Source organism: Miscanthus floridulus, chromosome 1 (genome assembly GCF_019320115.1).
Source record: "Miscanthus floridulus cultivar M001 chromosome 1, ASM1932011v1, whole genome shotgun sequence".
Taxonomy (NCBI): domain Eukaryota; kingdom Viridiplantae; phylum Streptophyta; class Magnoliopsida; order Poales; family Poaceae; genus Miscanthus; species Miscanthus floridulus.
In genome coordinates, this window is record NC_089580.1 from 186,166,489 (window position 1) to 186,238,160 (window position 71,672).

Below are 71,672 nucleotides of genomic sequence, written 5' to 3' on the forward strand. Positions count from 1 at the left end.
AACAAGTTGGTGGCGATTTAATCTGCAGATTGTTTTCCTTGAAAACTTTCCTTAGGCTTTGTCCATTTTAGTGACCTCAGGCTAGTTGTATCAACTCAAGTAATGACCGGCTTTCTTTATCTAAAAAGTTATAAAAATATTGAACTATATGTTAGGCCTAGGTCCCAAGCTTTAAATATGTGTAAATGAAGATCATGGTCCAGAATCCAGATAATATATACATTTGTTACTTGTCAACTGCTTATGCTCAACCTGCTAATCCAAGCTGGTTTATGTCGCTTTACATATCAGTATGGTCTATCCACAGCTTGTTTCTGTGGTCATTTTCATGCTTTAGTGCATCGTGGTATTGACCATTCGTATTTTCTTATGCATATGCTCTCATAGATGCTGGAGGTAGATAGGCAGAGCTTGCAGAAAAGCAAGCACTAGTAGTGCCCAGGCATTGTCAGGTCAGGTCAACCCCATAATATCTATGGCGCGCAATGTCAACGCGGTGCCATTAATTAGACGCACTCAAAGAGATTGCGCAGGGTTGCCCACTATGTTGCCACCTGCCAATGTGATGATGGCCCATCGCGCGCGTAGCTTTTGGGTTGACTTCGTCTTGCTATCTCAGAGAAGGTTGGAGACCTAGAAAAGGAGAGTTATTGTGTGCTAATGGAAGGATTAGTTCAAAATCTAAAAGAATTGTTCCGTTGAAAAAATAGAGTTGGGATGTAAGGGAGATCCATCCAACAATCCAATCCACGAGTTGGGCATGACAAGAAGATTCACTTGGCAAGAAAAAGGCTACCCTCGTAGAGATAGTGTATGTAATCGCGTAGTCTGATATAGGCTTGATCATGACATACCGGTGTATAGCTTGGTAAGCTAGCATTGACCTGTGTAAAGCAAGCTGATGTTCTCCATAAGCCGTTTCGTTTTGGGTTTCATTTGCTTTGTTGAACGCGTTTTCAATGCGAGATTGGTGCCCAAGCTGCTGCCTTTGCTGGAGTCTGTGGCTGGATGAAGTGGGTGAAGTATGAGCCAGAGAATGTTGATCTGATTGACTACTTGCTCGGTTGTCACCTGCCAAACTCCAAAAGTCAGAAGGAATCCTATTCGAATTTCGATGGGAACCGTTCTAAACTGTTTTAGTGTAACTGTAATGTAAGGCTAAAAGAAAAGTAAAAGATGAATCAATGGTTTGATTTATGAGTAGCTGGCCTAGCCCTTGTTGGTTGATTATCGAGCTGCGTGCAGAAAGATGGATGATGGGTTGGAAGCTGAAACTCTGAACCTCTGAAGAAAGTGAAGTGATGCTCATGGTGCATGAACCCTACCTTTGAGAACCTGTGCTCCTGCAGATTGGTACACTGAACCAGCCATGCATGTGTCTGCGTGCATGCCATGCTGATTATTAACACAATCACGGGGCCGGGGCTGGGCGAGTGGACCGGCGGCAGGAGGAGCTGGCGCACGGGGTATTATTTCAGTGCCCAAAGCCATGTCGGCAGCGCTCAAGTATCTGTCAGTCGCTACACTGCCATAGTTGACCTGGCTCATCTTTGCGATCTCGTGACAAGTGTCAACCTAGCAATCTCAGCTCCATTCTTTCAGAAGAATCTGAACTCTGAATAAGGGATGAAAGAAAAGGATGAGCCGTCAGGCCATGGCCCGTTTCTGCATTGGCGCCGTCAAGCCACCAACAGGAAGTTGCCGAGGGGCGCTTGACGGATACGAAGAAGGCCTCGGCCGGTTTTAAGTCCTGCCTGCGAACGGCGGCGAGAGCTGTGCTAGCCTGTGTTTGAGCCCGGCGGGACGTCGGGACTCGGGAGTGACATTCTGGTTGTCGCCGCGAAGAAGCGAAGAGGATCATCAACCTGTGTGGCGGGCGGGCCACGGCCGACGTAATCAAGGGCCTGATTGGTGGCTAGTAAAATTTGCCGTGCCCAAGATTTGTCAACAAAAACTTACAAAAACTTGGGCAAAAAAAATTGACATGGATTTGACATGCCAATTGTGAGATATTAGTAAATTTTAGTAGCCAACCAAATAGCTGCTAAAATATTGACTTACCTAACAAAATTTTGGCCTTCAACCAATCAAGCTCAAAGACTTCGGATTTTGGCAGAGGCCCATCATAATGACATGGAGAGCCCAGTCCACTAGAAAGGCCCATCGCTCAGCGGACTCAGGAAAATATTGTGGGTCTAGTTGGCTCTTGGCTATACCTTTGCAACCATATTCCCGGAAGTGAACAGGAACATAGAATGAGAACACAACGTCCGTCCGCCCGGATGCTCCTTGACGGGCCTGCGGACCGGCCCAACACACCTGCTCCCTTCTACAAATTAACTAGACGCTTCAACACTTCTAAAAAAATTGGACGCTGTGACATTTCCCCACTCCGCCTCGTGGTGTTCTCCATCGTCGCATTGCGCTGCCCGCTCCCCGCGACCGCATCCGTCGAGCCAGCGAGCCTCCTCACCGCCGCCGGGGTCTGGCCACTTGCCGGTGTCGTTGGCTGGCCGAGCCAACCCAGCAACAGTCGCACAGGCGCTCGAACGCCGCGTGTGCCAGACAGCTAGGAGAGAGGGTCGTCGCTGGTCGAGCCCAGGGCAGGCGTTAGTGCAGTTGGCCGTTGCTAGGTTGTGCCACCATCCTCGGTCGCCGGCTGGCCGAAACTGAATGTTCCCCGCTCTACTTTGTGCGCACGGATGAAGAAGGCTGAAAAACGTATGTTGCTAGCGTACGTTTCAATTGTTTCATATGTTTCAGAGGTTTGTTGTAAGTGTTTCAGATGGATGTTGCAAAGGTAAATCGGGATGTTGCATATATTGCAGTGGTTGTATGCGTATGTTGCCAATGTCTATTCCCAATATCTCATCTGTGTTTTCGAAAATATGTTGCAAGTGTGTTTATCTTGATATTGCATATGTTTCACACATATGTTGGAAGCGTTTTATCTAGATATCACGTACGTTTGCAATGGTTTTCAAGCGTTTTTCAGGTGTTTTTAAGTGTTTTAAAAGCATGTTTCAAGTGTGCCGGGGACCTAATACCGGGATACCCCAGAAGGTGGAACCAATAACCACCGAACGTTAAAAACTTCAGGACGCATAAGAGCACTGTTTCATCCCTTGTTCGAATAACAGGGGTTTGGTTCCGCCTCGCCCGACGCCTTTTGAGATAGCTCTGCCTCTCCCGAGGGCTCAGGGTTAGTCTCCGTCTCGCCCGATGCCTTTGGGGCGGGCTCGGTCTCGCTCGAGGGCCGAGGGCTAGTCTCCGCCTCGCCCGACGCCTTTTGAGATAGCTCTGCCTCGCCCGAGGGCTCAGGGTTAGTCTCCGTCTCGCCTGACGCCTTTGGGGTGGGCTCGGTCTCGCCCGAGGGCTGAGGGCTAGTCTCCGTCTCGCCCGACGCCTTTGGGGCGAGCTCGGTCTCGCCCGAGGGCCGAGGGACTCTGACTCGTCCGACCCCGAAGGGCAGGGTCGATCTCGCCCAAGAGATAGGGATTGGTCTCCGTTTCGCCTGGCGGCAAGGAACGAGCCTCACCCTGCTCCATATCTAAGCACTGGATTCACCTTACCTAACAGCTTCTCCCCGTTCCCTCAAGATGATAGGGACAGGGCAAGACAAGACGTTCGGGTCAAACATGGCTCCAAGAACCATACCCTGCGCCCTGGCAGGAAAAGTATTGCCAGGGGATGACGAGACATGTGCTTTAGACCCTTCCGGGCACCACAGAACCCGAAAGGTTGTGCATGTGCATGCTCCTCGCCCTGTAGGGTTGTAGGCGCCGCCTTCAGCCCTGGGACATGGAACCCGACGAAGATATACGACAACCGCTATGCTCCAGAAAAGGACTTAATATCTCCACGCACGATGAACATTCCGTCACCACGCTATGGACTCGAGGGAGCGGCACCCGCTTCCCGACCCCTCAGATCCGCCAAGTCAGAAGGCCTTGACCACGGCGTCGCTCCGGACCCCGACCCCTCGTCCCTCCGATGAAGACTCATAGGAACTAGAAGGCGTGCGGAGCAAGGTTGGGAGAGGCCAATAAGTCAAAACCACTGTACTACAGCCCACACCCTGCGTAGGGCAGCATTCTAATGAAGGACGAAGCCAAGTAGACGTGAGCCACAAGACTAAGTAGAGTATACATCCTAAACCCTCGCCCTTGTAAAAGCCACCCCCTTCCTCTATAAAAGGGGATGCGCTTCCTCCATCAGGGGGACCTTTGAACCGAACAGGAACACACACATACACACAATCAAGTTGCTACAAAGCGCTTGACCTCCTTTCAACCCTTCCATCAGAGACTTGGGACTAGTCCCTCTCTCGATCGTTTGTACCCCTTACTACAGACCGTTCCCAGTGCTAATAACACGAGCAGCAACAAACTGGACGTATGGACATTCGGCCCGAACCAGTATAAATCTTGTGTCCTTTAGCACACCATCCGAGCCTAACGCGCATTACTATAAATTTACTTGCCGGTGCTCATACGAAACACCGACAGTTGGCGCACCAGGTAGGGGTGCTTGCGCGTTCCAAATCAGGCCTCGGATGGCCACCCACGCAATCACCTGGGCCCCGGGCGCACACGTGCGTTTTGGCGACCTAGATTTCATTGTCACACTAGGAGGAGAGGTGGCACTGACTCGCTCAGCCGCCCCATCTCTCCCTTCCATCAACCTCAGCCGTCTTAGGCTTGAGGGCCTGCCGGGCAACTCCCTTGGACCCCAGTCATCAAGGGAGGCCTCTCACAATGCCACCCTGTGTCCGGGAGGGTCCGTATGGAGCGCCTCGACGGCGTTTCCATTCGGTCTCCGCAACGCTACGGCGACCGCTGACCGCCTTCAGGCACTACGTATGGTTCAGTCACCCACGGACATCAAGTTCGTGGGGCGATTGAGCATGATACGGAGACCCTCTATGAGCTCCTCAACGAGGAGCCAGGATCGTTCTCCAGCTCGGATTCTAGTAGGGGAAGCCACCACCCTTCCCGGAAATGCTTCATGACGCAGACCCCCGAGGGTCACGTCGAAAGTGTCTCCAGGGAAGAGGTCACCCCTACGAACAACCCTCATAGTAGATCCGGGGAAGAGATGACGGCCCCATCTCGCCTAAGGATGGAGCAGCTGAGGGCCCGTCAGCAAGAGATCGATGAGGCCAGGCAATGGCTCGTCCGGGAGTACGCGGACATCAATCGTGAGATTGAACGCCACAAAGACAATGGCGCGCGCGCGCCATGGCCCGCACCGTACACCAGAGGATCCTCACCGACAATGGGACCCTTCCTCACTTTGCCCGAGCTCGCCAGAACATCGCTGCAGCAACCACCTTGCTACATGGCCTTTCGGAGGCCGCGACAGTCGAAGATCGCCAGGCCCATAGGGAGATTTGCACGTTGCTTGAGCGTGCGGCGGCGCAGCAGGCGGAAAGTTCGATGTCCCAATGACGCGAACCCAACACCAGCCAGCGCTCGCCCTCGGTACATCCCACCAGGGACGCGTCCGTTCACCAAACACCGCCAGCCGACAGGCAGCCCTCCGCCATCCTAGTACATCAACGCCTTGGCCTTGGCCATGGCCGCGACGTACGCAGCATCATCGACGCTCGGAAACGCACCCATGGCGACGACGGAGAAGCAGCACGCCGCGGCTACCACCCCTGATGAGGCGGACGCTACGACAGCAATGAAGACCGAAGCCCGAGCCCTGGCCTACCAGGTCCTCAGGCCTTCGGTCGGCACATCCTCAACGCCGCGTTCCCCCTAAGGTATCAACTGCCTACCAACATCCCTAAATATTCTGGCGAAACAAATCCTGGGCTTTGGCTCAAAGACTATCGGCTTGCATGTCAGGCCGGTGGTGCGAGTGATGACAATTTCATTATTCGCAATCTCTCGCTGTTCTTGGCCGATTCGGAGCGAGCATGGCTAGAGCACCTACCGTCCAATGCTATCCAGAGTTGGGCGGATCTAACAGAGATCTTCGTGGACAACTTCCAGGGCATGTACAAACACCCTGGAAACCCATGGGACCTCAAGAACTGCCGCCAGAAGGCCGATGAAACCCTTCGCAGGTACATTCGACGCTTCTCTCAGCCGTGCAACGAGCTCCCTAACGTCACCAATGCCGACGTGATAGGAGCCTTTCTGTCTGGAACAACCTGCGAATCCCTAGTCCACAAGTTAGGACACAGGGGCCCACAGACTACCAAGGAACTCCTAGACATCGCCACCAGTCATGCCTCCAGAGAGGAGGCGGTCGGAGCTATCTTTGATCGCTCCGACAGAAAGATGAGGCGGGACGAGGACGCCGGCAAAGGCGCCTCCAACTGTCCCGTCAAAAGGAAAAATAAGAAGCAACGGTGCAACAACTCGCTCGTGGCCGCTACCGACCGCAAAGGTGGCCGGAAGCCCATGGAGGGCACTCCGAACCACTTCGAGAAAATGCTCGAGGGGCCATGCCCAAACCATGCCTTCCCGGCCAAGCATCTATACAAGGATTGCGGCCTCATGCACAAATACTTGGCCGGGGGCCTCAACAAAGGGGAGCAGGGGAAGGAACCTGTTCCCGCCACAGACGACGCAGAGGAAAAGGACGATGCCTTCCCAATGCCGATCGGTGCCCTCATGATCTTCGGAGGATCGATGGTCTACGACTCCAAGCGCCGCCAGAAGCTCGCACGCCACAAAGTCTATACAGCCGGACCAGCCACGCCAACCTTCCTCTGGTGGTCAGAATCCACCATAACCTTCGACCGGACCGACCATCCGGATGCCGTCCCACACCCGGGAAGGTACCCGCTTGTCGTCGATCTGATCGTCGGACCTAAGCGGCTCACAAAAGTACTAATGGACGGAGGCAGCGGCCTCAACATCATGTACGCCAAGACGCTCGACGAGATGGGTGTCGACCGAATGAACCTTTGTCCCATCTGAGCACCTTTCCATGGCGTCGTGCCTAGTAGGCAAGCCGTGCCACTGGGGCAGATCGACCAGCCCATCACTTTTGGGGATCGGTTCAATTACCGAACTGAGACCCTCACCTTCGATGTAGTGGGGTTCCCGGGGACTTTCCATGCCATCTTGGGATGACCATGCTACGTAAAATTCATGGCCGTTCCCAATTATACGTACCTGAAGCTAAAGATGTCGGGCCCCCACGGGGTCATCACCATCGGCACCTCCTTCCAGCGCGCTTACGAGTGCGAAGTTGAATGCTGCGGACATGCATCCGTAGTCATCGCCTCCGAAGAGCTCGCCACCCTCAGGGAAGAGGTCGTTGAAGAGGCACCCGACGCGAAAAAATCAACCGGGTCGTTCGAATCGACAGAAGGCTCCAGGGAGGTCCTCTTGGACTCCAGCAGCTCCGAGGGCAAAAAAGTCTGTATCAGGACCGCGCTCTCCTCCGAATAGGAAAGCACGCTCATCGACTTCCTCCGCGACAACAAAGACATCTTTGCGTGGAAACCCTCGGATATGCCAGGCATCCCGAGGGAGGTCACCGAGCATACTCTCCAGATCCTCCTAGGCTCCAAGCCAGTAAAGCAACGCCTACGCCACTTTGACGAAGAGAAATGCTGGGCCATCGGCGAGGAGATAGCCGAACTGTTGGCCGTAGGATTCATTAAGGAAGTATACCACCCAGAGTGGTTAGCGAATCTCGTTCTTGTGCGAAAAAAGAGCAGGAAATGGAGAATGTGTATCGATTATACCGGCCTCAACAAAGCGTGTCTAAAGGATCCGTTTCCTTTGCCACGAATAGACCAAATAGTCGATTCCACCTCAAGGTGCGAAACCGTCTACTTCCTTGACGCATACTCTGATTACCACCAAATCACAATGAAAGAGTCCGACCAGCTCGCGACATCTTTTATCACCCCCTTCGGATCATTTTGCTACATTTCGATGTCTTTTGGTCTGAAGAATGCTGGGGCAATGTACCAGCGTTGTATGCTCAGTTGCTTCGAAGACCTCATCGGGCGAACCGTTGAGGCCTATGTCGACGACATCGTAGTCAAATCCAAACGAGCTGACCACCTTGTCGCCGACCTTGAGCAAACATTTGCGAAACTCTGGGCAAACGGCATCAAACTCAATCCCGAAAAATGTGTTTTTGGTGTCCCGAGGGGCATGCTGCTTGGCTTTATCGTCTCCGAGCGTGGCATCGAAGCCAACCTGGAGAAAATATCATCCATCACAAGGATGGGCCCGATTCAAAACATAAAGGGGATTCAGCGGATCACAGGGTGCCTTGCCGCCCTTAGCCGATTCATTTCACGCCTCGACGAATGAGAACTCCCCCTTTATCGACTCCTAAAGAAATCTGACCGCTTTGAGTGGATAGCTAAGGCTCAGGAAGCGCTCGACATGGTTAAACGATTTTTTACTAAACCTCCGGTCCTACTTCCTCCATGCAACGGAGAATCCCTCCTACTATATATATCGGCCACCACCCAAGTGGTCAGCTCTGCCTTAGTGGTAGAACGAGAGGAGGAGGGGCACGCCTTCAAGGTATAGTGCCCTATATATTTCATCAGCGAGGTGTTATCCGACTCTAAAACCCGCTACTCCCAAATCTAGAAACTCCTCTATACCGTCCTCATCACCAAAAGAAAGCTACGCCACTACTTTGAGTCACACCCCATGACATTAGTGACGTCATTCCCCCTCGGCGAGGTCATCCATAGCCATGACGCTACGGGAAGAATCGCAAAGTGGGCACTCGAGCTGATGGATCAGGGCTTTTCTTACGCCCCCCAAACAATGATCAATTCTCAGGTACTGGCTGACTTCATCGCGGAGTGGACCGAGGTCCAGATACCACCAGTAGTCGTCGATCAAGAGTATTGGACAATGTACTTCTACGGGTTGCTGATGAAGAAGGGCACCAGAGCAGGACTAGTTTTTGTATCTCCCCTTGGGGTCCCCATGAGGTACATGGTTCGGCTCCATTTCCCCACATCAAACAATACTGCAGAATATGAAGCGCTCGTCAACGGCCTACGAATTGCCATCGAGCTAGGCATCCGACGCCTCGACGTCAGGGGTGACTCTCAGTTGGTCATTAACCAGGTCATGAAAGAGTCATGCTACCACGACACCAAGATGGAGGCATACTGTCAAGAGGTGCGGCGATTGGAGGACAAATTTGACGGCCTCGAACTCAATCACATCCCAAGGTGCCTCAACGAAGCAGCCGACACACTTACAAAAGCAGCATCCGGCCAAGAGCCAGTCCCGGCAGGCGTCTTTGCCAGCAACCAACACAAACCCTCGGTACGCTACACGGGATTAGAACAAGCCAACGATGGCCCATCTAGTTTGACCCCAGGGACCGACCCTCCAACTGCTCTGCTCGACCCTAAGGTCATGGAGCTTGAAGAGGACCCAGCAGTAGAATCCGACCCTCCCGATGACTGGAGAATGCCTTACCTCGACTACCTCCTCCACGACATACTACCGGTAGACAAGACGGAAGCCCAACGGCTCGCATGACGCGCCAAGTCCTTTGTTCTTATAGAAGGCGAACTCTACAAACGGAGTCACAACGGGATTCTACAACTCTGTATCCTTGGCGAACAGGGAAAACTCCTGCTGAGCGACATCCACAATGGAGCCTGCGGTCATCATGCCGCACCAAGAACGTTGGTTGGAAATGCATTCCGACAAGGTTTCTACTGGCCCATCATAGTAGCCGATGCCGAGCAAATCATACGCACCTGCGAAGGGTGCTAGTACTACGCCCGACAAACACACCTCTCGGTCTAGGCTCTCTAGATGATCCCCATCATGTGGCCCTTCATGATCTGGGGGCTCGACCTGGTTGGGCCACTCAAAAAGGCGTCCGGGGCTTCACCCACCTGCTTGTCACCATAGATAAGTTTACAAAATGGATTGAAGCTCGGCCAATATCCACGATCAAATCCGAGCAAGCGGTGCTGTTCTTCCTTGACATCACCCATCACTTTGGAGTACCGAACTCCATCATCATAGACAACGGCACACAGTTCACTGGCAGGAAATTCGTTTGATTCTGTGATGAACAACACATCCGAATCGATTGGGCAGCCGTTGCACACCCTCGGACGAACGGGCAGGTCGAGCGCACAAATGGCATGCTCCTTCAAGGCCTCAAACCCAGGATTTTCAACCGGTTGAACAAGTTTGGCGTGCGCTGGCTCGCTGAGCTCCCGGCTATGCTCTGGAGCCTAAGGACAACTCCTAGCCGGGCCACCGGCTACACACCCTTCTTCATGGTCTATGGTTCCGAGGCCATTCTTCCAACGGACCTTGACTATGGAGCGCTGAGAATCAGAGCATACGATGAACAAGGAGCCAAGGCATCCCACCAAGATGCCATGGACCAGCTAGAAGAAGCCCACGATGTCGCCCTCCTCCGTTCAGCTAAGTACCAGCAGGCTTTACGATGGTACCACAACTGACGGGTGCAAGGGCGAGCCTTCAACGTCGGAGACCTCGTCCTCCATCTTGTGCAGAGCAACAAGGACTGCCATAAACTCTCCTCGCCCTGGGAAGGGCCCTACATTGTCACGGAAGTACTTCGCCCAGGCGCCTACCGGTTGAAAACCATCAATGGTGAGGTCTTCACCAACGCCTGGAACATCGAGCAGCTATGTCATTTCTATCCTTAAAATAAGCTTACACTCTTCCTTATCAGATTTTGTCATAACAAAACCCCGATCCTTAGTGACTTCCAACCCCTGCAAATCGTGAGGGGTCAGACCTCTCTCAGGGGCTGGCATGTGATCGTAACATATAACATATGTAATACAAGTATTACGCTTGCAAAAAACCTCCTGTGTTATATTTACAAACATTCTCTAAGTTTTCCATTTGCCTCATAAACGAGTCCCAAGGGCTAAGATTTTGGGAACCAATTCTGAATACAACTGGTAGGACTGCGAGACACCCACGCCCTAGTGGCTGCAACTTCTTTGCTCACCAGTTCAATCAGAATTAGTTCACCCATGTTCCTAGCTTCTTATGACTTAAACCATGAGAAGGGTCAGAAAGCACTAAAATCATTTCTACAGAAAGGAGAAAGATAAAAAATTGCTTGCCATAAGCAAAGGATGTAATTTTGTTCATTTTTTGCACAAATACGTCACTTACAAAGTGATTTCATTACAAAAAGGAACAATATACTTATAAATTCAGAGGACTGTTTACTTGGGGGCTTCCCCACAAAGTTATTCAATTACAGTCTCTGCTTAGCTCTACTACAAGTACTACTGCGATCGCCGTGCCACGCTCTCCATCGGCGATGCCCGGGACAAGTACACAGGCCAGCTTGTCTACTACGGTTGCCGTGCCACGCTCTCCATCGGCGACGCCCAGGACATGTACATGGGCCAGCTCGTCTTCTACGGTCGCCATGCCACGCTCTCTATCGGCGATGCCCGGGGCATGTACACAGGCCAGCTCGTCTACTGCGGTCGCCGTGCCACGCTCTCCATCAGCGACATCCCAATATCCCACCGCTTCGCTGGATCCTCGAAGGCGCCACCATCTATGACGCCTCCGCCGGAGCGTCTAGGGACTACGCCATCGTCGTCAGCCACAACCCCGATAGCGACGCCTCCGCCGGAGCGTCCGAGGACTACGCCATCGTCGTTAGCCGTAACCCCGACAGCGACGCCTCCGCCGGAGCGTCCAGGGACTACGCCATCATCGTCAGCCGCAACCTCGACAGTGACGCCACCGCCAGGGCGTCCGAGGACTACGCCATCATCCCTAGCCATAACCCTGACAATGGCGTATGGGTAGGAAACGCCTCCCGCCAAAGGAGGACCACAGCGAACGACAGCGCAGTCGACGACGTACGACGCCCATCGGCGCCTCTTCTCCTTTGGCAGCAATGACTCCTCAGCAAGGGTGGCACGCACCATCTCATCTACATGGGATAACCTCTGGCTCGACATCACGCTCTAGATTCACGAGTGAATCTATAAGTTTTCTCTCTCTTTGGCATTACTCTTCCTCACTCAGGAACCGTCGCGACACACGAACGCATTCGGCGGAAAGGAAGAAGAAGGAGAGATAGCAGCTCGGAGGCAGAAGAGGAGGTGGGATGAGAACTCCTCTCCTCCTCCCTATTTAAAGAGGAGGCGCTGTAGCTAAGGAAAGGTGAAAGGTTAGACGAAAAACCCTCTCTATTCCCCTCTTTAAATACAGAATCAATACTGATTGATAGCTGAGGGGACATGCCAGAACTGATGGGACATGCCCCAGTCGATGAGGCGTCACCCCTTGGTCAAACTAAACACTGCCTGTGTATGGTCCGCCACTGACCCGCTCTGGATGCGGCAATTAAGGCGCCCACGTAGGCAAACAACCCTTCGCCTCCTCATGCAGGACCACGGGACGATTCGACGACAGGACCTTTTGGATCTCCTAGGCCGGCCATCCGGCCCAAAAGAGACGACGAACGAACGCCCAAAGAAAGATAAGCATCTCTGCCTTCTTGGGCTTCCGACCCCATCAAACGGTAGGAATACGAACATCAATCGGGGGTTGCCGAGGATGCCTACCAATCTAGACTTCCTCCTCACTCGACCCCCTCCGTACACTTGAAACTAAGGATGCGAAATACGGGCATAAAACTTTGAGTAAAAACTGGACGAACTAGCAGACCCTACGCCTCGGTAGCTATGGTGTTTCTGTTCGCCGGAAAAATCATGCTCAACGCCCCTCGCATCTCCAGCTTCAATGTCTGCCTTCTCAAAAAAGGGTTTGGAGGGGTCCACCTATAGAGTCTCTCCCAAAGGAGAAGCTGTCAGGTTGCCCAAGTTAATTAAACGGCTCGGATCGCCACTGAGATACGAAAAACAAAGAATAGCAATTCTTATGTAGGTTACTCCAACCTCATCATGAACATCAAGGTCCCAACCCCGCACGGACACATTTGGTAGGAGCTTTTCATCACTCATACCGCCAAGGTAACGTTACTGACCTCGCCTTCATTTTGATTATATTATACGTAGGCAAAATATCCCAACACTGCATGTCGTATCACGAAACGGTCGTCGCCTCATTCGATATAGGCGATCACAGGCCAAGGTTCGAAGGTCGGCCCATGAAGGGCTCAAGGCTGCCTCATGCCAAACAGAGCTAGGGAGAGATAACCGAGACAAGCCCCAGTGGCCCTACCTGACCCTGCTCAGAAGTGGACAGGGACGTCTCGACCTTTTCTCATTCGATTCTAACCCCGAGCCAAACTCACAGAATCTCCATCGAGGAGAGGCCATCAGGCCGCCTGAGCCTACCGAACGGCTCGGGCATCTGCCGGGAGGCGAATTAAGAAGTTGTGGAGTGCCACTAGAGGGCTCTGCCAACTCCATCAGCCAATGATGGACCTAGATTCCACACGAACGTACCCATTAGTGAGCTCGTTGAGCGCGATACTCGAGCCATCGAGGCAAGTGTCGTTCACTCAGCCCCTCCAATTACAAAAACCGAGGATGGGGTAATATGCAAATAACGGCCGGCCCCTATCAGACCCTGACAAGGCCCGGGGGCTCAAGCCAATCAGTACAGGGACACAGGTTCGAAGGCCCCACCTTGCCGAGCCCATAGAGTCCCTAGTTGGGGATTTCTGTTGGAAGACAGGGCGGGGAATATTGCAATGTCATCCAAGGACTTCATTGACCTTGTCACCAAAACAACAGTTCCGATCTCTAGTAACCCCCGACCCCAGCAAATGCAGGGGGTCGGACCTTACTCGGGGGCTGGTTAAGGTACGGCTACCTCCTTTATTTCTTTCAAAACAATCTCCTCGCATCAAGACCAACGGCAAGATTCGGGAGAACAGATTGGTAAGATCACAAAAAATCAAACAAAACAAAATTACGATGCAAAATCATGAAACCGCGCCAGACTCGAAAAGTACCGACACTTGTCCACATATTACATATAAATTGTTCTCAAAATTTTTTGACTAACTACTCCCACGGAGGGAGAACCATCTCTTCCAGACTATCCGCCAGGTTTTTCGCAAGGGGAGCAACCATCTTCTCCATTTCCTCTAGCTCTTCATCCTCATAGGTGGACGGGGAAGCCTTCACTCATCACCTTTAGGTTGATTTCCTTCTCGTAATGAGCATGGGCGATGGTGAAGACCTGGGTGATCCCAGTGTGAAAGGCACTCTCCTCAAGCTGGCCCACCCGAGCCGTGATACCTGCGGCACGAGCCGTGAGCGGGCTGGTCTCCACCGGCTCTGTCACATTTAGGGCATTAAGGACCACCCCGACCGCAGCTTGCAGAAGATCATGCTCATCGCTCTCAACCTGAAGGGCCCTTCGTACATGGGCAGCCTCTTTTTCTAGCTTCATGGAGACATTTTCGACGCTCAACCTTCGGCTCACCGCGTCACTGAGCTCCGCCCGGAGAGAGCGGACCACCTCGATGTCCTCGTCCACCTTCTGCTGGAGGGTCGTGGCCCTACTCTCGGCCTTCCGCCGAAGGTCCCGCTCCATCTCCAGCTCCTTCAGGACCTCGCCAGCCTTCTCATTAGCCACGGCATTCCTCTGCAGCAACTCGTCTCGCTCCTTTTGGAGCTTGGCGATCTCCTCCCCATCCAGCTTGGACCTCGCCGACAAATCCTCAAACATCCTGTGGGCCTCCTCCGTGTCTTGATGCGCCTGGGCCTCTCGCTCCTGGGCGGTAGCAAGCTGTGCGGCCATGTCTGCTCATAGCCGGGCCTCCTCAAAGAGGCGATCCCACTCCGCCTTCTGCTCGTGGAGGAAGCGGGATTTATTCTGGCTACGAGCAATAAGAACCTGAAGAGGAAGAAGACTGGAATCAGAAATGCGAAAACACAAAAACATGCGGAGAAAGAAGAAAATTAGGCAAGTACCTGGGTAGTAGGAATGACAATTTCACGCAGGGCTCCTCTGGCCTGGTCTAGGGCCTCCAGCATGGTCAAAATTCCGATGTCAAGACCCTCCCGCTCCATACTCTCAGAATGATCATCGAGCGAGAACAGAGCTGACGTCGGGTCCTGGGCGGCCATCCACTAAAGCGACGGCTCCCCCCACGCGGGGGAGCGGCTTCCTCCCGACAAAGGGGCCGGGGGCGTCTCCCTCCTGACCCTATGTGGCACCACCACCGCACTCGAGGACCCTCTGGCTGGACCCTCCTCTGTCTAGGTCGCTTCGAGCGCCACGGGCGGATCCACCTGGGCCCCTGGTGGCACGGATTGCACTACGCCCTCGAGCGCCACCACGACCACGCTCGGCTGATCCTGGCTTGGCGCGGTCATGACCACCTCCACCGGTGGTATGCGGCCCTCTGTCGGCTCTACCACATCTGCCATGGAAGAAGCCACCTGCTCAGTAACCTCTGCGGGCGTGGGAGCCACCACAGACGCCGTCGGGTCGACCAACGTGACCCCGACGTCGGCATCACTCCTGCCTAAAACAGAGGTGATGCCAGGTGACACCATCTGTCCCACTTGAATGGCGAGACTCTTCTTCGGCGCTAGCCCCAAAGGGTGACCCGTCCGCAAGAACCTGCACAAAGGTATTAATCATTAGACCAAAATAGAAATGGAAAAAGGATGAAAATAGGGGAATCAACAGCTCACATTGACGTCCTCGGCCGGCGGAAGCATTTTGGGGATGGATCCCTAGATCCCTGCCCTGACTCATCTAGGCAGGACCGTTTTGAGCCTACCCCTTGCTCCGGGGCAGGGAGGCTTACCTCGTGGGGCGCGGCTCTAGACCCGCTTCCCTCCATCGTCTCATAGGGTGCGGCACCAAAGCCGCTCCCCTCCATCGTCTCATCGGGCGCGGCACTAGAGCTGCTCCCCTCCATCATCTCACGAGGCGCGGCACTAGAGCCACTCCCCTCCCCCATCGCTTCGGGGCCGGTAGCGGCAGGCCCACTTTTCTCCACCCATCGGTCCTCGATTGGCACGTCGTGCGAAGCGGCGGACTCGCCGACCTCCACCGACCTCATCGATTCACTTCCCTCCGCGTGGAAAGGGAAGGGTCCCTGCATAGATGGGTGGCCACTTGTCAGCGTGTCCTCACCCCCTAGGACATCCCAATCCACACCGACAGCTACCTCGTCGTCATCATCATCGTCGTCGTCTTCATCCTCACTGCTCACATCCTCTCCCCGATCCCATGCCTCCTACTTCAGTCGCTTTGCCTTCTTCATCTGCTCTCTTGCTTTCTTGTCCTACTCGGCCGTGAGTCAATTCACCGCTGCCACGGCCTTGTCCTTGGGCAATGGAACCAGACTGTCCTTGAAGACTAGCCCCCTTGGCTGGTTCCAACACCACGAAGGCGAGTATCAAAAAATAGAGATTCAGAAAAAAGAAAAGAGCACGAGAGAAGAAGGCTTACGAATTCAAAGAACCCAGGCTCCAGCCACATTGGGGGATGTCCGGGCACCGGATACACGATGTCGAGGACCCTGTCGGTGGAATCCTTCGTCGGCTCCGTCGCCTCCTTGATGCGCTGCGCCACTTCCGAGTAAAGGAGCACCTCGTCAACGAGCACCATCTCTTCGAACAACATCCTAGGCATCATCCGATGTAGGGGAAGCACGTGCACCATCAGTGGCATCACCCTCCTCGCATGGTAGGTGCCGATAATCCTTGTCCCCTTTACACCTCGATCCTTCAGGGCTTGGAGGGTGGAAAGAAGGTCGGAGATGTGTTTCTTGTCTTTGGACTGGATGCCCTAGCTCCACGACTCTGGAGCATCCACAATAAGGCATCCAGTGTACCTCGGTAGGGTGGCACTCACATCATCCCTAACATAAAACCACTGTGAATGCCATCCCTTGTTGGATGTCGCCAGTCGCATGTATGGGTAACCCCTCGACCGGGTATGGCGTAGATGAATGCTGGCACATCCCATCAGCGCGTTCATATCTTTTCCCCCAATCTTCCTCTTCGATAAACTAATGTTAAAGAAATACCACCACAGATCAAAATGGGGATCGATCCCTAGGAAACCCTCGCACAGGGCAACAAACGCTGCCATGTGTTGAATCCCATTGGGAGTTAGATGCTGTAGCTCCACCTCGTAATAATCCAGCAGCCCCCGAAGGAATCTATGCACGGGTACCATGAATCCCCGCTCATGAAAGATGGCGAAAGAGACAACATACCCTTCAGGTGGCACCAGCTCACCCTCGTCGCTAGGTAGCAGCCACTCCTAGACGGTGGATAGTGGGCGGAGAAGGCCACGGCGGACGAGGCCCTCCAAACAACGTGAGGTGATGCTAGATCTACCCCACAACTCCATTAAAGCAATAGGGAAGGAGGGCAGGCGCGAGCTTGATGACGGCTACAACATGAGCGCAAGCCGGTCGATGGTGGCAGTACGGGCGCAGGAGGCTGGGGTGATTGGCGGCAGATGTTTCAGAACACAAAGGCAGGGGAGCGAAATATGGAACCTTGGGGGCGAACCCCATGGTTTTATAGGGGGCGACGAACGCGAGAAGGGCAATCGTCCGCCTCAATCTCCGGGCCTGCCACGCGCACCACCGCGTCATGTCGCGGGACATGAGCCCGCAGTCCCTATCCTCTCACCCCAAAAATCACGGTGGATGGTTCACCTTCCCCAGGCGAATCCGGACTCTCTACCCACCTGGGAAACGCAAGCCATGAAGGCCCCTTTTTTTCTCTTTGGCCCACCTAGGGCCCAGAAGCTCGGCGGCCGACCCAATTGAGGAAGGATCCGCGAACGATCCAAAATCAAGGGCACAAGCACCAATTAGGTCAGCTCTGAATGAGTTCCCCACGAATGGGAAGCCACGACCCTCTCGGAAAAAACATCCAGTTGACAAAAAACTAAGTCCTTCAGCCTTACCCGCGAAGGGACCGATATAACCCCCCGGACGACTCTACTCGAATCACCCGGGGGCTCGGGGGCTACACCCATCGGGTGCGCTCGCGCGCACCCTCTAGCAAAGTAACTTCGACGAAGTCAAAAAAAACACCCTCCAAGTGGTTCTACTCGAATCACCTAGAGGCTCGGGGGCTACTATCGGGGACCTAATACCAGGATACCCCAGAAGGTGAAACCAATAACCATCGAACGTTAAAAACTTCAGGATGCATAAGAGCACCGTTTCATCCCTTGTTCGAATAACAGGGGTTTGGTTCGGCCTCGCCCGATGCCTTCTAAGATAGCTCTGCCTCTCCCGAGGGCTCAGGGTTAGTCTCCGTCTCGCCCGACGCCTTTGGGGCAGGCTCGATCTCGCTCGAGGGTTGAGGGCTAGTCTCCGCCTCGCCCGACGCCTTTTGAGATAGCTCTGCCTCGCCCGAGGGCTCAGGGTTAGTCTCCGTCTCGCCCGACGCCTTTGGGGTGGGCTCGGTCTCGCCCGAGGGCCAAGGGCTAGGCTCCGTCTCGCCCAACACCTTTGGGGCGGGCTCGGTCTCGCCTAAGGGCCGAGGGATAGACTCTGACTCGCCCAACCCTGAAGGGCAGGGTCGGTCTCGCCCAAGAGATAGGGATTGGTCTCCATTTCGCCCGGCGGCAAGGAACAAGCCTCACCCTGCTCCATATCTAAGGACTGGATTCACCTTACCTGACAGCTTCTCCCCGTTCCCTCAAGATGATAGGGACAGGGCAAGACAAGACGTTCGGGTCAAACATGGCTCCAAGAACCATACCCTACGCCCTGGCAGGAAAAGTACTGCCAGGGGATAACGGAACAGGTGTTTTAGACCCTTCCGGGCACCACAGAACCCGAAAGGTTGTGCAGGTGCGTGCTCCTCGCCCTGTAGGGTTGTAGGCGCCGCCTTCAGCCCTGGGACACGGAACCCGACGAAGATATACGACAACCGCTACGCTCCAAAAAAGGACTTAATATCTTCACGCACGACGGACATTCCGTCACCATGCTATGGACCCGAGGGAGCGGCACCCGCTTCCCGACCCCTCGGGTCTGCCAAGTCAGAAGGCCTTGACCACGGCGTCGCTCTGGACCCCGACCCCTCGTCCCTCCGACGAAGACTCACAGGAATCAGAAGGCATGCGGAGCAAGGCTGGGAGAGGCCAATAAGTCATAACCACTATACTACAGCCCACACCCTGCGCAGGGCAGCATTCTAATGAAGGACGAAGACAGATAGACGTGAGCCACAAGACTAAGTAGAGTATACATCATAAACCCTTGCCCTTGTAAAAGCCACCCCCTTTCTCTATAAAAGGGGATGCGCTTCCTCCATCAGGGGGACCTTTGAACCGAACAGGAACACACACATACACACAATCAAGTTGCTACGAAGCGCTTGACCTCCTTTCAACCCTTCCATCAGAGACTTGGGACCAGTCCCTCTCTCGATCGTTTGTACCCCTTACTACAGACCGTTCCCGGTGCTAATAACACGAGCAGCAACAAACTGGACGTATGGACATTCGGCCCGAACCAGTATAAATCTTGTGTCCTTTAGCACACCATCCGAGCCTAACGCGCATTACTATAAATTTACTTGTCGGTGCTCGTACGAAACACCGACAAAGTGTTTTATTTGTCTTCAGGCGGATGTTGCAGTGTGGCTTATGGATGTTTCAAAAATAAATTGGACGTTGCGCATCGGTTGCACGTGGAAAGCAAAAGGGGCGCGATCGGTACATTCCTCGAGTGCAGTCTGGCGGCGTGGGCGACGTCCGGGCAGCGTGGGCCCCGTATGGGCGCGTGAAACACAGGGCGCTAGCGCGGGGCGTGGAGTGCAAGCGCATGCATGAAAAAAGATTGCAACGCCGCTTCTATCCGAACGTCCGAGAGCTAGCACTGCTGTAACTTAAATGCTCTTAGAATGGAAACGTGAATACTCTCGTAACCATTGGCGGATCCAGGGGGGCTGCAGCCCCCCCCCGTGAGCCTTAATTCCTCGTTAAATTACTGTAGCATCAAGCATAAATCATCATTAAATCTTCATTATCAATTAACATGTCCATTACTCAGCTCCCTCCTTGATCCCATCCTGAATCCGCCACTGCTCGTAACGACATTTCAAAACGAGAATTGTGACCATGTCTTGTTGAGGTCTGCACCCTACACCGAATGGATCTGGGTGGTGTGGTAGGACGCACCCTGCCCCATTAGTACACAGGTCCCGGTATCATAATCCCTGATCCGTTTCGACACTGGCGTCAACTTGGCGTTGCTTGCTGATCTGCTGAACGTTGCACCAACACAAGTTCATAGCTGCATGCTACTATGTGTAAATAGGAAAATAATCACGGAAACATTGCAACTTTTAGCTTGCCTTTTATTCAAAATATTCAGTGACCTGTAAGGCTGTAATCACGAATCAGTATCCAGCTGGTTAGCTATGCTTCGTCCGGCTGACATGCAGCCGTACGTTTCAGGCTCAGGGAGAACTAGGCCCATGGGCTGAATCTAAAGAGGGTCGATTGCACATGGTCCGCCTGGAATAAGAATGCTTTCGTGCAAGTCTCTACGCAGCCACCATCGTGCGTTTTCTGGCCGAGAGAGAAGCCAGGGGCCGGTCAAGAGTTTCTACGGACCTTGAACGAAACAAAAATTTTAGGCCTTTTTATATAAACATAAAAATACTATTAGTACTGCTCATTGCTAGTATATACACACATATACGAAATATTACCGATAATCATTTAACCGAGTGCAAAAGCAATATTCATATAAAATAATTTGTATACATATTAAATTACCCTAAAATTTTCTTCTAAGATTCCTCTCTGGTGACATTATGGATCTTAAATAGTTCTTCAGTTATTTTAATTTTGAGAAGCTTCTCTTAGCTGATGTCATAGTCACTGACATAGTAAACAAGATGTGATAAGCAATCGAAGTACTAGGATAACAATAAACCTTAAGAAATTTATCAGTACGCTAGACAAAAAAAATCACAAAGATCAAACAATTATACACTACCTTAAGGAGTCAAGTGCCTAGCAGAGATTACTTGATTAAACAATTGTTACTTTCTTGAATATTTGAATACTCTAGCGTCGGCCATTAATTACTTGATTAGGGATCATAGGATTAGGACAGAGATTCGTAGGTACCTGGTTGGCTGGTTGCTGCCGCCTGCCTGCTGGAAGCCTGGCTGCCTGGATCATCATGCGTGCAGACTAAAATCTGCAGACGTGCCCGGCCGCCGGCCGGCGACTCGCTGCGTGGCAGCGGCGGCGTCTGGCGTGACTCGTGAGGAAGCCGAGAAGTCGGAGGAGACGAGTCGCGTGGCCACAGGGACACGGATACGGACGTCGATTCATCTAGCGTATCTGTGTTGGGCTAAAATGCTCCCAGGGCCGGGCCCAGAAGCTGCTGTGTTCTTGCCGTCGCCAGCCATCGGGCAACACGCGCGAGTCGCGACCGGCCATGGATGGGCCGGGAGTCCGGGACGATGGCGTCCCGATGTCCGGTGAGCGCCCTGGACCGGGTCGCCACTCATATTCATCTGTGCAACGTGAACAGTGCTCCCGTTGCTCCCGTCGGACGTCAAACACTCTGACGACCGACGCAGCAGCCGTGGTTGCTGGTTGTCAATCAACGTTCGTGATGAAGATGTCATAGCCAGCAGTGAGCAGACCAGCATTGCGCCGGCAAAACATATAGTACATGTTGCTGTGATCCGGCGGCCTTCGACGCCATGGTTCAGTTCGTGACAATTTACATCAAAGTCTCAAGAATTTCACAACATTTTACATAAAGGCGCGCGAGCACGATCTTCCGTCCCCCATTCGCTTCAATTCCACGCCGCCATACATGACCGCGCGCGGCGTCAATTTCCATCTCCCACGATCCAGAGTTCCAGACCACAGGCGCCCCTCGATGGGGGCGCGCGCGCGCGTCGTCAGTTCCGGAAGGTGCTCTTGCAATTCTGCGACGCAATGTGCACGTCCTTGCCCAGCCCGGCGGCGGTGATCCCGCAGTCCACGGCCAGCCTCCTCTGCCCGAACCCGAGCGCGCCGACGTGCACCTGCACGGTGACCTCCACGGTCAGCTGGAGCGCGAGGTGGTCCTTGGACCCGCTGAACCCCTTCTCCACCGTCTTGGGCAAGCGGCCGTTGTGCTTCACCCCCTGCAGAAGCACGCTGAAGTCGGTGGCGTCCTCGCCGCCGTCCGCGGGCTGCCCGACGTCGCCCTTGGCGAGGGTCGTCCCGTGGTGCGTCAGCCTCGCCTTGCCGCTCCTGTACCACAGCGCCGTCATCTTGTTGGGGTTCACCGCCGTGAGGAAGACGTCGTAGTCCACGCGCTGCTGCCGCGTCGAGTTGATCACCGTGATCCTGTCGACGGAGAAGCCCGGGACGCCCGGCCGCAGCACGACGAGGGAGATGAGGACGGCGGCGCTCACCAGCGCGGCGGCCGCCAGCAGCGCCCCGAGCGTGCGCAGGACGCACGGAGAGCACGCAGCCGACCCCTCGCTGCTAGTCCCGCTCTTCTTGTTGCCCCCGCCGCCGCGCTCGTTCCGGTAGCGCTCGGCGAGATAGGCGTTCTCGGGGGGCGGGACGCGGTATATCTGGTCCTTCTGCACCTGCACCACGTACGTGTCGTGCGTGGGCGTCGCCGCCGCCGACGCCGCCGTCGCGGCGACGGGCTCGAGCGGCGAGCCGAACGCGGTGGAGACCGCGGAGGAGGAGGCCGGTTCGGGCGACGCCGGCAACGCGGGCGGGAGGGCCCTCTCCGCCATGTGTGGAGGATGGACGGGTGGTGGCGGAGGCGGGGATGGGCGAGGAGGGAACTGGCGGAGGGCGGAGGGCGTCGCATCAGGGGTGCCGGGGCCCGCGCGGGCGATTTGGAGGGAAAGCAGCGGGAGCGGCCGTGCGCGCGGACACGGTTTTAACGACACGCCTATTATTGGGTGGCCACGACACGGTCAAAGGCCTACGCCACCAACCCCCGAGGGCGGTTCATCGGTTTCGCCTGCCGCCGCCGCGGTTGCATGCGACGGCGCTCCCGCCGGACGCGGGGATGGCCTACCTTGGCTGCGGATCCTTTGCGCTCGATTCGAGCATCATGGACTACAGTCGCCGAGTTTACTTGCCTTGCCTCGCAAAGTTTCACGTATAGCACATGATGATGTAGTGACACACTAATGGAATTAGGCAGGAAGGGCGCAACCGAGTCGTTGGGCTCCGGCTTCTTCTAAAGAGCTTTGGCTTCGGCTCCACATGTGAAACAGCTTCTCTTGTATAGCTAAAGTTATTTTAAATATATTAAAAAAAAACTCCGATGATAATTTTATAATAACTAGATATATGGTTTATCAGCTATGATATAGTGTTTTTCTCTCACAACAAATCAGCTTTAGTCAGTTTATCAGCCATAGAAATGTGGTAGAACCGTCCGAAATAACACACATTCGAAGACGCTCGTCTTCCACCAGACACTAAGCACCCCGAGAGCAAGCTACATCGGACGAATTCCGTCGAGCACACCCCAAGGGAGAACTCGAATGATCCATATTTTTCCTCCAGAATCCAATAATGAGAACGAGTTTACAATATTTAGTTTATTTCATATAACCAGAGTTCTTAGAAAATACATTATTACAGTATCAAGTTTAGAGTGCGAAAATTAAACAGCGGAATTAAATAAACATCTATTGATAATATACAAGGATTCGTCTGTACCCACCAGAAGAATCCTTCACACAACGGTTACTCCTTAAGCTGCACCTGTAACAGAGATAAATAAACACTGAGTACACAATGTACTCGCAAGACTTATCCGACCAGTGGGGATAATTTTCCGACTCCAAAGGATATGATAAGCTTTATAGTTTGCTGGGTTTCCTTTTTGCGGAAAGCAATACTAATAGTGAATCTTTATGTATGTTTATTATTAGCAGTCATGATTAGTTCATTATCTAACCATTCTATGTAAGCACATATTCTACTTTCAAGTAAGAGTTGAGCAAACAGTTCTATTTCATCATCTTTCATCTTTCAGTTCTTACTACGGTGCTAGACTGTAGACAAGCCGTACCGGATTGCTCGGCGATTCGCGAATCAATGTGCCCAGCTGGGTACCGCGAAACACACACCCCGCTTATACCCTAGGTACAAGCAAGAACAACCCACCACTCTCATATCAAGGGATTCCGGTCCCCGTCCAAACTTGGACTATAGGCCCCCACACATGAGTCCCGAACTCAGTGTGGTGCTTAGACCTCCATCATCCCCGTATCCAATCAGTCGGTCCAGAAAAGAGCCAGAACCCACGACAAGAGAACAGTAAGCCTTTTCTGCTCCTATAAACAAGTATGTGGTCGAGATAATAAGTCTGTGATTTACCTAGAACCCAATACAATGGTCGGTCCTTAACTAACACAGACAGAGAAAACAGTGTAACCAAGCCATGCCCCGTTGACCGCATAACACAACCTTTTACACCGACCATTACCCAAACCATATCCCAGCTCGGTCTTCATGTTTCTTTCACCATTTTATCATGAGTGATAATAATACTCACCTATTGTGAGTAATGATAGGTTACTCACGCTACTAAAATTCTAAGCATAGCAGCTACTCGACCTATGCTAGTAGGACTCATTGGTAGGTATATCTATGCATGTGGTTTTCATAAAATACCTGTAACGTAAATGCATATCACATATATATATCCAGTGATCATTCAAAATAAGGGTTATGCACAGAGGCTTGCCTTGGGCAGGCGGGGTGCCAGCAAAGTCAGCAACTGATGACTCTGGGGCACCCTCCTAGACGAGGATCTCCTCGTACTCCTCGATTATCTCCTCGTACTCCTACTCACCCACAGTCATGGACTCTACCAACTCGTTATCTACATACATAAAATGATGATGCAACACTTAGTAACATGACAACAATAACTCTTAAAATAAAAATACATCTACCAAGTTAACTCTAATGACTACGATACTAAACTACCTATTATTCCTACTAACAGGTATGGCATATTTCACGTATTATCTTAGCAACTAAAGGTATCCTTATTCTTATTACCGATTTAATATATATACTACAACAAATAGTACTTAGTCACCATATTTCTCAACCTATTCTAAGGCTACAAAAATTATAGTGGGCACATAATAATCTAATGAACCTACTGTAAAAATTTCATGGCTAAAGCTATTACCAATTTGGCATAAAAATTCCTATAACTATTAATCTAAATTACATTAACACCTCCAAATGATTTAATAGACCTTAGCATCAACATAGACATATATAAACTAATCATACCATCAGATAGACAACATTTTTAGGAGCTCAACAGAATTTATTTTATAATTTTTGGATACTTATATGAATTGATATTAATTTCCAAAGTCCAACTTAGAATGTAAAATATAAAGTTATCTCTATCTTCTATAAAAATGAAAAGCGAATTCAACCTGCGTGGCCCACTAGCGAGCGACGTAGCCCACGCGCACAATGCGCACGCACGCGCGACCCACTAGCGTGGCCCATGCGCGGGACGCGGCCCATCCGTGTGGAAATAGCCCACGACGGGGAGGCCCGCGCGTGCCGGCATCTTCGCAAAAACACCCTTGATCTACCGATGATTCACCCCGAGGTCCACAACACTATTCCTATAGACTGCTCTTTTACAAATAAGCCCCTCCCCACTCGCTTCTTTAGCACGGGTCGGTCCTCCGGCCACCCCCGCGCACACCGGCGCGGCGGCGATGGCACTGGACCGCCACGCCGGCCATCCAGGTCCCTCCTCGACCCCTCTAAGGGGCCAATGCTCACCTAGATGTAGACGCGAATCGATGGGCGGTGAAGAGATGAGCGGGGACACGATCAGGAACTCCCTCCACGACGACGGACACCCTACGGCGACGGCAGCCGTGTTCTAGTGAGCCTAGGCACAACTGAGGTGATAGAACCAATGGGTGGGCATCAGCAACTCACCCTATAGCTACCTATGGTGGTGGTTTGACTGGGGATGGATCGGGTGTGTTCGGACACGCGCACATGGTAAGTCTAGCGGCGGACTATGGTGGCGCGACCACGTCAGCGGCACTGGGAAAGCAGTGGCGGTGCTAGTGGGGTGCGTAGGGTGAAGTGGAGGTGAAGGCGAAACTCATGGTGAAGGTGGATTGACGAGAGGTGGTGCGGCGGGTGGTTGCCCTCGGCCACGGCCGGTTCCGGTCTTAATGGCACGGCGAAGGGGAAAATGGCCAATTGGAGCTCAACTGGGCTCAATTGAAGGCCGAAGAAGATTGGGCGGTAGCAGGACTCTAGTATTAGCACCTGGCGTGAGTAATTGCGCTGACAAAGACCAGGCGCTACGTTTGCTTTGGGGCGGCTCGGTCCCGCCTACCGTCCCTGGCGGCCGCAACAGTGTGCGCGAGAGATGCACAGAAGGGACAACATGATGTGTCGCGTAGGCATTTAACAGAAAAGAACAAGGCAAGGGGACGACAACTACATGTGCGGCACAGGGCGAAACCAGCAGTGGCTTGGCATGATGTGTCGCGCGTGGGAGCTCATGCCACATCGACCGGGCACGGTTGACCCCAAGCAAGGACATGGGCACGTGCGAAAGGGCAACAGCCTCGATCCCGCATTGACGCAGCGCCAGCAGGACAGAGAGAGATAGGTGCCATCATGGCACCCATGTGCGAGGCGGTGTGCGCGCAGCGTCACAACGGCGACAGCGGCTGGCGGAGCAGAGCTGAGCAACAGAGCGAATATGGGCGGCCCTAGGGGCACCAGCGGCAGCGCACATCGCGACAATAGGGAGGACCAAGCCCGGTCAGACACGTGCGCATGCGCGGCCGATGCCTCGACGATGGCACGGGAGCGCGGTGACCGCGCCTACATGAGAAGCCCGACCTAGAATGTGCCATGCACGCTTTTTCAAGCGTCCAATTCACTCAATCGGTTGACCCAACATCCAAACCAGCGGTGCTATACCTAAGAGGGCATATGAGGCTACTAAAACAAGCCATAATGCACACCACTCCTTAACCCAATCATTCTACAAAAATTACCAAACATAGCTTTGTCAACCTGTTTTCTGATTTAAGAAATCGACTAAGTCTTGTGCTGGTTTTGCGTCAAATTCGTTTTTCAAGCTATTAGGTATGTTAGCTAGTGATATCATTTTTCGACCGCAGGTATTTCATCGTCATCTATAAAGTTTGTACTTCAAACTTTATTCAAGTAGCGCATCCATGTTCTATATCGTTTTTGCTTAATAAAAATTGGTTTTAAACACTAAGTGATATAGCATGGCAATGGAATTTAACTTTCGTTTCACGCTTCCGTTGATCGTTTTGAGCCACGGAACTTGATCTACACTCTATATTACATGCATTAACACATAAATATGATGCTCATGACATATTTTAGCAAATAATTTACAGTGCAACACCAAGAGTGTTACAAGAAACTATCAGTCGAACAACTCCTTGGTATCACTAGATGATGACTTTATAGTCTTTTTAGGTGTAATAATAGAATAGATATATAGAAGAAAAGAGAAGAGATGTAGATTTTTATTAGGTTTGTGAGGAGCCAAAAAGTCAGCCCCAACTCCTCTGTTAAAAAAAGCTCCAACTATGGCGCCGCAAGAAGTCGGAGCCAGAGCCCTACCACACGGGGCCTTCGTAGAATATATAGACTACTTCTGATGGGTTTCAACAAAAAGGCTACTTTTATTTAAGGCTTATATATAGCTATTTTCATAAACAGTAGTTTTTATACCACTCAAATTTTCCCCTACGTTGGACATGCTCTTACCGATGTGCTACCGAGTTAGTTTCTCTCTCTTTTCCACATAGAATAAGGTATAATATCTGCTAATTGTTGCAGACGTCCTAAAGATTTATATTATTTACTAACAAATATGTTTGTGCGTTACAACGGTAAAAAAAATAAATGCTTGTATGTGAGAGTTGTGTTAAAAAAGGAAAAATCATTTATTTGTGTAAATATAATTTTACAGTTTGTTCGCTTAATTTATACGTTAGAAGTCCAGGCACAGTGGATCGAACTTGTTCCTGCTTTCAATTTATTTTGGTTTGGTTCATACTAGTGTCACAAAGTTCCTGATACGAAGGGTACACGAAACGGGTACGTGGATCGAAAATTTTAAGTTTCTAATTTGTGAGGGTATATCTCTTCGGGGCGATTGATTCAAAGAGTGGAACATGATCCCTAGATAATTTGGACGATATACGTGGAACGTAGCTACAAAACGAGAACATGATTCCGATATATTTATTTACATAAATATTTATTGATACTATAATTTTAGATTTCACGGATTCCTAAAAACAGATTTCATGTAGAATACTAACGCTAATTGTTTATAGATTTATAAGAAAATACGAATGCATTGTAGCGTTTGGGTTGCAGGTCCATTTGTATTGACTGTCTCATTATTAGGACATGGCTTATCGGACTCCAGGCCCATTTCTCTCCTCTCCCATCAACTCTACTCATTCATCTGACGCATAGAGCATAGAGCTGTCGTACAGGAGAAACCAGCGCGCCGCCGCGCCCGCCGCCGGCACCTAGCCTCAGCATTGCACCGCTCCACCGCCAACGTCAGGTTCCAGTGCCGCCCGCCGCCGCCCCCTACACCAACACCGCGCCGCGCAGCCGACCCAGCACCACGGCTTGCAGTAGAACTAATGCCGCGCTGCTGCCAAGCTTTAGAGGAACCTACGCCCAATGCCGCGCCGTGAATCTCTGCAGCGCCACTACGTCGCGTTTGTCGTCGGCATTTTGCATCCTCTCAATGATCTAGTGTGCTTCGGAACGTCATCCCAACTCGCGTCCCCATCATCAATATGTCGACGTGCCGAATCAGGAAAGCTGTCTATGGTGGATTCGATTTGGAAAATCTTTGGCGGCTGAACTTGATCCGTTTTCGTCTCAGGCCCTTGGAAAAAAAATCCATGAAAAGAAAAAGGACTTGTACATGAACATGGAAAAACGTAAACTGTAACCGAGCCGATGTCTTAGTTGGATGAAAGATTTTGTGCAAGAAATTTTACCTCTTTATTATTAGGGATAGATTAATTATTTTGGCTAGTGATGGAACACATGTAGTCAACTTTTCATACTTTCAGCAAGGTATACGCCGGTTGGACGCGTGGAAGAACTTGAGTGATTTGTCTCAAAGATGTACGATGTTTATAATATAGCCATGTTCGCTTGGCTGATAAGTCATGGCTGAAAGTACTGTTGGCTGATTTGTTATGAGAGAAAAATATTGTTCGTTGACTGAAAAAGTACGACTTATAAGCCAAGGGCGAATCTTTCTGGGTAAACAAGGAAAATCATATTCAAAGAACACTCACGGTTTAATTTTGATTTAGCGAGGGAGTCTAAAAAAATCAGTTTATTTATATTGTTTTATATATTTTTAAGTTGTGGGAAGAAACCGCATAGAACTTCTGGACTTCCTAAAAAGATTATGATATATAGACGTCTGGAGCAACTGCAGCAGGTCCTTCAAATAGGCCCTTAAAATCAAAAGATGAGGTTCACATAAAAAACACAGGAGCAAGGACCCTACTCAAACCCCCCAACAGTAAGAGATCCTCAAATTCTCATCTCGCGTCTTCATCAGTGCCACCCAATAGGAGGACACACTTTTAGTTTTGACCGTCTTTCCGCGCCTGTTCAGAACCATGCTTTGCCCAAGCGCTCGCTCCGTCTTGTTTCTTGATCGTCGTTGTTGCTAGATCAGTCGCGGCCACCACGCTCGGTCTAGTCTCCTGGGCTCCTGGCCCTGCGCCTTCTCCTGGGAGGAAGTGCGGGCACTGCACCCCCTCTCCATCTCTGACGCTCCGGCTACCTGGCACACGTCGCCCCTCCCGCTTGCCTGACGCTCCATGCAACTCCAGGCACGCCGCCACTAGGGGGCCTCCTTGGCGGCTAGCCCTTCCCAATGAGCCCCCGATGGTAGATCCACCTCTCTTGCCTTCTTCCTCCCTCAGCGACTTCGCTAATGATGTGCCTTTGTCTGGCCTCCTCCCTTGTTGGCTCCCCTTCCCTGTAGACCCCTCGCCATCCTCCTTCCTCGACAAGGCTCCTCCACCCTAGCGAGTAAGAACAGAAACGACGAGTGGGTCTTGTATGCTATGTCTACTGTAATGTATTTGAAAACTTCTGCTAGAGTAGATATAAAAAAACCTAGGCCATCAAAAGTGGAGAAGTCCTAAAACCAAAAGTAAAGTTTGTGATTTAAGGTCTCCTGCTAAAGTTACTCTCAATATAGCTAGTGTGAGCATATAAAAAAACCAACGAACATATCAAGGCAAGTTAAGATGGACCCAAAACTGAAGCAAGAAATGCGGCTCATGGACAATGAATTTCCAAATTTCTTGTTCTACCAGGCTCAGAGGCCATCCAGAATAAAACACCAATGTCCAATTCATGATGTGATATAAATTGTCGTATAAGTTTTCATGATAATTTTAAATTTTATAAAATTATGAAGTTTCCTATTATTGGTTGATTGAATTCAACATGTTGAACATGGCATACTATGAATATGGTCCAACATAGCATTTTTTTTGCCGATTCACAAAATATGTCGCCGGACGTTTTAGTTCCACTTTTATGCATGATGAAAAAAAAGAAGAAAATAGAACAACATTGAAGTTGTTAACAACCTCCCTCCATATTTCAACACGTTGAGTATTTTCTGCTGATTCACAAAATACCACATGACGTTAGTATACTACTTTTACGCATGATGAGAACAAACAAAGTAATGTACTGTAACAACCTCTGTCCAGATTTGAATACGGCGAACATGACATACTGCACTTTTTTTTTACTGATTCACAAAATATCAGGGGACTATTTTTAGACTTCTACCTTTATATAGCGTTATAAAAACAAACACTAAGGCTTGTTCGACTTCTTTTTTTAGCCGGAACAATATTTTTCTCTCACAACAATTGAACTGGAACAGTGTTTTTTAGTCAGTTTCAACCAAGTTTCAGACCAGCGAACGGGGCCTAAATGTTAACAACCTCTTTGGGTCTTTCCAAGATTTAGAGCGTGTTCAGCTGGCCAAAATCCGCTGGCTGGTTGGCTACAGTTTTCAGCTGAAGCAGTGTTTTTCTCTTACAAAATTTCTGTCAATATAAACAGTAAAAATTTAAGTCTAGCCCAACGTAGCCTTATTTATCCCTCCCATTCCCTGAAAAGTCTAAACCAATGCGCTGCACTGCAGCACTGCACAGGACTGCTGCGTGTCAGCGTGTGTACTGCTCCCTCCACCCATGCGAGTGCAGGAGGCAGGAGGAGCAAGGAGAGCTGAGCAAAGCCGCCGAGCCCAGCCCTGAAGCCCAGTCGTTGGCTATAAAACCCCGAACCCCATCTGCCGTCCTCCGGCTCTCCCCTTTTGCATGCCTCACCGGCCTCTCCACCTCCCTCCCCTTCCGCCTCCCTCCACTACTGCTAACCCCTCCCTGCTCCCCAATCCCGATCCGCCCCCACATCCAATCCCCGGATTCGCCGTCCCATCACCCCGCTCCGGGTCTCCGCGATTCCGTCCCCACTCCCGCCGATCTCCCCGATCTTTCTCAATCCCTCGGGGGGTTTGATTTCCCATCGTTTCTGGGTTGCGTGTGTGTTCCGGAGTACTGCTGATTGGTATTGAGATGAGGGCCGCGAAGGCGGCGGCGGCGGTGGAGAGGACGGAGGACAAAGAGATAGACTTGCTTCTCAGCGAGATCCCCCACGTCACGTCCCCGCAGGGGCGGCAGCGCGGGGTGGGCGTCATCGGCGACGGCAACGGCAACGGCGTGCATGGCGCCTCGGGTTCCGACGGCTACACTTCACCAATGCGCATCGGGTGCCGACGGGTACACTGCCCCACGGGTGCCGACGGGTACGATGCGCAGCGCCACGGCAAGGACGCCTACTACGACATGGTCCTGAACCGTCGCGACAATGGTGCTCCACTCCACGGCGGCGATGCAGGGGGCGTTGGCTTCCCCGCGCCGTCACCGCCCTCGGGACCGTTCGTCGGTAGCCCAATGCCGCCGCCGCCGCCGCCGCCGCCGCTGGCACTGGGGGTGGGGGTGGACGACCAGGAGCAGCAGCTGATCGCGAACCAGCTCCGCGGTCTGCGCATCGGCGACGCGCAGGACGCGCTCCAGCGCCAGGGCCCGCCGCCTGTCATTCACACGGCCCCGACTGAGGTCCCCGCAGCGCACGGCGCGTACGATGGGTACAACTTCGCGGCGTCAGGTTCTTCTGTCCGCCATGAGCACGTGTTCCTTGATCAGGCCAAACCTGTCGGGTACGTCGCAGCACGGCCGCATCGCTTCGTGTCGGACGTTGGCCTGGATGACTTTGGTGGTTTCCCCAGAGCCTTGGACACCAGCATTGGTGGCTTCATGTACAATAGGGTAGGGCATGGCACTGGCATTGGTTGGGGCCAAGGTTTGGTGCAGCCTGATTTCGCCGAGTCCTACCTGCTTTCCAGTCAGGCTGGTGCAGAGTTTTCCACCTCGAGTCCGGTTGCCCTCAAGCGACACTATGCATATGGTGGTGTCCCTGTGGCAGCCAACGGGTTTGCGAGAGGCAGAAATCAGTTTGATGCATTAAGTTGTGACAACAGTCCCAGTGAGGTTGGTGCAGAGTTTTTCAGCTCGAGTCCGGCTGCCCTTGACTTCCGTGGTGGACCAAAGCGACACTATGCATATGGTGGTGTCTCTGTGGCAGACAACGGGTTTGCGAGAGGCAGAAATCAGTTTGAGGCATTCCATTGTGACAACAGTCTGATGTTTGATGGGAAGAACATGAACTTCCTGGAACGTGAGAGGGAGAGGAGATTCCAGCGTGTCAATAGCAGGGCACTGGAGCTTGGGAGTTCTAGGACTTTGAGGTTTGACAATGTGGTTCGTGTCAAGGAAGGATCCATCTACCACATGGCCAAGGACCAAAATGGGTGCCGGTATTTGCAGGACAAGTTTTTGGAAGGGAAGCATCATGTCGATGCGATCTTTGAAGGAATCATTAACCACATTGCAGACCTTATGATCAGCAGTTTTGGCAACTATCTTGTACAGAAGATGCTGGAAGTGTGTGATGAAGGACAAAGGCTGAGGGTCATCTTAGTGCTGACGCAGGACCCTGTGAAGCAGCTGATTGCCATCTCTCTAAACACACATGGGTAATTATCTTTTCTTCTGAAAATTAATCAGAAATTTGCATTATGATTCTTGTCTGACACTACAAGCATTTGTACTTGGCAACCAATTATGTTATTTGTTGATTTTAGAATGCTGTGCTTTGAGTCAGTATAATAAAGTACACTGGCATCAGACCAAGTGTGCTGTGATGCTAACATTGCAATATGATCCCTTTTGTTTAGTGGGGGCATGCAATGATGCTGATGATTCTATTGTATTGATTTGTTCCAGGACCAGGGTAGTACAGAGATTGATAGAGACTGTTAGGAGCAGAGATCAGATTATGCTCATCATTTCAGCCCTACAGCCAAACTTCATGCTGCTTGTCAATGACCCCAATGGTAATCATGTAATACAGAAATGTCTGACAAACTTTGGAGCTGAGGATAACAAGGTACATAATGATTCCTACTAGTTTGTAACTTGTTTCTTCTATTTGTAAATAAATTCTGTCTTCGAGTAATAAGTGGTTGTTGCATTTTTTTAATCATGTTATTGATTTTGATTCTTTGAATAACTGACTCATAAGTTAGAGAACTGATGCTAACACATGGAATTTACTGGTTGTAGGAGTAGAATTGAGCATTTCTAGTTTCGGCTAGCAACTTAAGTTCATATGCATCTGTAATCATAATCAGACATGTTTTTTCTTGCATGAAGTAGTTTCTTTAAAAGTATATATGCTTGCAAACTAACAAACATTAAGCCTTGTCATCTCTACGTAAATTTGCTATTCTTGAACCTTTAGCAGTTTTTTTCAGAGACAGACAATATCCAGGACTTTGTGTACGAACTACTCTAGTTTACTCTGTTACATACTGTACAGAGAGCCAAAGGGCGCCTAGCTCAAACGGTTAGGTGACCCAGCGACACTCCTCAGGTCCTGGGTTTGACTCCCCGTGGGAGCGAATTTCAGGCTGAGGTTAAAAAAATCCCCTCGTCTGTCTCCATAACCAAAGTACTGGGGGGGCACCGGCCCAATTCTCACTTGGGCGACGGAAAGCCACCATGTAAGGGTGGAGGCGGGGGTTCAGGGGTTTTCTCGGCCGGATGAGAAGGTCCTTCTTATTTGTAATGCTGCGGGGGCAGTCTTAACCCCTCCGGTCGAGTTTTTTTTTATATTGTACAGAGACGTTGCTTGCATTTGCAAACAGTATGATTTAATAACTCTTAATGTTGTGCATTAATTAATTTATGAGGTCTGGATCCACCAGAATCCAAAGTTATATTCAGAAATTTAGACATTTAGAAAGTTGGGACCTGGAAATGACATAATACACTAGATTCAACTAAGTTCATTAACCAATAACTAAACTATGGCTATGCTATTTAAGTGGTTAATGACCATTTACCTATGCATATCATGTTTTGGTGGTGGTGATGTCTTATGATCAACCTTAAGGGTTTTCCTCACTTGTCCTGAACTTGGATTTGACTATGTAATCTTGTGTTTTTCCCCTTCAATATTGCCTTTGGCATATGTCTTCTGCATGGGAAGATATATTTTCTGCCTACACATGGTTTTTATATGCACTAATGATAGAGAAATTCTTTGGGGCAGATACAATTGTGTTCCTAATTTTCACCACTTCAAATTATGAAGTGAAAATAAGTAATAACAAGTTCGTTACTGTGTACTCAGATTCTCATATTATTATAATTATCTTGCTCGAGATCAATGTGGTGTCATGAAATTCTTCTGCTAGCAAACATATGCTAAGTATGCGTTGATCTTACTTTACTAGAGTATCTGCAAACATACATATGCTAAGTATGCATTGATCTTACTTTACTAGAGTATCTGCAGACATATTTATATTTACTCTGTTTAAACAGTTCATATTTGAGGGCGCTGCAGCCAACTGTTTTAACATGGCGGTACATCGCCATGGATGCTGTGTTCTACAGCGTTGCATATCTAATGCACGTGGTGTATACCAGGCCAATCTAATTGTGGAAATATGTGCTCGTGGCTTTGAGCTTGCTCAAGATCCATTTGGGTAAACTCTTGGTTGCTTATATTATATTCTGTTGCAAAAAAAAAAAAACCATTGCTTTGTGCTTGTTTTTCCACTACATTAGTGATCTGTCTGGTAGATTGTACACAAAGTCTGTGTACCTTTTTATTTCACTGCTTTCTTAGTTTTCAATACTGATGATCATCTCTTATATATCTTATATTTGTACAAGGCTGAACTTTGTTGGAAATAACTTTTCACCAGTGACTTAATTTGAGTGTAGCAAATGTTTGTTCTCCCTTGTTTATATAAACCTTTATATATGTATCTCAGTTCAAATCTATGTATGTTTCATGAGCTTTCTCAGTGATACTGTGTAGTTTTTTTTTTTCAGAAGATAACATATTAGCATAACAGGGACCATGAAACTTAAAATGTGTGGATAGTGTTATGAACTCTGTGCCAAGTCGCTTACTAGATAAACTAAGTGGTTTCTACCTATATTTTCCAGAAATAAAGGGAGCCCAAACTGTGCTGAAAGTCCCACATATTTTGGGTCATTGGGTCAACCCAAAACTTGCAAAAAATGAACTAAAATGTCATGCTTCCTAATTAATTTAGGAGGAGAAGGGCTAGTTGACTCACAAAACACCATTGGGTACACTTGCATCCTTAATCCTAACCCTCTCGATTGAAACAAGTCTTAATTGATTTCATTTATCTACGGTATTTTAGGAATTTATTTTGAACCAGATAGATGGCAAAACTCAGAACTGTATCAACTCATCCCACACTAAGATTGATTTCCCATTTCCCCTTGTCCCAGGAACTATGTGGTCCAATATGTTTTGGAACTGAAAATTCCTTCTGCAAATGCACACTTGGCATCTCAGTTTGAAGGAAAGTATATTTATCTCTCAAAGCAGAAGGTGAGCAGCAATGTGGTGGAGAGATGCCTAAAGTTTTTCCCGGACGATGCCAAAGCTGTCATAGTACATGAATTGCTCTTGCTCAGCGGGTCTCACTTTGAGCAACTGCTGCAAGACCCTTATGCCAACTATGTCATTTACACTGCCCTTCTCCACACCAAGGTTAGTATGCAACATCATCTTAGTACACCATTCGGTATGCGCAACATTGCATTTGTCATGCTCATTATTTTTGTCTCCATGGCAGGGCCATCTGCACAATGCCATTGTTGAAGCGATCCGCCCTCATGAGGATGCCATCCGGACAAGCCCCTGTTGTAAGAGGATCTGCAGGGCCCTGTCCAGGAGGTGAAAGTTGTACCATCTGTATACGTTTGGTACCAGGAGGAAGGTCGCTGGCCTGTATTTGATTGTTGTCAATTTATGTTCACTAGTTTGTCACCCATAATGTACTCCTCCACGCCGCCCTACACGAGCCCTGTCAGTTCAGAAAGGCAGGTTTTTGTTGCAGGAACAACGGTTTAAGTTATCGTCAGGTACTCAGGTTGTAAAAAAGGATACCGCCGTCGTGTCTTCCGTGGTGTAGTTTTTTTTTGCCGCAGGCCTGTCCTGATGGTGTGCTGTAGTGTAGATTGTAGAGTTGTAAAAGGAACCCGTGTGCTTTCCCCCCTTGGGTCTGTTTTGTATCTGCTGTATTGCTTTCCACTTTGGATTCTATGAGTTGTTGCTGTTGGACAAGGATCATTCAAAAAACATATACTTTTGGACAAGTGTTATACTTGTTTGCTTTTAGCCTTTTGTACATAACTGTGTGTTTTGAGGAACGAGATCAATGTTTCATTGAGAGTTGTAATCATCGTGTGCTGAAATTGTCAGGTTTCCTGGTGATGAGTGACATCCACTTTGATGAATATTTTTTTCCCATCAGCGATTAGCTTTGCTGCTGTGAAACGGAATGTTGATGACGGAATGGGGAATGGAATGTCGATGTTGGAATGGAAAAGAAAATTTTCTGCTGTGAAATTGAATGGCTGGAACAGAGCATTTGCCAAAAACAAAACAAAGAGAGTTGTAAACATCGTGTGCTGAAATTGACAGGTTTCCTGCTGGATAGATTTTTTTTGGCCAGTGGATACCCAGGAAATAAAGAAAATCAGATTACCAAGTGAACAGGCTGATGATAATTTGGCATGGCACTATGAAAAGAATGGTCTCTACTCTGTAAAAAGTGCATACTGGATGGCTCGGAAGCGCTTAACGGAGGAGCAGGGTGGTGGCCAATCGACTTCTGAAAATGCTGATGGTCGGCCAGTTTGGAAAGAATTCTGGAGGATCCCGCTTCCCCATGAGATCCTAATCTTCGTTTGGAAAATAGCGAACAATGGTTTAGCAACGCAACGGAACAAATTTCGGCGCAATATAGTTCAAAGGGACACCTGCGAAATATGTGGCATGGAGACGGAATCGCTAAATCATGCACTAGTGGGACGCCGTCATGCATGTCAGCTGCGTACGGCAATGAGAGAGCACTGGGCATTGCCGGACGAAAAACAGTTCCTCAATCTGGACCAATTCAATTTTCTGGATTTTCTGTTGAAGACTGAAAGGGATATGAGAGAAAGGTGCCTGATGATCTTATGGTTATGGCGTTCCTGGCAGGTGCGGAACGACGTCACACATGAAGCACGCGGTCTTTCCATTGAGGGTTCAGTTCGTTTCCTGAGAAGCTATTGGACAGAACTGTGTAATATCAGGCAAAATAGAGACATGACTGATCCGTTTGGCAAGCAACCGTAGCTCCCTGTATGCTGGACGTCAGGCCAAAAGAGGGAGACAACCGTGCCCCTGGCAACGGCCGGAGGCAGGATGGCGAAAGGTAAATGTTGATGGTGCTTTTCGCAGGTCGTCACAATGCGGCAGTGTGTCTGGCTGCTTGGCATGCTGTACCGGGAGCCAGGGACCCTGCAGAAGTCGAGGCGCTGTCGGCCAGGGAAGGACTCCGATATGCTACTGAAAATCCTGAGATCCCTGTGGTGTTGAAACCGACTGCAGCTCGATCTAGGCTATGCTGAAGAATTTGGCAAGGGATCGAGGGCCGCTATGCCTAATAGCGACGGAAGTGAGAGTGGTGGCCGGTGGCGAGTCTGATGTCTGAGTGGAAGATAGTCCACACGAGAAGAGAGAAACTGTGCTGCACACGAGCTCGCGCAACTGGCGCTAAGGTCCAACAGTTCGGCTGTTTGGCGCAATGTAGTTCCAGTTTGTATCGAGCAATTTATTGCTCAATATTGTAACTTGATTGTTGAGCAATAAAAGGCCTCTCTTTTCTTCGCCAAAAAAAAATGACAGGTTTCCTGGTGATTGAGTGACATCCACTTTGATGAATATTTTTTTCCCCTTCAGCGATCAGTTCTGCTGCTGTGAAACGGAATGTCGATGACGGAATGGGGAATGGAATGTCGATGTTGTAATGGAACTGAAAATTTTCTGCTGTGAAATTGAATGGCTGGAACAGAGCATTGCCAAAAACAAAACAAAACTGATAAAACGAAATCGGCGATGCGACTCCACTGGGGATCGGACCCAGAATCTCTGGTTCCGTAGACCAGCGCCTTATCCATTGGGCCATGGAGTCGTTAATTCTATTTTCTTGTAGCTCACCTGAGTAATACAGGAGACCTAGATTTACTGCTGCAGTGATGAAATATCATGATATAACTAAATTGTAATCGCGGCTGCGCGTCCGAGAAATCGAAGAGTTCTAATATAACTGAATATTGAAGGTGAATATTTGTTCAGCTTCAAAAAAATAATTTGATTCAGCTTGTAAACGTCCTGAAGTTTACTAACGGAGCTTCCACCTTTTCTTTGCAGTGTTTGTGTATTGGTCATTTATGTATTATGTAAGACTTTGTAATACTCTGGCTCGCTCTTCTTCTTGTATGATGTCAGAGGCTCAGAGCTCCTACTAATGTTTCAAAAACGAAAGAAAAAAGTGAGCTGCCGTTACCTCCACAGATTTTGTCCCTTGGGTTTCAAAACAGTTATGTACTAGTATATGATAACTTGATAAACATATCTGTACACAGAAATCGGCCTCTCCCTATGGATATCAGTATATCACTACTGGACGTCTGGACAAAACCCACTCTTCATCTCTCTGAAATTACTAACTCAATGTTGCAGTCTCAAAAAAAATCTGTCGAAGTCTCAACAGGAGCAACCACCTGATTTCTGCTCCAGCTGCGCGGCTGCGCCTGACGCTGACGAGCCGCTGGCAGGTCTGAGGTTTATATCGACCATGTCTTCATGTTTTGCTGACGAGAGCGCGTCCAGTCCTGGAAGGGATCCAGCGATCTTGCGGAACAGAGGCTGCAGGACTCAAGTTTTCACTTTTCAGATGTTTGATCAGCCATGGATATCAAGACAGAGCTTTTGCTTGTGAAAGTGAAGGGGGGAAACATTAATAAAGAGTCAGGACCTTGACGTTGAACCCAGCTTTTGCACTCGTCTCTATGAACATGGCACCATGCTCCTGTGCCTTGGCTTCTCCTTCGCCAGTGGACACTTTCCTGGTGACATCATATCCAGGGAACAAAAATCAGGATAGTTGGCCACTTTATTGAAAAACTATATCGCAAGAGTAATTCTTTAGATTTTGTACTGAGTAGAAGATGGGGCGTCGGGGATGGAACACGGAACTGATGTTATAATTATTAAATTATATAAAGAAAGGACATGACGCCCTGAACTGAAGTTTAGTCCTAGACCATCCAAACCGGCGGACAAAACGGTGGACTAATTTTTAGCCCAGGTCAACTAGTTGTTATAGCCCCTCTCAGTAATCCATATATCTAAATAATATAGGATTAAACTTTAGTCGTCTAATTTTAGTCACCTAAACTTTAGTCAGACTAACAACCAGTTCAAGTGGTCCAAACAGGCCTAATTCAGAGATACAAACCTCTTGTCAACAAGGTCAGTTTTATTTCCGACGAGGAAGATGAGCACATCTCCACCTCTTTGCGTGTTTACTTCCTCGATCCACTTTGATGTGTTCAAGAAAGATTGGCTGTCTGCAAACAAGGGACAAGAGCCTAGCATTGGACAAGGATAACATATACATATTTGAAGCGAAAAAGAAAGGTCAAAGGACAACGATAATATTATGTTTGTAGTGAAGCTTCCCCAAAATAAACCTCATTTGAAACAAACAATTCGACGTATTGGCTTCTCAAAATAGAAAAGCTGGAGATCATGGCATGCCTCACTGTATGGATTTTCTTTCTGGAGATTATTCAAAGCACTGAATTTTTGTAAACAGAAAAGCAGTGGCTATCAAATTTTATCAACAAAAAAGGCGACATTTTTTTTTTTAAAAAAAGAGAAAGACCTTCAGAAATTCGCTTTGAACAATTTCAGATTTGGCCTGTTACAGCTCTACGAGAAATCACGGGCAAAAGCTTCCGCATATCCTGTCTAGCGTAGAAAGCAAAGATATACTGTACGCGGTATACGCTAGCGGGAAGTGTTTTTGGAGACGGTCAACTTACCGGTGACATCGTAAACGATGACGGCCACGGAGGAGTCTCTGATGTAGCTCGGGATCAGGCTGCGGAACCTCTCCTGCCCAGCTGTGTCCCTACACATTTTAACAATTCACGCTCATAAAACTCTCTCTGTCAAAACCCGATTTCAAACAATCGATTCGCGCAATTGCTTTCAACGTATGCGAGGAAAAGGAAAAACTGGACGTCTTGATCTTTATCTTCTCTGCATCCATTACTCGTTACTCGTACGCACTAATAAGGAACTCCATGGGAAAGTCAAAGCATCGGCAAATCCGCGTGTTCAGTTCAGAGCTGAGGAGGATTCATCAGAGCATACCAGAGCTGAAGGCGAACAGTGCGGTCTTCGAGGTACATCGTCTTGGACAGGAAGTCGATCCCGATCGTCGCCTGCATCACGCACGGGGGGAGCAGATAGCAGCAGCACGGATCATCATCATCAGATCAGATTTCGCCGACAGGTTTCAGTAACGACGATCCTGCCTGAAAACACACGACGAGACGAGGGAGAAGAGGGAGCCGAAGATCGGCGGGCGGGCGGACCGACCTGGTAGGTGTCGTCGAACTTGTCGTACATGAAGCGGGTGATGATGGCCGTCTTGCCCACCGCCTGGTCGCCCAGGAACACGAGCTTGTACTTGGCCAGCGCCGACACCACCGCCATCGCCGCACACCGCGCCGGAGGGTAGCCGAGCTTTGCTGTGGGCTGTGGCTTGGCGTATGTCGGCGCGATCGAGGCTGGGCGCAGTGGCGGATCCAGTATAGTGGCACTGATGTCAGGTGACAGCAGTGGCATTTGGCCCGGCCCAGGTATACTCCTCTGTATTGGATCAGATGACAGCAGCCCAAAATCTCCAATGACATCACTGCTCTCAGCCCACATCAAAGAATCCTCCGTCGTCCAGCCTCTTGGCCTCCGTTTCCTTCTCCACGAAGGGTTGCAGGCTTGCAGCGAAGCCGAAACGACACAAACGACGCCGACTCCGCGACTCGCCGAGACGAAGCCGCACGCGACGTCGCCTCATTCCAGAGGTAAATATTTATTATTGTTTCTAGAAACAATTCCAGACTGCTATTTACACTCGTTTATGTATTACTGTTCACTGTAAGTCGTTGTCACAAGTTGATAATTTTATATTGACATCAGTGACCCAAAATTCTAGATCCGCCCCTGGCTGGGCGTCTAGAGACTTTAGGATCGCAGAACCGCGGAGTTGGTGTTTGGGGTTTGGACGCTTGCAACTGAGGAAAGGGAAGGAGGAAAAGGGAGGACGATTGCTTTGAACGGGGGAAGATGGGGTCGCTTTCGGCGTTTCAAATTAGGCTTCTCCTCGTCGTGGGGTGGAACAGGTGAAGAACCAGGAGTCCAGGAGGAGCGTTCCTTGCACCAGCTGTCATGCAACGCGATCCTGACAAAATTGCATTCCCTTTTACACCACGTAGGAAAATGGAAACTTATTTTTTTCCCCGATCAGAATAAAGAATATAATAATTCTAGAAAGCGTAACTTGCGTCGTGTAGGGTTGGTCAGCGCTAATCAGCGGATAAGTAAAGTAAGGGCATGTTTGGATTAGTTTTATATTCTTAAAAACCAAGTTTTGTCTCTAGTTGCTAAATCTAGATTTTGACCAAAAATTGGTGGGGGTTGTTTGGATCCTTCTCTTGCTTTATTTATTGCTCACAAGGTCATAAGAAACTGACAAAAGCTGGGTATCAATAGCTTCTTGATTTTTAAGGATCGACAAAAACTGACACAAGAAATTAGGTAAAAACTAGCCTATTTAGATCTCACCGGTTTTCAAAAACTAGAATCTTAAAAAATGGTGGGATCAAAACAGGGCCTCACACATGCCTTGTGCTATTGACCGGACAGGGTCGCCGTCCCCAGAACGTCCAGTACAAAACGGAAGCTTTAATTTTTGTCCCGAAACCCGCGAACCGGTTCCCCTAGTCCTGTTGCGGCATCCGCGCTCGCGCTCGTGCCTCGGGTGTGACCTGGTCTGGTAGGACGTACCAACTTTTTTTATTTTTAGTCCTTTTTTTGAAAAATTATCACAAATATGCCCCTAGAGGTATGATTTCAAAATATAGACCCTTATCTCGACGCCATCGTTGCTGGCGCCGAGCTTACACTTCTCGGCGCCATCGTTGCTGGCGCCGAGGTCTTGGGCTCGACGCAGACATGATGGTGACTTGATAGGTAGCTCGGCGCCATAGATCCTAGCGCCGAGCTTGGTGCCAATATCTATGGCGCCAAGGTAGTGTTTTAACCCGACCCCCAACCTTCCTGCCCGAGCCTTCTTCCTCTTCTTTCTCCTCCCTCTCGGGTTTTTCCTCTTCCTACTTCGCCCTACCTCACGAATCAGCATATTGAACCTTGGAAACTTTGATTTGATCCGTAGATCTTCGAGAGCAAGGTATCCTCGCTCTCCTCCTAGTTTTTTTTCGCATCGATTCGGTATATATTAGTCGGATTTTCAACCGAAGAATCATCATTACTTAGGGTTTCATGTAATTTTTAATATTTATATTATACAACCGTAGGATGCCAAGGAGTGGAAAAGCTAGCAAACCAAGATAACCTCAGCGCATGTTGTTATGTTATAGGTTCATTGTTGTGCATCAAATGGGAAACCCTAGGTTTAGGGTTTAATGTTAATTGCTTTCGGTTCTTAGAACGAAATTGATTGAATTGTAGTTATGGCCGGATGATCGAAAATGCCTTCGACCCATTGCCTCTGCCTAGTGATGTTTCAGTGCCCATATGCTTTTGCGGCGATCCTTACAAGATAGCCAAGTCCAATGAAGAGGACACGTATAGGCATCGGTATTAGATGTGTTCCAATTTTATGTTTGAGCCTACACTTCGTCAGCGTCGCATTAACAAGATAGTGAGGAATTGATGTTTGTGTCACATGACATCTTGCATGATTTTTTTGTTTTATAACAATTGTATTTTTTACAGACCCCTCCACCGCTCTGTAATTTTGAGGAGTGGATCGACACTGAGATCAAGCCTAAAGATAAGGAATGGATACAGAACTATTGCGGTGGGAGGCAGAAGACAAGGAGATGATAGAGAAGAGACACGGAGAGGAGGCTGTAAAAAAGGAGCACAAGGAAGAGGAGGAAAGAAGGTGTGTTGCTGCGTATAGGAAGGAGAAGAAGAAAAAGCTTGAGCGTGCACGCCGAGCGAAAGCAACGATGAAGGAGAATCCCGATGCCCCGAGGAAAGGAAAGTGGCGTCGTTGCACTCAGTAGTCTCCATGACTTGCTAGTTCTATGGTTTATTTATGAACAATGTTGTCTATTGTCGGCACGTACTTCTAGTATTATTGTGTTGTTTAATGTGGCATAATATTGGATTTTTTATTATGTAGTTGTTTTTATTATTTGTGGTTATAATATTCAGCATAATGTTGCGGACATAGTGAAATATGATCACGTGCTGCAAACATACCTAACAAAGTAGGGCATTATATAATTCAACACACAAAACACATGAAATGGTATGTGAAAACATGTACCGAACAAGGGTATAGAGTTCCTTCGAATAAACCTAACATGCCTTAGTTAATTAAACCAAACAACAAACACATGGATGTGCCATGTGAATAAGACAGGGTCGTCCTAGTAGTGTGGCCACATAACAAATTGTGTTGCACCTTCTCCACAGTAGCCTTTCATTGTTAGTGGTGGTGGTGGCGGGTGTGACGACGGAGGCCCCTTTGTTCGTGTGATTAGGGCAGATGCAATATGGATCATTGCAGAGTGCCTGCTATGAATCGGTACCATTGTTGTTGTCGTCCTGTTCGTCGTTCTTTTAACCGCCGCTAACTTCGTTTTCTAGATCGAAGATACGGTCCTGTAGGTAGTAGATGTACTCTGCATGCGGATAAATAGGTCGAGGATCGACCAACCTAGTAAACCCACAGTTTTCTTTGCCAAGGAAGACTGCAATAAGTATGTCATATAAGTTGTATAGAAGAGAAACATATTGAATAAACAAATAGTAATAGCAATTATCTATGCTCGCGGGCATTTGAAGAAACGACGACCTCCATCTATTCTCTCGGTGAACATCTGCACTAGACAGTCCTCACCATACATGCATTTTGGCCACTCTTCTTTTCGTTCATCGTATCCTCTCAATGGTGCCTCTTTGGTGAAATCACTTTTGCTCTCAACTGGGAACCTCTCATAAAGAGCTTTCTCAAAGAAATCGAGATCAAGAGAACCCTCCCACACAATGGTAGTTCCCTTCCTCTTTCCTCTCCCTCTGGACGACCCTCTAGACATTGGTACTGCAACGAAAGAAAATACTAGTTGGGAAATAAGTAGCAATGCATCTAGCATTGCATATATATAGGCAGAGGTAGGTTTAGTTACCGTTTCAATATGTTATAACTGGTCACAAGAAGACTAATTAGTTTCACTGAAGAGACTATTTCAATGGACATAGAAAAACCTAGATTCATTTTCTGAAAAGTCTATTCGTCGTTGACATAATAAATCATTGAAAAGCCTAGGTGCTATAGGTGTACTATGTAAGTGAAGTGATAAATCGCTGCTGTCATCGTATTCCTCATCCTTATAACTGAAAAGTCTATTTTCATTGTCTGAAAAGCCTCAATTCGTTCGCTATTACTGAAAAACCTAGATGCTATAGGTATACTAAGTAAGTGAAGTGATAAATCGTTGTTGTCATCATACTCGTCGTTCTTGTAACTAAAAAGCCTATTTTCATTGTCTGAAAAGCCTAGATTCATTCACTGTTACTAAAAAGCCTAGATTCATCTGCAAAGCGTATGTACGATACGATTGGACTATACACGTTCTAATGAATTTACATTTAATCTGTGTACTATATTTGTGCCTTTTTAGCAGTGTAGTATAATTAATGATTCACGAAAAAAAATCTGCAAGAGTTTTCTCTTGTTTTAGAAGCATCCACAGTTACAAACAGATACATCATTATATAATCCAAATATTTAATCGTTCAAAGAGCACAATACAACCACTACTAGAGCTACGGAATACATCTTCACAGAGTACTTGCGCAGCAACAGTGGGCACATCCACATTGTCAGGAATGTCTACTACAACATAAGTAGAAAAATAAGAAAAGAATAAAAAATTGGATGTAAGGAATAGGGTGAGCTCCTAATAACCATGCGAATAAGACACTTACTCGGATGATTCTGTGTCAAAGGTATCTCATGAGGAGGATCTACCACAACATCATGAGTCTGACAAACATCTCCAACTAGCATATTAGGGGTAGATTGAGCATCAGGAATCATAGGTGCAACCTCCGTATCCATATTAGGTTCTAGGACGGGAGGGTCGAAGTGTGTCTGCTGACCCATTGGTGGGGAAAACCCATGAGGGATAGGATCAACTAACATCCGACGCACAACCACGTCCAAACTTTGGAACTGACACTTCATAGCCGATCTCACATAGTTCTCTCACTGGTCTGCACATCTAATTGGGATCATCTTCCTAAGGATGTTGGGAGGAGAACCTAGGTGAAGTACACCCTCCACTGCGATGCCATCATCATCATCAGCTCTATGGCAATGCAACTCCTCCCGAGCCCTTGCAACCAACTTACTAAACGATGGCTTCTCATTGAATAGCACATGCATGCTTTATATCTCAACAAACTCAACATATCCATAGCGATCTCTTTTCACGGTGCCTCCATGATATATGCTCACTAGATTGTCCTTCTAGTTCAAACACGTAACGAAACACATGTCCTTTAGTCTAAATTAGACGATAGATAATACCTAACAAGTACTTTCTAACTATAAACTAAGTAAATAAGATAATAACTATGTATATATACAGTGTACACACTAAATAGCTAGATTCTATTTAGTCAACTAAATATATAACTACCTATCTAAGTAGCTATCTAACTATATCTATGTACCTATGTATCTATGTGTTCTATCTATCTACATATATATCTCACTAGATCACTAATTAAATCAACTGCCTGAGTCATCACATTAACTAGTAAATGCCAAATGCCAAAACTACAACACTACAATCAAAGCTAACTAAGTACGTACATTGCATATTCACAATTTTTACCTGTCCGACGATGGAGTCACGGACGTCGACGGAGTCGCAGCGGATGTCGGGATCGATGGCCCTAAGACGGAGTCGCAGCGGACGCCGAGCGTGGGTGAGGCCGATGAGCCGGGCCGACGGTGGTGAGGCCGGGCACTGCAGGGCCGGGGCCGGTGGTGGCGCGTGGCTGGCGTGGGATGGCCAACGCTCCACACGGCGAGGCTGGCACGGCGAGGCCGGCACGACGGGCGAGACGGGGCGCGGGCGGCACTGCACGATGGGCGTGGGCGGCACGGTGCGGGCGCGGGCGAGGGCGCGGGCGGTGGCGGCGGCGGTGCGCTGGTTCGGGGCGCGAGTGAGAGAGAACGGAAGAGACAAAGGAAGGAAGGTCTCATACGTAAGACAGGCTTGGCGCCAATAACCACGACGCCAAGATCTACGGCGCCGAGCTGACTGTCAAGTCACCGCATGTCTGCGTCGAGCCCAAGATCTCGGCGCTAGCAACGATGGTGACTGGCGCCGAACTAAAGGTCCAGATTTTGAAATCATACCTCCAGAAACATATTTGTGAAAAAAATTCAAAAAAAAAGGTTGAAAAATAAAAAAATCGGTATGACCTAAGAGCACAAGCGCGCGAAGCAATCACGTGACGCGAGGGGGAGTCCAAGCTCCAAAGTCCATACCAAACACGCCGGTTTGACTTTTTAAGACAAGCAGATGGGCCTTGGCTGCAACCAGCCCTCGACTTGTTGTTGGGCTAGTCCGACTTCTTTTTAGTGTGCGTTGGGCCAGGTTGTAGCGGAACAGAGTGCACTGTCCAAATGTGCCACATCAGAAGAAATGGCGTTGTTTTGCTTGGCCACCAAACCCTAACCTTGTTACTGTGCAACGGGGGTAGGGAGTTTTGCGCATGCAGGTCATGCACGCAACGGATGCACCTGACCGGAGCGCCCGCGGTTCACAGCAACAGTTAAATAAACAGTGCGGTAACAGCTTCACAATTCACCTACACACGCCCGAATTGAACTGAACGCAGATGAGTGAGGACTTCAACTGGCCTGCTAAAGCAGACGTCATGTCCGCATATATGGCGACCGTTTTAGCCTGTGCGTCGTAACAGTGTGCGATAAACCACCAAAGTGGCAACGTTCGTTAACCGTAAAAACGCAGTGGTAGCAATAGTAGAAAACGCCCAACGGTCCAGCAAGCAAAGCCAACACACGCGACGCTACCACGGAAGGTGACGCAGATCACAGCGCCGAGCAGAGAAGCAGCTGGCCAGCAGCAGAGCCGTATCCGATTCCGTATGTGCACGAACTGGCAGAGTGGCAGGCGCAGGCGGCAGGCGGCAGGCGGAGCAGGCAGGTGTGTAATGAGGGCTCGCCGGGGTCGATCAGATCGGTACGGGGGGGCGTGTAGTAATCGCCGCCTTAAAGGCCGCACCCAACTCAGGTCTCAGCCGCGGCCTGCCTGCCCGCTGGCCGCCAATGGCGACTACTAACTCCCCCTATTAATTGCCCGGAGTAGAGTACCGGCGCGGGCGCGGCAGTCTACGCACTCGTCATGTACGTATTATATACTCCTGTATTGTATATCCATCGGCCGGAAAGACGACGACGACGTGAGTGAGTGAGACACAGCAAGGTACGTAGCGCGTACTCTCCATCGCGTTTAATAATACAGGAGGAGTAACATTCAGATTCATACCCATTCAATTCATTCACTCATTCATCGCATCGGCGTCGGCAGGTCATTCCATCAGCGACCTTGACCGCGACCGCCGTACTGCGTCTTCGGCCTCGGCCACGCTTGCCTTCGGATTCCGATCCATCACGTGATGATCACTGCAGTGCCCTGGTCGGTAGCCGTGTGCTCGTAGCGCACGCCTGCACGGACGCTCGATCGCGGCGCGAGTTGCAGGCTGCACCGCTGCCCTGCCAGGGGCAAAGCCACACCTTCAATCAAATTTGCAAAAATATAGCGACTTTGATTAAAATTTCACCGCATATGCACTCGACATAATCCTATATAGCATTGTATCCTCTTCTATAGTTTGCTCCCAATAAGGGCGTGTTTGGTTGCCCCTTCTAAATTTTAGTCGTTGTCCCATGGGATATTTGACACATGCATAGATTATTAAATATAGACTAATTACGAAACTAATTTCATAGTTTGCGACTAATTTGCGAGACGAATCTTTTAAGCCTAATTAGTCCATGATTTGACAACATTTGCTACAGTAAACATGTGCTAATGATGGATTAATTAGGTTTAAAAAAATCGTCTCGTGGAGTACTGACGGATTATGTAATTTGTTTTTTTATTAGTATCCGAACACTCCATTCAATGTTCTTCCAACACATCTCCTAAATTTTAGTAGCTGAATCTAAATCTCCCCTAAGTTTCAAGTGGATGGGCAGCAGAGATGCTAACTGGATCATCATTGGCAACATTTATGCTTGTACAGTTGTTGCCAACAACTTTATATGGCGGGGGACCCCTATGCATGTCGTCGCTAAAGATGGCAACGGGCTGTGGCCGGTGCTCGTGGATGCTCAGCCTGTTCGGCAGGTCGTAAACGATCGTGGATTATTTACTAGTGGCTGGTTTGGTGTGAAAGAAAAATATTGTTCCAACTTATAATCCACAGTCGTATACGAGCAAGCAAACAAGCTGACTATCTTCTTACGCCCGCGCCCTCCACCCGTCATGAGCAACAAACCACGCCCACGCCCTCCATCCGCAGGTATTTCATGCCCGCGGGCATGCCCGTGTGCCCCGCCAGGTTGAGCATATACATAAACCATAGTGCATTACAAGAGACATGAAGATACAGATTCACAGTAAATCGTTTACATTGATAACATTAAACATAGTCATTCAACAGTTCACAAATATATTTACTTGTATATATACATATATTTGCTTGTAGGTCCCTCATATCAGACATGTGGAGCGGGTCTGGCGGATACGTGGGTGAGGATAACAAATTTCTTTACCCACGAAGAACTATCCTCTGGGTTTAGGATGGTACCTGCGCCCATGTCAGCGGGCAAGAAGTGGTGCCTGTATCCTTACCCATCGGGTTCTATGCCCACGGGTATGCAGCAATTCTGTGCCCGTTACCATCTTTAGTCGTCGCATTGCCACTTCTCCGACTCGATATACGTATTGAAGGACGCTCTCCTGATGATTTCAGCTGCTCTCAGCGTATCGAAGGACGTCGTTTTTGTGGCGAGGTCGTGGAATGGCTGTGCACATCACAGCTTAAATTAGATTAGCTTGAAACCACCCGCATGTAGTATGACACGAGTCCATGCACAGATGCTGATCGATCATTGATCGTGCACGGCAGCCTAATCGTGCTACCTACAGTGTGTCTTCTGCTTTTGCAAGGGCAGTGCCAGCGCCCGGACGCCCGCTGATGCATTTTGTTTCCCGTGCGCGCTTGCACTCTACCCCTGCGCCATCACGCTCCCACCACGCCTGTGTTTTGCGTGCCCACGCGGGACCCGCGCTGCCCGTACGTCGCCCGGGCCGACCACTCGCGCGCCTTTGTCGTCTGTGCCTGCTCGGCGACGCTCCAGCAGAGACTGCGGAAGATTGCAACATTACAGTACTCGATCTATTTTGAAACATCTGGATCAACATTTGAAATATACGTATGAAGGTAGATGAAACACTTAAAACATGCGTCTGAAAACACTAGCAAAAACAATATAAAAACACTTAAAAACCATTGCAAACATACGCAACGTCTAGATAAAATACTTGCAACATATGTGTGAAAACATATGTAACATTCAGATAACCACACTTGCAACATGCGTATGAAAAAACAGACGAAACATTGGAAACAAAAGCTTGCAACATACGTATACAATCATTGCAATGTATACAACATCCTGATATACTTTTGCAACATTCGTATGAAAACACTTTTAACGTATCTGTGAAACATCTAAAACATTTAAAATATATATTTGCAACTAGTATTTTTCACTCTTCTTTTTCCAGACGACGCGTAGCAGAGTGGGGAATGGCCGATTCCAGCCGGCCAGAGACACGTGTCGTGAGTCTAGGGTACGTACGGAGACACAAAATTATAGGAAGTAAAAAGAATCCACTCTTAGGCAGTGCAGTTTCTCCAAAAACGGTGAAGTCGCCGAAATTCATGTTTTTTTTTCTTCGGCTTCGGACCAAAATAGCTTCAACTTCACAAATTTTTATTTAATTTTAGCTTTAGAAGCCATTCTAAAAAATGTCCATTTGACAAGACTTCTGATTTGGCCGGTGAAGAATCTCCAAGACTCCAACAATAACCCTACCAAAGAAGACCCTAGGCGTGGATCTTAAACTAACCCCATGCGGGACCCTAACTTTTGATGTTTGATATTTCAGTACCTAAACTTGTAGGTGGTGTATTCTAAGTCTGCAATTATTAAAATTTGATGGTCTGCGAACTTGTACGTTGGTATGGTCCCTTGGCTTTATTCTGAACGTCAGTGTTGCTCCAAACGAGTCCAAACAAGCTCCAATCCACACCAACGGTTGACGTGGATCCAACACACGGGACCCATGTGTTAGTGTCCCCCTTCCTCCCATATCCTCGGTCTCCCACTCTTTGTGTAGCCTATACGCAATGGTGAGGCCGTGCTTTAGCAGAGGTGGCTCAAGCATGAATGACAACTTGCGGTGCGACATCTCTCATGCATCTTCATCTTTGCACCTCACACCTCCACCCCTTCCATGCCACGTCACCGGATTTGGCATTAGGGAAGCCATAGCGGGCGTGGAGTGTGGAAGGAGGCGGCTTGAGAACAAAAAAAAAAGTAGTGTTGACATGTGCGGGGCTAACATGATGGATACACAACACATGGTCAACATGCCACATGCGCCAGAGCTCATTTTGATCCATCTGAATTAGTGCTGGTGCTCGAGACAATTCCTGTGACATAGACGACACTGGTTATGTTCGTTTCTCTTATAATCCGTACTTTTCAGTTTGTTTTTTCAGTCGAAATAGTGTTTTCTCTCACAACAAATCAGCCGAAACAGTGTTTCGCTTTGTTTTTTCAGCGAAGCGAATGGGCCTATCATGCAACTTCAGAGATCCAAATACCAATATTCAAGAGTTGAAAGCCCGGATGACATAACTGTATAAGATTAGTACCCTCTTGTTAACTTTACCCTTCTACTTTTGTGCATAAAATAAGACTCGTCCTTTTTCATTTTATAAAATTAACAGTGCACCCCTGGTTCACCCAGGTTGACAGGCGTGCAGCAAACAGGGACGAGACCAGGCAGAGCAGCCAAGCACACGTGCGTACCTGTTCGCCCCCATACGCCGCAACCTTGCGACCGGTCGTGCCGCATCGGACGGCCGGGAGCGTTTCTGCTGGCCAGCGACCTCGCCATCCGCAGCAAAATTAAGCGGCGACGGTGCGGGCGGGCGGGCGCATTGAAGCAGATATTGAAGGAGTTAATGAAAACCGGTGGACTTCACTCGAGCAGCACGACCAATCTATGACCGTCTTCTTCCGGCCTTCAATGTTGCCAAGAGAGAGTGGTCGCCGTCCACATTTCTCCCCTCTCCCATTTCTTTTTTTTAATAAAGCTCCCCTCTCCCATTTCTACTAGGATTGGGCGTTTTTTTTCTTTTGTTTTTCTTCTCGATCGCAAGGACCGATGGTTGCGCAAGTCCTTTTACTACGGAGTACTAATTTAACACGATAATCATAGTATGCTTATAAATGTTTTCCTTTCCCAATTTTCAAAACCAAGTTCTCGTATTTGAAACTCCATATGAGAACAAGAAATGGTTATCGGTCATCAACCAATGTTTTGCAGTGTTTTTTTTAATTAACTTAGATATCTGATATTCCCAGAGAAAAAAAAATGTGACTGATAGAATCTGATTGAGGATCTGTTTGGGACGTAGAAATTTATAGGAATCGTGCATGAATTTCGAATGGCAGAATGCTTGAAAACATCCACTTCAAAGTGGATCCAACTATTACTAAATGTACATAGATCGTTCTAGTTTTATCATAATAAATAACTCATTTTTTTTATAAAGACACGCCAACATCTACAAATCAAATCAATCTTATCAAATGTATCATAAAAATATTAGATAGTTCATATTGTAGATATTAATATATTTTCCTATAAATTTAAGACGAAATAATAAATTTTAGTTTAGGCAAAACCAAAATAATCAACATTGCAGGGATGATGGCTTTTCGTCCACTAGTTCATAGGAGTACAAAATATCCTATTACAAAAATTGTATTTCTAAAGATACACCCTGTGTGTATGATGCCAACATGCCACTTGGAAAGAAATCTCTTCACATTTTTGTTCACATGTATTTCTTTTGTTTCCTAATACATTAGAGGGCTGCGTACCTTTGTATTGAGATAGAAAAGCACGGTTATACAGCACGTCGTGCCGTCACTACTAAGAATCTTTTTTTTAGAATTGGGTAGAATGGTTCTAGAGGCGGCAGCTCCGCCCACGACTATCCAACTGCCTTCAAAATTTATATCAATGAAATCATGGGAAACTTGTTTATACTTTTTTTAAATACCCGGAAGTCTTGCAAACTGGGATATGAAATCTGAGACTGAGCTAAACGACATTTTTATAGGCAGTGGTGTTGTCCAGGCCTCGGTATAAATAGAGAGGGCATTTCTAGATCTGCTTAGACTTTCCAGCCGCTTCTAAAAATTAACTTCTATAGATGGACTGATTTAGAAACCATTTTTAGAGATGGTTCTAGGTTGATCCGTCTTTAAACTAAATGGAACGTCTCTGGAAATTGTTTGTGTAGCAGTGTGCCATGTCATGCCTTGCCGTGCCATTAGCAATGGGAATGATGGGGTGATTTGTATCAAAGGTTAAAGTGCAGCCTAGACCACACAGTACAAGTAATAAGCCGATTAGTCTTTAGGCTACTCAGCTTGTTAATTTGCAGCGGTGAGCATCGAGGGCTCACCGAGGAAAAGCGTCGCATTTCGTTCTTTCCCATGTATACAATCGTTACATGTTCTTTCCAAAGATACAACTACACGTTCTCGTCGTGGCACCTGTATTTCTCATTCCCCATTCTGTATTTTCCCCATCTGACACGACTACACATGGGCTGTGGCCTGTCCAGCTCTTAAATTTACGTCAATCAACTAGCCTCTGTTCGGCTCGTTGATAAGCTATGACTGAAAGTATCGTTGGCTGATTTGTTGTGAAAGAAAAATATTATTTATTAATTAAAAAATATAATTTATAAGGTCAAACGAACAAAGCGGAAGCAGAAGTGTGGCGCGCGCGCACACTTGTTCTAGCATTCTGGGGATCTTCAAATGGGGAGCTACCGATATATCATTGCTGATGCAGCAGCATTCACTTCTCTTGCACTAGAATAGTAGGTGCCCAAATCCACCGCTTTCGGAGTAATTCATTCATGCAAACGATGGTATCTAGTGGTGCGTTGATGGATGAAAATGACCGGTAAAGCTAGAAACAAACAGCTGCATGATGCATGGCCCTTATCTTAGCAACGACAAATCTTGACCGAGAGAATGCCCTCCCCGCCACTCCGGCCCAGCACGTACATTTTGGTCACTGAATCATTAAGTCACTATGATGAAGTCCCAAGAGTTCAGTATCCCTAACTATCACTTCCAAACCAAAGCTAACTTGCTTTTGATCAGCACTGTTCATGTTCAGCCTAGTTTACAAATTGCTGGACATGCGTCGATCGAACGTGCTAGTGCTGCGATTAGACTGTCTCCAACGATAAACTCATATGGACAGCCAAATCTAAAATAGATAGTAAGAGATTAAAAATTAGCCTCCAACAGAGTACCTATACGGAAGATCTATTTTTAGTTGTCTGAAAGGCACAACCCAAATATGGACATCCTCTCTTCTGGAAACCATTTGCAGAAAAGATTCTCTTTTGGGTCTGGTTGTTGGAGAAGATGCTAAATAGGTATTGAATCTTTTGCCTGTAGCGCTACCCAAAGGACGAGTAGATCTTCAGTCTGTTCGCTGGTTGGTTTCTGGGCTGGTTTAGACTGGCTGGTGCTGATTTATTGTAAGAGAAAAATACTGTTGGTTGGCTAGTTTAGGCTGACTGAAACAAACAAGCGAACAGACTGCTTGTATTTTAGGCGTTGTTGTGGGAGATAGCCTTATCGAGCCAAATTGTTTTCCTAACAAGTGCACGTACGGCGACGATGTCCCAACGGCGACCACACTTGTGTGACTTGTTCATAACGTAGAGTACGTAGCAGTCAGTAGTCGCCCTACTAGCCTAGCTAGGTACTCCTACTGGCTACAAACGTAGTACTCCGTACATCGGAGCAATTGCGTTGCACCAGCCAAGCCAGCAGCAGCCATCATAACCATTGCAGCGGCAGAGGCGAGGGCCCTTAAAGGCCACGCAGCTAGGGCCTGTTTGGATAGAGACCGGGTGACTTGCCTGGTAAAAAGTGCTGACCGAAAGTTATTTGGAAAGTTGATGAATTTTGTCTGGTGAGGTAATGTGAGAGAAAGTCTGTTTGGTTGGATACTTGTGTCTGAGAATGCTTATACGAGTGAAATTTTACCTTTTTATTGTTTGTATATGATTAATGAACACTACTATGGTGTATTTACTAGAACAATAACTTAGGTTAATTATCTCTTCTTTGCTAAAAAATTAATTTAAATTAATTTTTTTCTAATGAAAGATCTCTATATGTATTTAATTAAAGAGTAGAAAGCTTCAGAGTAGAAAGCTTCAGAATACAAACTATGTTAGCGTTTACATGGAAAAAGGAGAGGAAAAATCTGTTGTAATCATGGTCTTATGGACTTAATCAAGTGACCATTAACGTCAATTAAGAATACAAACTATTGCGTCCAGGCAAACTACGGAGCCTGAGCCAGGCGGACGTTTTCCATCGCCTGGGCGTGCGCACGGCTGCCTGGGTCAGTCAAGCTCTCAGGGCTTCATCCAAACACTGGGTTGGTTCGCTGGTCTTAAGAAACCAGCCAGCCGGCTGGTTTCCCCTCATACGGCACTATTTATCCATCCAGCCAAACAGTATTTCTCTCTCACACAACCAGCCAATTTCAGCCAAGATTCTGCCAGCCGAACGGAGCCACTGCACAGGCAGTTTCCAGGCGAGCTCCTAACCAGGCATATTGCGTCCAGGTTCGTATCCAAACAGGCCCCTAATCTCCTCGGGAGGCAGCAGACGCAGACCCAGACGCAAGGGGCATCCCGGTAAATCGGCCCGCGCCCCACTCCGAATTTAAAGGGAAGGAGGTTGGCGAAAATTTATTCCCCCTGTTGTAAATTTGTGGTTAAAGCGGGAGTGTTGGGCCGCTTTAAATTCCAGTCTCCCCTTGGCGACCCAAATTTGGAAGTTGGAGTAACGGGGAGGAGCATTGAATCCGGCCTCAACAGTGACCTTCTGCCCTTGTCCTCGTCGCCTCCGACCCCTTCGTCGCCGGCTCCGGCCACCCGCCCGGTGCGCCCGTGCGAGCTCTCACCGCTCCGCTCCCCCCTACGGCTTCCCCGCACGGGCGACACGTGTCTGCATGCCCTGGTCGTGACTCGCGCGCGTGAGCTAGAACGAAAGGCAGGCTGAGTTGACATGGAAGGTTCTGATAACGGTCAGGGATTACGGAACGCCCGTAATGATTGTGTGCTGCCTGTGTGCCCCTGATGCGCGCACACGCTAAGGCAGTAAGGCCTCGTTCGGCAGCTGGGGAACGAATCCGGAAGAAGAATCAATCCAGGCCTGGAATTAGTTGATTCCCTTGCTGTCACTCATTCCCTGGACAGATTTAATTCCCTAGCAAAACCAATCCCCTTGCTTCTATTTGATTGTTCGGTTAGCCAGGGAAGAATCTAGGGCTAAGAATATGATGTGTATACATATCTAGATGTTTAACTGACAAAAGTGCATAAGAGGCGGCTGCAAGTCTGCAACCAGCGTAAATTCGAGTGATAAGGAATAAAAAAGTTCATCAGCAACAACAAATCTTTTACAGCCTGTTCGTTTGGCTGTGGCTTGTCGTAAACGATCGTAAATTTCTAGCTGTAACAATATTTTTCTCTCACACAAACCAGCCAACCGAACAGGCTACTAGTTGATAAGCCGGCTGGTATTAAAGCCAACTGATAAGCCGGCTGAAGCTGTTTTGTTGTGAGAGAAAAATACTATAGATTCTAGCCGATAAGCCGTCTGATAAGTTTAAAAGAACAGGCCCATACTCTTACAACAGTTACAGTCGATAGTTTCCAAGAATTTATACGATCCATAGGTTCTCCAAAACTTGAAACGGAAATATTGGACATTACGATATAGCAATCGCCGACCAATGGAAAGAGGTGAGAGGGGGGTGCAAACAAACTATTAGTTTGATAAAAATAAGAAATATCATCTAGATAATAATACAAGTAACAAGAAACCATTCGGTGAAACTGAACCCTGGACAAATTGCTCCTGCGTTAATCAACTTTGCACGCATCCAACGGGTCTTAATCAAGAGGTTCAGGGTTGTCATATCTAGCTAGGATATGAACAGACTGCTCCTGCTCTATGCATAAAACAGATTACCCCACACAAATTAAAGGTAGGCACCCTTGCCAATGACACTGACAATATACGTACACGGCCACCCAACCCAACAACTAGTATATATATAGCCCATAACAAGACAAGGTTGTATATTGATCCTATTCCTATGCATGCATGCATGATACATACATACTATGATATATCCAAATTAACACACGTATACAGATTACTTGATATATCCAAATTAACAGTTCTTCTGATTAGTAGTTTCAGAAATCAGAACTGATACATGGTAACACACATTATACATTTTAGTAAGTTAAAAAGCTTTTATTCCTGGTCATTGAAACAAAACTAATTGAATCAGAACAAAAAAGTAAGGGCTTCTAGAATGCTAACGAAGATGGCTTCTGGATCAAGACAATGCTAATCAGATAATCAGCCTGTTCACTGGTTGGTTTTTGGGCTGATAAAAATCCCGCTGGTGCTGATTTATTGTGAGAGAAAATATTATTGGCTGGCTGATAAACCATGGCTGAAACCAACAAGCGAACAGGCTGAATACTTCAACTGACTATAAGAGGCAATGAATACAAAGGGACATCTACTAAAATATAAATCAAAATCACAAAACCATGATTCATTGAAGTATTAATCCAAACCACAGAACCACGAGTCAGTTCCAAAATTAAACAGGCAGATAGTGGATATAAGCTTGCCAATAAAAAGAAAATAACATTTCTTGCAGGCCCTGTTCGCTTGTCTTAAAAATGGCTTATTCCGCTTCTTTTTTCAGCCGGAACAGTGTTTTTCTCTCACAACAATTCAGCCGAAACAATGTTTTTCAGCCATATTCAGCCAAATTTCAGACCAGCGAACGGAGCCAATGCCAGCAGCAGCAGCTGAAGGAGAGAAGGTAGCTAACCATCAAAAATCACTGAGAACAAGTAGTGAGAAGCTACCCTGTACACTACAAGGTAAGATCTATGGACCTTCAGATATTTTGTTTTCAAAAGAAGACATGGATGTTATAATGTCCGTGACAGGATACATTTCCAAGCTACAGGAGTATGAGCTCCATGCCTTGCAGCTAGTTATTATTTACCAACACATACCAAACTACAGTCACCTACAAAGTTTTCTCATCTTCTTTGATTCTTATATAGAAGAATTAAATATTTTTCAATGATCATGTCCCAGTGAAACAACAATCCTCCAACCAGGTAAATCACTCCTGTGATAATCCAGACTCTAGTATTTTACAAACGTGCAGGCCCAGATGCACCGCAAAGGAGTCCATCTGCCCAAAGCAAACGAACAAAATGTTGGCCCAGGATCTTCGACACAGGTGAGCCGACCAATCATCGGCGTTGTCGACCACACATTATGGCTAGAGATAGAAAAAGGAAAGGAGAACAGAGCGCACACACACAATACAAGCACCAGCGTTGGGCGGAGCTCTGCAGAGGAGATGGTAAAACTAAACTCACTCTATTTACTGTGTTGCAGTGGGAAACCATATATACAACTCTATCTATCTAGTCCTAATACACAGACATGTCAGGCTGACATGCTGCTACAGTGACTAGATGTGACAACATGGAGCGTTGGGCAGAGCTCTGCAGAGGAGATGGTAAAACTGAACCCACTCTCTTTACTGAGTTGCAGTGGAAAACCATATATACAACTCTACCCATCTAGTCCTAGTACACAGACATGTCAGATTGCCATGCTGCTACAGTGACTAGATGTGACAACAGAGCTAACTTTGGCGCCTGTCCCTGCTTGGCTATAGTGCGGCAGGGGAGCCTTTCGACGTATGTCCTTGCCGCAGCTACAGTACAGCAGCAGGGATCCCTTTCGGCATCTGCCCTGCCGTGCGTTCACACAGGGGAGAGCAGCAGATTACTTTACAATTTTCCCTAATCCTGCTGCTAACCCTAGAACCTCCACCATATCGATCATCTTCTTCAGCTCCGTGAACTGAAGACAGCCGAGCGGTTTGGTGAGGACGTCCGTGAGTTGTCGACCAGTTTCGACGAACTCGATAACGATCTGCCCTCCATCAACACAGTCCCTGAGGAAGTGGAACTTAACGTCGATGTGCTTGCTCCGGTCCTAGAGAACCGGATTCTTTGCGAGGACGATGGTGGGCTAGTTGTCCACCATCAGTGCTGATGGGTGAGCTTCCACACCGGTCAGCTCGCCTAGCAGCCGGTGCAGCCACACAGCTTGGCACATCGCTGTGGTCGCCGCCACATACTTTGCTTAGCACGTGGATAGCGCCACCATCTTCTGTTTCAGCGACAACCATGAGATTGGAGCTAACCCAAGGAAGACAAACATGCCAGAGGTGCTCTACCGTCCGTTGATGTCCCCCGCCATGTCTGCATCGCTGAACACAGTGAGCTACAGCCTACTTCCCCCGGTCTTAGGGAAGACGATCCCCTGATCCACCATCTTCTTGACGTAGCACAGTAGCCGCTTCACTATAGCCCAGTGATCCTCTCGGGGATCCTCCATGAAGCGGCTGACGTAGCCCACGACGAACGCAATGTCCGGCTTCGTGTGGACTAGGTAGCGCAGACCGCCGGCGATGCTCCGGTAGAGTGTTGCATCTACCTTTATCGTGGTACTGACCTTCATCAGCTTTAGCCGCTCCTCCATCGGAGTTATGCATGGCTTGTACCCTGCCATGTCTGAAACATCCTCAATTTTCCGCGAAGGGAAAATCCATAGAATGAATTATAATATGATGAAACCAATAGTTGATTCCATCATATTATCATATATCAGTCGATATCGCAGTCATACATCGTAAGATTACAAGAATGCAAGATATTACATCACTGGGGAACACACCTATTACAGAGTTAATCTAGCGGAAGACTATCGAGTGAAGGCTCCTTCTTCATGGGGCATCATCAGAGTTGGCGTAGTGCAGCGTAGATTCCATCTCCAAACCAAACTTGAGCATAGGCATGAGACCTCCTAATCCTTCTAAAGTCAGCATCTCTGAGAAGCAAGAAAATCTACACACCGCTATAGGTGTGCAGGCCATGGTCAGCACCGATGAGCTTTAGTGGAAAAGATAAAACAAGGGGATCTGGCGATCCTAACATTTGGCTATGGTTTGCATCCTTAGCGCATGAGAAGTAAGTAACAGTAGTATTGTAATAATAATATCCAGTTTTTAACACATTCCCGGCCACACACATCCACATCCATCCATATCCATCCACCAACCCATCCCAACCATAACCACACCACCATCACCACATCTCATCTCACACACTCAGGTCGACAGGCCGACTCCCTCTCGGCACTTGTCTCAACGGCCCGCAGCCCCCAAGGCTCACGACCAGAAAATACCCCAACCCTGGAGGGAGAAAAGAAGGACTCATGTCCTATCTAGTTTAAGCGAAACCCAGGAAAGGTCCATAGCCGACAATTCGGCATATGTATCGATCGATCAACCAAACACTCTGTAGAGGTTTTACATACCCACAAGATAGCCATCCTCGATGGTGCCCCGTCTAGGCAGATTCCGGCCGCTTGCTAGCCTAGAACGATGCCACCCTACCTCTCAGCCCTGGTACATCCCAAGTCTAGTCTGGGATGGCTGATACTATGAGTCGTAGACAGAGCCGGGGCTCTCCAGATGTCAAGAGCCATGTCCACAAGGCCTCCTAAAGTCTCAGAAGGGTGTGGGGGAAACCACGTGCCCCGTACCTCCTTGCACACGTTCGCCTAGCAGTAGTGGCATTATTCTACCAAGTAGTCCGACCGTCCCACACCATATAGGACGAGTGGGATGTAAAGGATTCCCGACAAGTCTGAGTACTAGTAAGTCCTTAGGGTTTGACCAAGCCAGAATGTCTCCATCAGGGTTTCCATTTTACGTGCCACCATAGCACCTCTACCCCGGGCTCCACCTCTCCGAGGTTCACACCCAAGGACACCTCCAATTACCATTTACCCGCCATAGGTATTCCACATCCAAGTGCCCAGGTAGCACCACATGGCAGGACTCGCCCCAGGCTCGTCATTATTCCAGCTCGGTCGATACAACCCTCACTCTCCATGCACCCAAGACACACGCAACACGCTCACACACCACCAAGTCCGGCACCCATAGCCAAACCATTCCCAGGGTTTACCACCAGCATCACATCCCAGATATAATGCGAAGTGGAGTTAATAATAAGTATAGTGGTGTAATATGCAAGCAAGCAGGCAAGTAAGCATATATAAGCGAGCGAATGCACAAAGCAGGGTGACGTGGTAGAGTGGGTTGCATCAGGGTAATAATGGCTCAGGTAGTAGCATGCATCAAAGTACTATCAAAGGAATAATTATAAGCGCTAGCAGTTCTAGATATTATGCAATGTCTAATAGGATTCTCTAAAAGAGGGTGTTGCCATGACACCTGCGGTGTAGAGGTAGTAGTGGTACAATTCTCCATTCGTTGGTGTTCCATTAGCAGGGTCACCTCCTCCTGTGTTGACTCCATTCCACAGTCCTTGTCGTCATCCACGTTCTCTTGGTCCGATCGTCAGCTACTTTGCGAAGCGACACACAAGGCAAAAGAGCACTCAACACTCAAAAAGACGACAAGACGTAGAAAAATCCAATAACACCAGCAAGGCAATAAGAGATACATGGCTTAGCCCTCTCGGCGGTTGTTCGATTTCCTCGGGCCAAAGAATCACAAGTGGTGGTTTGCTAAGCATAAGTTTAAGTCATGGCCAAGCCAGTATGGCTTTACAATAAATGGTTTAAGCCAGAGCTTGCCCAGAGCAAACACCACGGCTCATGATCTTTCGATCTGGCGTCATTGACTTGATGGGGATTGGACGTCGGGCCTCAAGAAGAACAACGGGGTTCGGCTCTTATAGCCTTAACCCGCAAGTCACAATTGGACATGAGTAGCAAACAAGAACGATAACACTATTGTGACTTGGCTCCAATGTACTTCGGCTCACCCACTATGGTAGAAAGCGGTAGCGCAAAGAGATTGGACATCAACGGGTTCTCTCGATCCTCACGACATAACATCATCGGGAGCCGAGAAGAGAGTTGCTCAGCAAAACAAAAGAAGCGGGGGTTAGCTAGGCACATCCATGTCATGTTCTCAGACTCATCTTTGGGAAAGATGGTTTTAGACGGCCGATCGGGTCGACACACACGGGTCCAAGGTACAACATAGACTATAGCTTCGCTAGCTAAAAAGAGATAGTCCGGTCTTTGATCCAATCGCCATGGACAAGGCGGGATCGAACAGAGCGGGCTAATAGGGCAATAACAGCAAGGAACTGAGATCTGCTCCTTTCAACACACACGCCACGACAGAAAACAGGGCATCGGAAGGAGTGACAAACACCAAGTGCGTAGACTACTCGTAGGGTACCCGACCTGGGTGCACTGGCACTGAGATACCTCTCGGTTTTGAAGCGGTGCGGTTGTCACCACGAGAATCGGTGAAACGTGATGGTCAAACGGGGTACAAGCATACAAGGTCTTGAGCACGGAGAAGCAACTAAAAGCAAATGAGTGGCGTAGCTCCATGGTCATGGCGAGGCGAACTCGCGGCCACAAGCTATACCAACATGTGTTGGCATCCATCATTCCACGATTGTTACCTCCCAGGTCATCTCCCACAGGCTAAGTCGCGAAAGGCTCGATGTGAGCGGGTGATATCCGCATCAATATCGATATTGATATCGAATCTATTGTGACCATGTTCAAGGGCTGAAAGCAGGAGCTAACACTCGTGGTACTATGAAGCCAACTAAAAAGCGACGGGTCGAGTTACACTCGGCATCACGATCATGGCGAGATGGATCCCGCGATCGTAACATCCGAACGAGGTACGATCCCTCAGCCGGCTCGAAGGCTCGGCACACAGGCAACGACACCAATCAATCAGCGATAAGAACCAAACACAACCGAAGACGCAACAACTCAACACGACTGAAGAGTAGCACATTCTATAGTTGGGGATAGGCAGACCTGCACAAGGGCATGGTGTAGATAGATATAGATAGATCAAGATCATGTATTGTAAGTGGACAAATGGGTATAAGAATGAGCAGGAAGGGGCTTTCGTCGGTGGTCGGAGATGTCACCGAGGTGGTCGGTGAGAGCACCGTCGTGGTCGGAAGGCTGGCCAAGGTGGTCGGAGAGCTTTGCCGACGTGGTCGGTGGGATCGCGGAGGTGGTCGGAGTGATCATCAACGTGGTCGATGAGATTGCCGAGTGGTCGGAAAGGTTGCCAACGTGGTCAGAAAGGTTGTCAAGGTGGTCAGAGAGTACTTAAGGGTTGGTCCACATCGTGGTGCTCATCTTTAGAAAAATTATGAAACTGGTTTCATAATTTTTCGTCAACGTAGGATTTTTCTACGAATTTCGGAGATTAAATCCATTCCTAAAAAAGAAGAGGGAGGCCACGGTTTCTACTGGGCTGCCACTGGGCTACTGCCGGGCTTGTCTTACGCAAAGAGGAAAGGCAGGTCGGCCTATTTGTTGGCCCAAACTGCAAGGAAGAGAGAGAGGGCCAGCACAGGGCCACTGGGCCAATGTTGCAGCTGCTACAGTCGGCCCAAGAGAGAAGAGAGGGTGTTGGTGCTGGGCATTGGGCCGGCTGGCCTTGGTGCTTTCCCACAAGCCGCTCATCAAGGTAGGGTCTAGGACTGGGGTTGCTCACGACAAACATGCCCTCAGTGATGGTGTTGCGCGCGACGTTCTTCGAGGCCTTGGGTGAGCAGCTTGCGACCGTGCCCAGCGGTGCTTGACTGAAGAGCCTAGGGACACGGACACAGTGCACGCTTGGCTCACCATGACATTGCTCGGTGCAGGAGTGCCAGCGTGGCAAAGGTTGGCCTTTGGGTCTGTGTGTGCGTGCGTCCGAGCGGTGGCCATGGTCGTGAGTGTGGTGGCAGGGTCCGAGGTCATGGAGGTGTAGGGTCGGCTGAGCTCACCATGGTGAGGCCACGATGGCGGTGCCATGCCGTGGATGTGAGGGCGAGGCGGTATGTGCGCAGGCGTGGTCATGGCCACAACGAGGTTCACCGACGGCGTGGCGTCGAGGCCAGGCAGGGTTGTGCCTTTGGACGGATCTGTTGTGTGCATGGGTTCTTTGGACAGCGGTGTTCGGCTAGGGGCTCAAAAGAGTTTGGCACGGCGTGTCCGCGAGGTGTGCGTGTGCTGTGCGAGTGCGGTTGCCTCAACCCTTGGCGCCTACGACTGGTATGGATGAGGGAGCAGAGAGGAGGATGGAAGGCCACGGCTTGGTACCTATCTTGTGTCACTGTGCACGACATGCATGTGTGATGGCGCCTGGCCAAGGGTGGCTACCGGTGCGGCATCGTGCCTCCTTCAGGAAAATATGCTGGCTCAAAGGGAGGGGTGAGTCTTTGAGCATGGCCGTGCAAGTGCGTGAGCGGCACAAAATGCTCTACGGTGCCTCGGAAGGCCGCGTCGGCATGGGGACAAAGCCAGCGTGGAAGGCCGAGATAGGCAGACCACCAGGCGTGAGCAAAGGTGGGGGCTTGGGAAACCAGTGCTCACCGATGGCTCGTCGGCGTGTGTCCATGTGATGGAGGAAGATGGCCACCACGTCATCTTCCTTTGGGAGAGCTCGAGTGGCAACACGATAGGTGCGGCATTGGGGCTCGAGCGTCGCGGTCCATAGGGGCCAAGGCTCGACGTGCAGTCATGGGCTCTGGGGTAGCATCGGTACGGCGAGATGGCTCCAGGAGATTGTTCCTACACCCAAGGCGGCGGCTTGAGCCGGTGTAGGGTGTGGTCTAGGGAGCTAAGGCGAAAGGTGGAGACTTGCCATGGAAAAAAGGGGCTCTTCGGTGGAATTGGCGAGGACGGGGACGCCGCCGAATGCGATGTCGTGCCTCACACAGCTTGCTGCAGTGGCGCGGTGCGGTCGGGGCGGAGTGGCCGCTTGCCGAGGCTGAGCACGAGAAGACGGAGGATGGACGGCTGGCGGGGCGTCGGTGGCCCATCGGCGTCGCGGTGGCGAGGCGAAGGCAGGGCGTCGGGGTAGGATGGCACGACGTCGGTGGCGGGGTGACTCGCCGCGTAGGCTGGCTCGGCTTCAAGCCATGGCTGCGCATCTGCTGTGGCGAGGTGAGGAAGGCGAGGCAGAGATGGGAGGGAGCGTTTGCGGTGGCTGGGAAGGGTGATGGTGAGGGCGAGGCCTTGGCCGAGGGTTTTGTAGCCCAAAGGGTAGGGCTTCGCGGTGGGGCGCCGGCGTCTGTGCCACTGATTTGATGGTCGGCGTGACGTGGCGCGCATCCAAGGCCGGGTAGCGGTTTGCGGTGGCTGGCCGTGATGGTGATGGGCCGGAAGGGAAGCTGGGCTCTGGTACTTGCTATTGGGCACTGGCACGTATACATGTATATACACATATAGAGTCTAGCATGGCAGTGCACGTTGCTGCCTTCAGCTTGCATGTACCTTGCGTGTTCCTAGTTTTAGGAGAACTAGAGAAGTAGCAGGATGCTCACGTTATAAGTACATGAGCACAGTGGCATGCATATATGTTTATGCATGAGCTAGGTAGGAAACAAGGAGGGGTTGAGGGGAAAAGAAAAGGTTTTTTTCCCTCTATGAATTATGACTTATGGAATTTTTGGAAGGGATTCCAAGGAAGGTCGGGAGGAACTCGGAAGAGGTGCGAGAATGGACAAGAGAGTTGTTACGGATTGTGCACTCCAACTCAAAAATCTAAACCGACTAAAGAACATCGGCAAACCTCTACGAGCATTTCTACATGATTCCAACAATTTATTTATAAATTGTTCTTAGTTTGACCTAGCAACTACATGCTTCACACATTGCAGGATTTTTTTTAAAAAGTTCGTATTTTTGGCTTCTCCAAAAACCCGGGTTGTTACAGTCCACCCTCCTTACAGGAATCTCGTCCTCGAGATTAAGGTGTTGCTCGATCAGTGATGAGGCGGGGTGCCGCCTTTGAAATCCAACTTCTATCGTGTTGCTTCTTGATTGGGGTAGTTGTTCCATAGAACCTTGCAAAAGGAATTGTCATCCTTTTGTTTTCTTCGATAACTCAATCCAAATTTGTATGGGGTGTCCAAGGATCTCTAGAGGTTTTGTCTAGTCATATGGCGGTCTTGGTTCATAGCCTACTAGGTTAGCCAGGGTCCTGGAGTCACGTGTAAATAAAATAGCTTTTATATTCTTCACTCAAGCAATATAATCACAAAGAAGCATAAGAAGCAAAAAGATCCAAGCACTCAAGCATCATTACACTCCTATATGCATAGTGTTGACTTAAGGCAACTCCTAAGCCTTTGAGTCTCACACATCTATCGATCTTGCATGGATGACAAAGGGAATCATTTCCTAGTGGTCAACTTTTCAGATCGGGGATAGTTAGTTAGTAGTAGAACTCAAGGTAGAGACGGGGAATCAAGTGTTAGTAGCTATGACTCCACTACAGATAGAATGTTTGGCTTCTAAACTAGTGTTTGGTACTAATGGTCTCGTCCTAAGGTCAAGTATGACTCTGATACCAACTGAAACATCCTCAATTTTCCACGAAGGGAAAATCCACAGAATGAATTATAATATGATAAAACCAATAGTTGATTCCATCATATTATCATATATCAGTCGATATCATAGTCATACATCGTAAGATTACAAGAATGCAAGATATTACATCACTGGGGAACACACCTATTACAGAGTTAATCTAGCAGAAGACTATCGAGTGAAGGCTCCTTCTTCACGGGGCATCATCAGAGATGGCGTAGTGCAGTGTAGATTCCATCTCCAAACCAAACTTGAGCGTAGGCATGAGACCTCCTAATCCTTCTAAAGTCAGCATCTCTGAGAAGCAGGAAAATCTGCACATCTCAAGAGGTGTGCAGGCCATGGTCAGCACCGATGAGCTTTAGTGGAAAAGATAAAACAAGGGGATCTGGCGATCCTAACATTTGGCTGTGGTTTGCATCCTTAGCGCATGAGAAGTAAGTAACAGTAGTATTGTAATAATAATATCTAGTTTTTAACACATTCCCGGCCACACACATCCACATCCATCCATATCCATCCACCAACCCATCCCAACCATAACCACACCACCATCACCACATCTCATCTCACACACTCAGGTCGACAGGCCGACTCCCTCTCGACACTTGTCTCAATGGCCCGCAGCCCCCAAGGCTCATGACCGGAAAATACCCCAACCCTAGAGGGAGAAAAGAAGGACTCATCTCCTATCTAGTTTAAGCGAAACCCAGGAAAGGTCCATAGCCGACAATTCGGCATATGTATCGATCGATCAACCAAACACTCTGTAGAGGTTTTACATACCCACAAGATAGCCATCCTCGACGGTGCCCCGTCTAGGCAGATTCCGGCCACTTGCTAGCCTAGAACGATGCCACCCTACCTCTCAGCCCTGGTACATCCCAAGTCTAGTCTGGGATGGCTGATACTGTGAGTCATAGACAGAGCCGGGGCCCTCCAGATGTCAAGAGCCATGTCCACAAGGCCTCCTAAAGTCTCAAAAGGGTGTGGGGGAAACCACGTGCCTCCTACCTCCTTGCACATGTTCGCCTAGCAGTAGTGGCATTGTTCTACCAAGTAGTCCGACCGTCCCGCACCATATAGGGCGAGTGGGATGTAAAGGATTCCCGATGAGTCTGAGTACTAGTAAGTCCTTAGGGTTTGACCAAGCCAGAATGTCTCCATCAGGGTTTCTATTTTACGTGCCACCACAGCACCTCTACCCCGAGCTCCACCTCTCTGAGGTTCACACCCAAGGACACCTCCAATTACCATTTACTCACCACAGTTATTCCACATCCAAGTGCCCAGGTAGCACCACATGGCAGGACTCGCCCTAGGCTCGTCATTATTCCAGCTCGGTCGACACAACCCTCACTCTCCACGCACCCAAGACACAAGCAGCACGCTCACACACCACCAAGTCTGGCACCCATAGCCAAACCATTCCTAGGATTCACCACCAGCATCACATCCCAGATATAATGCGAAGTGGAGTTAATAATAAGTATAGTGGTGTAATATGCAAGCAAGCAGGCAAGTAAGCATATATAAGCGAGCGAATGCGCAAAGCAGGGTGACGTGGTAGAGTGGGTTGCATCAAGGTAATAATGGCTTAGGTAGTAGCATGCATCAAAGTACTATCAAAGGAATAATTATAAGTGCTAGTAGTTCTAGATATTATGCAATGTCTAATAGGATTCTCTAAAAGAGGGTGCTGCCATGACACCTGCGGTGTAGAGGTAGTAGTGGTACAATTCTCCATTCGTTGGTGTTCCATTAGTAGGGTCACCTCCTCCTGCATTGACTCCATTCTGCAGTCCTTGTCGTCGTCCACGTTCTCTTGGTCCGACCGTCGGCTACTTCGTGAAGCGACACACAAGGCAAAAGAGCACTCAACACTCGAAAGGACGACAAGACGCAGAAAAATCCAATAACACTAGCGAGGCAATAAGAGATACACGACTTAGCCCTCTCGGCGGTTGTTCGATTTCCTCGGGCCAAAGAATCACAAGTGGTGGTTTGCTAAGCACAAGTTTAAGTCATGGCCAAGCCGGTATGGCTTTACGATAAACGGTTTAAGCCAGAGCTTGCCTAGAGCAAACACCACGGCTCATGATCTTTCGATCCGGTGTCATTGACTTGACGGGGATTGGACATCGGGCCTCAAGAAGAACGATGGGGTTCGGCTCTTATAGCCTTAACCCACAAGTCACAATTGGACACGAGTAGCAAACAAGAACGATAACACTATTGTGACTTGGCTCCAATGTACTTCGGCTCGCCCGCTATGGTAGAAAGCGGTAGTGCAAAGAGATTGGACATCAACGGGTTCTCTCGATCCTCACGACATAACATCGTCGGGAGCCGAGAAGAGAGTTGCTCAGCAAAACAAAAGAAGTGGGGGTTAGCTAGGCACATCCATGTCATGTTCTCAGACTCATCTCCGGGAAAGATGGTTTTAGACGGCCGATCGGGTTGACACGCATGGGTCCGAGGTACAACATAGACTATAGCTTCGCTAGCTAAAAAGAGATAGTCCAGTCTTTGATCCAATCACCATGGACAAGGTAGGATCGAATAGAGCAGGCTAATAGGGCAATAACAGCAAGGAACTGAGGTCTGCTCCTTTCAACACACACGCCACGATAGAAAATAGGGCATCGGAAGGAGCGACAAACACAGGGTACCTGACCTGGGTGCACTGGCACTGAGATACCTCTTGGATTCGAAGCGGTGTGGTTGTCACCGCGAGAATCGGTGAAACATGATGGTCAAACGGGGTACAAGCATACAAGGTCTTGAGCACGGAGAAGCAACTAAAAGCAAATGAGTGGCGTAGCTCCATGGTCATGGTGAGGCGAACTCGCGGCCACAAGCTATACCAACATGTGTTGGCATCCATCGTTCCACGATTGTTACCTCCCAGGTCATCTCCCACAGGCTAAGTCACGAAAGGCTCGATGTGAGCAGGTGATATCCGCATCAATATCGATATCGATATCGAATCTATCGTGACCATGTTCAAGGGCCGAAAGCAGGAGCTAACACTCGTGGTACTATGAAGCCAACTAAAAAGCACCAGGTTGAGTTACACTCGGCATCACGGTCATGGCGAGATAGATCCCGCGATCGTAACGTCCGAATGAGGTACGATCCCTCAGCCGGCTCGAAGGCTCGGCACACAGGCAACGACACCAATCAATCAGCGATAAGAACCAAACATGACCGAAGACGCAACAACTCGACACGACTGAGGAGTAGCACATTCTATAGTTGGGGATAGGCAGACCTGTACAAGAGCATGGTGTAGATAGATATAGATAGATCAAGATCATGTATTGTAAGTGGACGAATGGGTATCAGAATGAGCAGGAAGGGGCTTTCGTTAGTGGTCGGAGATGTCACCGAGGTGGTCGGTGAGATCACCGTCATGGTCGGAAGGCTGGCCAAGGTGGTCGGAAGGCTGGCCAAGGTGGTCGGAGAGCTTTGCCGACATGGTCGGTGGGATCGCGGAGGTGGTCGGAGTGATCATCAACGTGGTCGGTGAGATTGCCGAGTGGTCGGAAAGGTTGCCAATGTGGTCAGAAAGGTTGTCAAGGTGGTCGGAGAGTACTTAAGGGTTGGTCCACATCGTGGTGCTCGTCTTTAGAAAAATTATGAAACTGGTTTCATAATTTTTCGTCAATGTAGGAATTTTTTACGAATTTTGGAGATTAAATCCATTCCTGAAAAAGAAGAGGGAGGCCACGGTTTCTACTGGGCCGCCACTGGGCTGCTGCCGGGCTTGTCTTATGCAAAGAGGAAAGGCAGGCCGGCCTGTTTGTCGGCCCAAACTACAAGGAAGAGAGAGAGGGCCAGCACAGGGCCACTGGGCCGATGTTGCAGCTGCTGTAGTTGGTCCAAGAGAGAAGAGTGGGTGCTGGTGCTAGGCATTGGGCCGGCTGGCCTTGGTGCTTTCCCGCAAGCCTCTCAGCTTGGTAGGGTCTAGGACTGGGACTGCTCGCGACGTGCGTGCCCTCGGTGATGGTGTCGCGCGCGACGTTCTCCAAGGCCTTGGGTGAGTAGCTCACGACCGTGCCCAGCGGTGCTTGACCGAAGAGCCTAGGGACACGGACACAGTGCACGCTTGGCTCACCGTGACACTACTCGATGCAGGAGTGCCAGCGTGGCCAAGGTTGGCCTTTGGGTCTGTGTGTGCGTGCGTCCGAGCGGTGGCCATGGTCGTGAGTGTGGTGGTAGGGTCTGAGGTCATGGAGGTGTAGGGTCGGTTGAGCTCACCATGGTGAGGCCACGATGGTGGTGCCATGCCGTGGACGTGAGGGCGAGGCAGTATGTGCGCAGGCGTGGTCCTGGCCATGACGAGGTTTGCCGACAGTGTGGCGTCGAGGCAAGGTAGGGTTGTGCCTTTGGACAAAGCTATTGTGTTGACGGGTTCTTCGGGCAGCGGTGCTCGGCCGGGGGCTCAGAAGAGTTTGGCGTGGCGTGTCCGCGAGGTGTGCGTGTGCTGTGCGAGTGCAGTTGCCTCAACCCTCAGCGCCTATGACCGGTATGGACGAGGGAGCAGAGAGGAGGATGGAAGGCCATGGCTTGGTGCCTGTCTTGTGTCGCTGTGCATGACACGTGCGTGTGATGGCGCCTGGCCATGGGTGGCTACCGATGCGACATCGTGCCCCCTTCAGGAAAATATGCCGGCTCGAAGGGAGGGGCGAGTCATTGAGCATGGCCGTGCAAGTGCATGAGCGGCACAAAATGCTCTATGGCACCTCGGAAGGCCACGTCGGCACAGGGACAAAGCTGGCGTGGAAGGCCGGGATAGGCAGACCACCAGGCGTGAGCAAAGGTGGGGGCTTGGG

The 71,672-nt window shown here is 49.0% G+C and overlaps 3 protein-coding genes and 1 non-coding gene across 4 annotated transcripts; 1 reads left to right on the top strand and 3 right to left on the bottom strand.

Moving 5' to 3' along the window:
• Window positions 1-21,587: 21,587 nt before the first annotated feature.
• LOC136505371 (NDR1/HIN1-like protein 13) lies at window positions 21,588-22,752 on the bottom strand. The gene has a single exon (XM_066500514.1). It carries the CDS (start codon window positions 22,667-22,669, stop codon window positions 21,833-21,835), a length of 837 nt encoding a protein of 278 aa, XP_066356611.1. The 5' UTR covers window positions 22,670-22,752; the 3' UTR covers window positions 21,588-21,832.
• An 8,712-nt stretch (window positions 22,753-31,464) lies between these two features.
• Window positions 31,465-36,878, top strand: LOC136505379 (putative pumilio homolog 7, chloroplastic). The gene is made up of 5 exons (XM_066500528.1): window positions 31,465-33,126; window positions 33,377-33,539; window positions 34,982-35,145; window positions 35,930-36,194; window positions 36,280-36,878. Exons 1-5 carry the CDS (start codon window positions 31,607-31,609, stop codon window positions 36,382-36,384), a joined length of 2,217 nt encoding a protein of 738 aa, XP_066356625.1. The 5' UTR covers window positions 31,465-31,606; the 3' UTR covers window positions 36,385-36,878.
• Window positions 36,879-38,594: 1,716 nt separating this feature from the next.
• Window positions 38,595-38,667, bottom strand: TRNAR-ACG (transfer RNA arginine (anticodon ACG)). The gene has a single exon. It is a non-coding gene; the product is annotated as a tRNA-Arg (tRNA).
• A 407-nt stretch (window positions 38,668-39,074) lies between these two features.
• Window positions 39,075-41,313, bottom strand: LOC136505385 (ras-related protein RABH1e-like). Its single transcript, XM_066500538.1, has 6 exons — window positions 41,148-41,313; window positions 40,920-40,990; window positions 40,586-40,674; window positions 39,997-40,108; window positions 39,514-39,604; window positions 39,075-39,404 (listed from the first exon to the last, which is right to left on the bottom strand). Exons 1-6 carry the CDS (start codon window positions 41,262-41,264, stop codon window positions 39,243-39,245), a joined length of 642 nt encoding a protein of 213 aa, XP_066356635.1. The 5' UTR covers window positions 41,265-41,313; the 3' UTR covers window positions 39,075-39,242.
• Window positions 41,314-71,672: the final 30,359 nt, after the last annotated feature.

What these genes read in the sequence shown, in the direction of transcription:
- LOC136505371 (XM_066500514.1), bottom strand. Translation starts at nt 22,669, where the DNA reads ATGGCGGAGAGGGCCCTCCCGCCCGCGTTGCCGGCGTCGCCCGAACCG.
- LOC136505385 (XM_066500538.1), bottom strand. Translation starts at nt 41,264, where the DNA reads ATGGCGGTGGTGTCGGCGCTGGCCAAGTACAAGCTCGTGTTCCTGGGC. An exon ending in CATCGTTTACGATGTCACCG is followed by an intron (nt 40,109 to 40,585) that starts GTAAGTTGACCG and finishes CCTTGTTTGCAG; the next exon opens with ACAGCCAATCTTTCTTGAAC. An exon ending in AAGCTGGGTTCAACGTCAAG is followed by an intron (nt 39,405 to 39,513) that starts GTCCTGACTCTT and finishes TGAGTCCTGCAG; the next exon opens with CCTCTGTTCCGCAAGATCGC.
- LOC136505379 (XM_066500528.1), top strand. Translation starts at nt 31,607, where the DNA reads ATGAGGGCCGCGAAGGCGGCGGCGGCGGTGGAGAGGACGGAGGACAAA. An exon ending in TTGGAGCTGAGGATAACAAG is followed by an intron (nt 33,540 to 34,981) that starts GTACATAATGAT and finishes CTGTTTAAACAG; the next exon opens with TTCATATTTGAGGGCGCTGC. An exon ending in CTTGCTCAAGATCCATTTGG is followed by an intron (nt 35,146 to 35,929) that starts GTAAACTCTTGG and finishes CCCTTGTCCCAG; the next exon opens with GAACTATGTGGTCCAATATG.